Raw genomic sequence first — 72,089 nt, 5'->3', positions numbered from 1 at the left:
AAAGAAAACGCACTTCCGCTGGACACCAGAAGCGGAAGCAGCTTTTCAGGAGATTCGGTCACGCTTGATCGAACTCCCAACGCTCACAGCACCAAAAGCGGGAGAGGAGTTAATCCTATACCTTTCCGCAACAGATAGAGCAACCGGGGCAGTCCTGCTAGTAGAGCGAAAAGGCATCCAGATGCCAATCTATTATGTCAGTCGTATCCTAACAGACGTAGAAACCCGGTACTCTACCCTCGAAAAATTAGTCTTAGCACTTATACACGCTTCACGCAGGTTAAGACGATATTTCCAGGGTCACCCAATCACCATTCTCTCCAACTTCAAACTTGCAAACGTTCTAGGCAAACCCGAGTTATCGGGACGCCTAGCCAAATGGGCAATTGAGTTGGGGGAGTACGCGATAAAGTATAAGCCAAGACCAGCCATAAAAGGCCAGGTTTTGGCCGACTTTATTGCAGAAGTGCCTGCATCGCGGGAAAAAGAGTGCCAGGAAGAGGCTCAACCCTCTCCAGCACAAGACATCAATGATGTCTGGTGACTCTACACTGATGGAGCAGCCAGTAACGAGGGTTCAGGCGCAGGGCTGAAACTAACCAACCCAGCAGGCCAAGAATACACTTACGCTATTCGACTGGATTTTCCAACTACGAATAACGAAGCCGAGTATGAGGCATTCTTGGCTGGGCTGAGAATTGAGCGTAAGATGGGAGTGAAAAACTTGGAAGCCCACGTGGATTCCATGTTAGTAGCCAATCAAATCAACGGGACGTACACGGCCGTGAACGACACAATGGCCCTGTACCTCGCACAAGCAAAATCCCTTATGCGCGATTTCAACGACTGCAAAGTCATACACGTCAAGCGAAGTGAAAACAAATATGCGGATGCGTTAAGCAAGCTTGCATCATTAGCCTTCACCCACTTAGGAAAGGACATCCGCATTGAACTCCTCGAGACACCTTCGGTCCATCACAAGGAAATTTGTGTCATCCAAACCGGCACAGAAACATGGATGACACCAATAATAAAATACCTTGCGGCAGGTACACTACCAGAGTCAAAAACACAGGCAAGAAAACTACGCTGTAAGACGTAACTTTCTTGGCCCACTCTTAAGATGCGTGGACAACCAAGATGCTGACTACCTCCTAAGGGAAGTACACGAAGGCATCTGTGGAGTACACGCAGGTCCCCGTGCTGTTGTAGCTAAGCTAAACAACGCGGGATATTTTTGGCCGGGGATGCATACGGATGCGCTAGCATACATCAGAAAATGCAGGTCTTTCCAGCTTTACGCACCCAACACGCACCGCCCGAAGAATGAACTTGTTCCAGTCACCTCTTCATGGCCATTTCAGAAGTGTGCTATCGATGTGACAGGCCCATTTCCTACAGCAGCAGGAAATGTTCAGTTCCTAGTGGTAGCCATCGACTACTTCACCAAGTGGATAGAAGCAAAACCCTTAGCCCAAACAACCGCAAAACATATCAAAAAATTTATTTGGGAATTTATTATTTGTCGTTTTGGACTTCCACAGAATTTGGTGAGCGATAACGGCACCAACTTTGCTGACAAGAAGCTACAACAGTGGCTGAAAGAACTTCAAATCACCCACACCTTTACCTCAGTGGCACACCCGCAAGGTAATGGTGAGGTGGAAAGAGCAAATAAGAGCATCGTCGAAGGCATCAAGAAAAGACTCTTGGAACACAGATCCGGCTGGGTGGACGAGCTTCCGCACGTCCTTTGGGCAAACAGAACGCTGAAGAAGGCCAGTACGGGAGAAACCCCGTTCAGTCTCACTTATGGCACTGAAGCCATGGTCCCGGTCGAAATTGGTTTACCCTCACCAAGGGTCTTGATTCAGCCAGAAGACAATGATGCGGAAAGACGGTTGGACCTTATGCTAACCGAGGAACGCAGAGACTTAGCCGCAGTGCGTGAAGAGAACTACAAGCGACAAATGCAAAAGTACTACAACACGCGGGTAAAACTCTGCAACTTCAATGAAGGAGACTACATACTGCGTAACAACGAGGCTTCGAACCAAGAACGCCCGGGAAAGCTGGCCCCGGTCTGGGAAGGGCCATACATTATCAAAGAAGTCCTGGGAAAGGGCGCATACCGGCTCGAAAGGCTCGATGGCACTCCCATCCCAAGAACATGGAATGGAGCTCAATTACGCAAATGTTATATGTAGATCAATTCCAAACTTGTAAAGAAAAGGCCTAGAGCCACTTCTAATGGAAATGATTCTCCTTTCACAATGTGTTGATAGCCTTACCTTTATACTTATGAACTTCCCACACTGATGTGCCGGTATTCACCGCATAAATGGGGGAAGAAGTAAGTCGTTACGTGTGGAAGGCGGCAAAACCCGCATAAACACAACGCTAGAAATCTCAAGTTTTAAGGAAAACCTACACGCAGGTCAGATGTAAGTAAAGTTTAGCCATCCTTGTAAGTGCAAGTGACGGTCTTACCCGCACAATCACGAACAAGGAAGCAAAACTTCAACCTATCATCTACCACGTTCAAAGGTTAACTTATTCTGAACACTTAGAAAATTTCAAAGGAAAAGATGAGGAAAACTTCCACGCAGGTCGGATATAAGTAAAGTTAAGCCATCCTACTAAGTGTAAGTGACGCTCATACCCGCACAATCATGAAAGAGGAAGCGAAACAAACTTATAATTTGCCACGTTAAAAAGTTAACTTATCTAAGTACCAAAGAAATTGCTAAGTTAGATCAAAACATGCGTAAAATAAACAAGGCAAAGAACTAACACAATCTTTATTTCATCAAATTCAAATATTACAAAGATAGCTATACAAAAGCAAAAAATCTACGCTAATGGTGGAAAGGGATCTTCAGAATCAAGCTTCAGGACCACTTCCACTTGGACCCGCTCCATCAGTAGAGCGTGGTGGTTCAAGGAAAGCTTTAAGGATAGCTAGCCCATCATCAGCAGCAGCGACTTCGTTCACCTTCTCCACCACCGGATGCGGGAAGGCGGCATACTGGTTCACTGCTTGGTCATAAACAGCTTCAGTATTCACATCGTACAAAGGGAAGTTGGAAGGCGGGATGCCTTTCTCAACGAACCCTAGACCAAGCAGGAAGCCGGCCTTTTCCCCATCCTCATGAGAAGCGTTGAGGGCTGCGCTCATAGCATCGTCATAAGACGTCTCTGAAAAGACCCGATGCACAACCTACAAAGAAAAAATACAAGTATCAGAACCTTTTCTATTTACAAAGAAAAGCGTAAAGACATGAAAAGCTTACCCGAGACAACGCTTCTCGAAGAAGCCATTCCTTGGCAACCAGAGCTTCTTGGAGGGCGGCTTGAGCTTGGGTACAGGCGCGTTCGGCTTCACTCTTGTTGAGGTTGGCAAGCAACACATCTTTAGCCGCAGCCTCTTCGACGCCCTTTAGCTTACGCTCGGTATGGTCAAGCACGCCCCTCTGGTCCAGGATCTCTTGGAGCTTCTTCGCGTCCTCCATCGCCAAGGCATCATGAGCCTGGTGGAGAGCCTCTAATTTGGCTTTAAGCTCTTCATTCTCCACGCGTAGAGGCTCAGTAACAGCTTCAGCCTTGGTGGCCCTTTCAGTTGCGTTCCTAGCAGTTTCCTTAGCCAGCCGAAGCTGTTCATTAACAGCTTGGGCAGCCTTGGAGCGAGCCTCGAGACGGGCCTGAACCTCAACTTCAAAGGCCTTGAACGCCTTCTCCTTCTCCGCCGCCGCGGCGGAAAGCCTCCTATTCTCCTCCCGGACAGCCCGCGCCTGAGCTACTTCCTGAAGGCGAGCTGCTTTTAACTTGTCGTTTTCACGACAAAGCAGCTCGACGCGCGGCTGTATCCAGGCCAGGAGAACCCGAAGCTCATTGCTTAGCCTACCCTCCTGGTAGCTAGCCATGGCTTCCCCCAACGCACCACTGGGAGCAGCGTGACGAGCCCACTCCACGCACTCCACAGGTGTGCGAAGGGTTGTTCCTCGGCGGATGTTCCATCGTGGAACATACACTTCATTGGAATCCGACACTGCAAAAAACAAAAAGCAGTTAGGAAAAGATGATATATAAAAAATATATATATATATATATATATATATATATATATATATAATAGGCCAAAAGAACCTTACGCACCTGTATGGTCAATAACAGGCCGATAGCCGCCAAACCCGTCACCTGAACCCAAGGGAAATCCGTCCAAGAGGTCAGGTAGATGGGAAGGAGGCAGAGGTTGGCGAGAAGCCCCATGCGTACCTGAAGGATCGGCCGTCGAGGCCGATGACGGAGGAGGCATGGTGAAGTCCGCCGCGGTCGCCGCTGCGGAGTCCGCAGCAAACGTAACCGCCGGCTCGGTGAAAGATGCGGTAAAAATGGCACTCACAGCCGGCGGTGACGTCATCACAGCTGGAACAGTCTGCTCGGAGTGAGCAACTGAACCAGCGGAAGCAGGCGCAGGCGCCTGGGTCGTCGCCTCAGGTAGGCTGACCAAGCCTACCGTCATTGGCGGAGGGGTACTCCTCTGCGCTCCACCCTGGAATGCGTCAACATCCACGCCTGCACAAAGAAGATAAGTATCAATGATGGAAAACTATGAAGTTAAGAGACAAAGGAAGTTTGTACTTACGGGTTTTCTTGAGCCTGAAAGTGCGGACGGGCGGGGATGAACCCGATGGAGCCGGCCTCTTCACGCCGGTCACCGTTGTTATCCTGGGCTCTCCGGAGGTGACAATCGTCGCAGCCTCCGGAGCGGTCTTATCACCACCGGGATTCCCCGCCACCTCTTCGCTCTCGGTCTCCGAATCAGACCGAGGCGCCGGATCGGCAGTGGAGGCCACCTTCTCCTTCCCCTTCCCGCCGGCAGCCTTCTTCTTCCGCACCAACGGAGGACCATCTGCGGATTCCTCATCAGAACATACGATTAGAGGAATTCCAGCAGAGGTTTCAACATTGAGGGGTCGAGGGTCGAATAGCGCCTTACCTGGCCGCCTGGCGCTAAGGATCTCGTGGCCTAGCGGATAGACCTCCACGAACCGATCCGCCGTTTGTTCTAGGATGGGCAACTCGTTCTCGTCTAGAGCGCGAGTACCCATCCGAGCGGGACCGTCAGCCTCCCGCGGGTGCATGAGCGACTGCAAGTCGTTCCCCTCTGAAATAAACAGGAAAGAAGTTAGAAGAGATTCTAAATCAACAAAAAGAAACAAGGCATACCGTAAGGAACAGAGTTCGAACCGTATTCGAGGACGATCGGAATCTTTCGCGCATCCGCATTCTTCCACACCCGGCTCATCCCGAGCATCACCATCCCGGACTCCGCAAACCGGTAAACCGGAGATTGGACCCGGGATATCTTCGAGAACCATTCCGCCTCCTGGTAGTTGGAGGCGTGAAGGCTGGGAAGTGCTTGCCTGTTCTTGAATTTCATGGCAAGGGGGATGGCGCGAGCGGAGATGTAGAAGAACTCCCGCTTCCACGAGCGAAGACTGCGCTCGGTTGCGCAAATCTTCAAACCCTTAATTCGGGTTATCAACATATACCACCCCTGGATGCACCTCCAACTGTAAAAGGTCATCAGGCGGTCAACATAGGGCTCAATGCCCAGAATCCGGCACACCCACTCGAAGTGCCGAATCTTGGCAATCGCCATCGGATGCACCTCGGTCAGGTGCACACCGTGCCTCTCCAGGACACGGTACATAAACTTTGTCAATGGGAACCTAAGATTCCCATAAACAAAGAATGCAGCATATACCCCGATCTTGCCTCTGGGGACATCGTACACCGTCTGATGGGGTTCAGGAAACTCAGGCTCGAGAGACTCGAGCATGAACTTCCTGACGACGTACTGATACAGATCGACAGGCAGAGCACACTGGCACTCGCCAGCAGTACTCTTGTCATCGGCTGTAGATTCAAGATCTCGAGACGACATCTTGCAGATGAAAGAAAACGATTTCGAGAAAAGGCTCGACTGAAAAGTTGAGTATTCACCGGAAATCGTTCTAAAGATGAAGAGAAAAGTGAAAGTGTGAATTACAAAGAACCCTCTCCCCCTTTATATACTAATCGCAATTAATGCGATGAATTTAATGCGGAGGAGAGAGAAATCGAAGGTGCAATGAAACTATGACACGTGGCAAAAAGCAAGCTGGCAACAGCTGTTGAAAGGACGCATACCATTAATTTCGCGGCTACGCGCCCGAAAAATCGGGCCCACGCGCCTGAAAAAGCGTCTGGAATGACCAGGTACTGTCACGTCACCATAACTTCCTGCACGTCCTGACACAGTCAGAAGAAACCGTCGCACGACGTTTCAGAGGTTTGGACTGTTCTTATCATTTCACCAACTCTTCGAATTTCAAAAAAATTCAAACAGATTCAAAAGTAAGCGGGAAAATACCCCTTACCTTGGCAACCAAGTAACCATAAGACGGGTGCGGGTACAGTGTCAAGGCAAAACCCTTCACATACTTAGCACCCGCAGGGAATTGACGCCAGGAATACCTTGGAAGTAAAGTAACCGTAAGACGAGTGCGGGTACAGTGTCAAGGCAAAACCCTTCACATACTTAGCGCTCTGCAGGGAATTCAAACCAAGAAGGATCTTCTGGGCCATGCTTGCGGAAACGGGAATAACATCCCCGCATGACGGGAACGTCGAGAACTATATTGTTTGAAACTCCATGATGGGATTGGTGGTTTTAGCATAATTGATCAATATGTTGAAAACTACCAAAACCCCATGGAGAATACACACAAGTGGGACTCAACGCTCCTGACGTGCGAGGAGGTTACAAACCTACCCGCTTCACACCCAAAGATCAAGCAGAAAAGTCGGGAATTTCTGCGTGACATCAGGAAAACCGCGGGAAGAATCACCACGGAAAACCTAAAAACTAAACCCTTTTCAAAACCCCTTGCTAAGTCCAAAAGTTCACCTCACTTATTAATAATTCATGAGAAGAACATTGGACTGGGGGGACTTGAAGAGGTAGGTCCCAGCAGAGCCCAGTTGGACCCGCAAGACTCACCTTGAACAGGGACGTCTGCGCAACGACCAACTGCTCCAGCAGGACCCACCATGCTCAGAGAACCTTACGCGCAGTACGCCAGCTGTACCTGCAGGGAAAGCCTCCCAATGGTGAAGTACCCCGCCTGTTCCCGCAGCTGCGGATACAAGCCATCAGGGAAGGCTACCCTCACTAACAGCAAGGCTACACGCACAAGGCATTAGCTACTTCAGTAGTCACATGAAGGAATGAGCAAGGCGGGAATACTCCCGCCTAAATGAGCCAGTCCGTATGCTTCTGGAAGATCTTTCGTACTATACCTACTAAGGTATGGGCAGAACAGACGATTTGACCAGAACAGCCCATGAACCAATCACGGGGTGACAGCTCACCGACAACAGTACGAGGAGGAGCACCCTCTAGTACTGTTTGTCACTATTAGCCGCTGCCTACTCACCAACCCTTACAATGGGACGTGCGCAGCCTACAATTGGTGGAACAGTGCGTAGCCGGCAGTAAAGGAACAGTGTACAGCCGACCTTGTTACTGTTGGCCGTAGCCTATCCACCAACCAGCATGGCCTGTGCGTAGTCCACTGTTGGTAGAACAGGAATACTATTCAGCCGGCTGTACCTTCTAGGAAACCTACCTTCGGCTATAAATACTCCAACACCTTGGAATGGTAAGGACATCATCTGATATCTCGATCTTATCTAGCAATCTCTTAATATACACTTATATTCAGAGCAATCTAGTCTGATTCTCACGCCGGAGGGTGGTCACAAGGAGGAACCCCCCCCTTCTCAGTGACGAGCTTACGGTGTCTGTTTTGCAGGTCCCCTGAAGAACAACCTTCTCTGCTGGACCTCATCCTCGTGGGAAACATTACTTAACCCCCAGATTATCTATAATCTGCCCAGGGTTCATCTAGTGTTTCTTCAATAGCCCTCCTCGCCTTTTTTTCAACCAATTTTCATATATGGTTCTTATATTTTAAGTCATTTCAATATATGACATTAAAATTATTGGTTTATTCCAACTAAATCAATTACTACATATAATAAATATTCTCCATATGGATTGACAAAAGACGATTAGTGAATAGTAGTGTTAATTAAAGTGCTTATTATGGATTATAAATAAAAATCACTACCTTCACTTTATGCAACTTTAAATCTTTTAATATTCTTCTTCAACTCAGAATAATCACTATTATTTGAACATGGTTTTAATGTTATTATGCATTTTTTATTTTCCTGGCAATTACATTCATATTAAATAAATAAATATTTTGTTATATTTAAATTTTCGGTTTTTATGTTGCTTGATTATACAATTTTTGATTGTAAAATATAAAGTCAATTAACAATTTGTCATACACAGAATATTAATGACAACAAATTTATCATGGTCAATCAATTTCAAATTGTAAAGATTCCAAGGATGATTATATCATCAAAGTTTAGGTATATGGTTTTTGGGATAATCATGTTTTTTTTATAAACATGAGCTGAAGTTTTCAAATGTCATCATATTAATTGATTAAAAGCTATGATATTTTATGTGTATGAATATTTTTTTTATTATTATCATGGATATATATTATCATTTATTTAAAGTTGGTATGTATTTGGAGATCCTTTTTTGTCACACGGACAATTATATATGACTATATCAAGAGTTATGAGCAGGCCTATATGTTACTTTATTAAGATGTTACTTTATTAAGAGTTACAAGCAGACATGAACTAAAGATTTTGATTTTTGATAAACAATGTATACATGCTAATACAATCACAAATGTAATGCAAAAAAGAAGTTTTTACCTATTTGTAACATATTTGTGTAATTTTAGTTATGCAATTTATGTAATTTTAATTTAATTGTAATTGTATTAACAATATATGATCAATTTGTTGACTGTATTTCACTTAATGATCAAAGTTTAAAATTTTCAACAATTACCAGTGTAATACACGGGCCTCAAACTAGTGTATTAATAAAACATAAACAGGGGGCGGGCTCAAATTTTGGGCAGAAAACGGGTAAATTTACACAATGTAACAACTTTTCGAGCAAAAAAATGTCAATATACACTAATGCGCAAAAAAACGAGGGGGGGGGGTGTCTCTAATGAAGCTTCGCCCTTGCACGGGTGTCAAGTATACTCGCCTATGATCTAATAAGGATAAAAAATAACCCTTGAGACATCCGTTACATGAAGCTTAATTTAGACACATATAAAAAATGGAAAAAAAATGGCTTGAAATATAAAGTAATAAAAAGCATTAAAACGTTTATCAGGTACGAGGGTATATGAAGTATACTCGTTTATGATTTTATATCGATAAAAATTAACTCTTGAGATGTCCGTTACATGAAGCTCAATTTAAACACATATAAAACAAAAAAGAAAAAAAAACTGGCTTGAAATATAAAATAATAAAAAGTATTAAATCGTTTATTAGGTACAAGGGTATATAAAGTAAACTCGTTTATGATCTTATATGGATAAAAATTAACCCTTGAGATGTCCGTTACACGAAGCTCAATTTAGACACATATATTAAAAAATGGCTTGAAATATAAAATAATAACTACATTTATAAAATTTTTGTTAGTGTACTCAAAACACAAGCCGAAAACCCAAATTATCCAAATATACCAATCAATCATCTGAAGACAACTCTCAAATACAATATTACCACAATAATTTCTAAGAAGACAAAAATTACAATAAATTCGATTTAAATTCACGTAACCGATCCCGATACCCGCCCCAACAACAATCAATCTAGAGACCTAACCAAACTTATGATTTCAATAAAAATGTTTAAACTTTAAAACACTCTTTTAAACAGACAAGAAGCTAGGGTTTGCTCATCTACATCCATCCACCAAAGAATTAACAATAAAGATTTAACAATAATAACAAAAGATAATCAGATTTTTGCCAAAATAAATACCCAATTAAACCTTCGCTCAAATAGCATTCGGTAATGCCAAAAAGGGAATATCTTTCTTTCAGATTTACTTCTTCTGAAAAGTAAAATATATCAATATTAATATAATATTATTATTTACTATTCTCTCATACCCAGTTCATACCCATCTGGGTATTCACTAATTTCAATCAAAAGTTCAAAACCCTTGAAACTTGCATCAAGATTCTTCAAGATTTAAGCATGAGGAAGCGAGAGAGAGAAAACCCATGTGGGATTTGTGGGCACTATCACAAATATGAAGAGGGTGAAGTTTGTGGGATTTGTGGCCACCGGATGCCAGTCGGAGTTGAGAAGACCACCGTCCAAATTAGTGCCTTTCCGTCGGAAATCTTGCCGGAGTTCTTGTATCTTGGCAGCTATGACAACGCCTCACGGTCAGAGCTGCTTAAAACACTTGGGATTTCAAGGGTTCTTAATGTAAGTTACTGTTTTGTTCAGTTTTCTTGGGTTCAAGATTTTAAGTTGTTGGTTAAAGTTTTGATTTTTAGTGTGTTTTTTAATGAATTAATGTGATATTAGTTGTTTTTGTTTATGGGTTTGTCTAAGCTTCTTATATATGCAATTTTCTTGATTTCAAGATTTTATGATTTTGGTTAAAGTTTTGATTTTTATTGAGTTGTTTGATGAATTAATGAGATATTAGTTGTTTTTGTTTGAGCTCTTAAAACACTTGGGATTTCATGGTTTCTTAATGTAAGTTACTGTTTATGCAATTTTCTTGGTTTCAAGTTTTTGATAAAAGTTTTGATTTTTAGTGTGTGTTTTGATGAGTTAATGTGATATTAGTTGTTTTTGTTTATGGGTTTGTTTGAGTTTCTCAAAAAACTTGGGATTTCAATGCAAGTTCCTGTTTATGCAATTTTCTTGATTTCAAGATTTTGGTTAAAGGCTTGATTTTTAGTGTGATATTAGCTGTTTTTGTTTATGTGTTTGTTTGAGTTTCTTAAAACACTTGGGATTTCAATGTAAGTTCATGTTTATGCAATTTTTTTGATTTCAAGATTTTGGTTAAAGATTTGATTTTCAGTGTGTTTTTTGATGGATTAATGTGATATTAGTTGTTTTTGGGGGTGTTTGGGATTCCTTATGAAAATTCCTTGTAACTTTTCAATAAGTTAACAAGTTACAAAAATGTCTTACTTTTCAATAGGTTAATAAGTTACAAGTAGGCTAAACTAGGCAATCCCAAACACTCCATTAATATAAGTTGTTTTTGCATATGGGTTTGTTTGAGCTTCTTAAATAAGCAATTTTCTTGATTTCAAGATTTTGGTTAAAGTTATGATTTTTAGTGTGTTTTTTGATGGATTAATGTGATATTAGTTGGTTTTGTTTATGAGTCTGTTTGAGCCTCTTAAAACACTTGGGATTTCAAGGGTTCTTAATGTAAGTTCCTGTTTATGCAGTTTTCTTGATTTCAAGATTTTGGTTAAAGTTTTGATTTTTATTGAGTCGTATGATGAGTTAATGTGACATTAGTTGTTTTTGGTGATGGGTTTGTTTGATATTGATAGTTAGGTTAGTTGTGATTAGATAATGCCTTCCTTTTTGAATCTTGATTTTAAAACTAGCTTTTCTTGCAGTTCTTGTATACTTTAGTACCCTTTTCACTGTTTCTTATTTTCAAGATCTTAGTCAAAGTTTTGATTTTTTTGAGTTTTTTTATGAATCAATGTGACATTAGTTGTTCTTGTTGACGGGTTTGCTTGATATTGATAGTTTGATTAGTTGCCATTAGATAATGCCTTTCTTTTTTAATCTTGATTTTTAAAACTAGCTTTTCTTAAAGGTCTTGAATACTTTAGTTCCTTTTTCCTTTGCTTCTTGTTTTCAAGATTTCAAGATTTTAGTCAAAAGTTTTTATTTTTATTGAGTTGTTTGATGAATTAATGTGACGTTAGTTGCTTTTGGTAATAGGTTTGTTTGATATTGATAGTTTGATTAGTTGCCATTAGATAATGCCTTTCTTTTTGAATCTTGATTTTTAAAACTTTCTTTTCTTGAAGGTCTTGAATACTTTAGTACCTTTTTCCGTTGTTTCTTGTATTCAAGATTTCAAGATTTTAGTCAAAGTTTTGATTTTTATTGAGTTGTTTGATGAATTAATGTGACATTAGTTGTTTTTGCTGATGGGTTTGCTTGATATTGATAATTTGATTAGTTGCCAACTTGCCATTAGATAACACCTTCCTTTTTGAATCTTGATTTTAAAACTAGCTTTTCTTGAAGTTCATGAATACTTTAGTACTTTTTATTTGATTGCTATTATTTATCTAGTTAAGTTGATTATTGATCTTGTAAGCTGCATCAGTTTGGTATCTTATATAAATATTGGACATGATTTGAAGCTTTTTGGTTGCTCATTGTTGTATATGTTGCGGTGTTACTTTTAATTTGGCTGTTAAATTATGCGCAAAAAAATTCATGTATCTTTTGTTTTTTTTTTTTTGTTTTTTTGCTAATATCTTATTGATACTTTGTGTGGTCTTTTATTAAGTACTCAATTGACCATATACAAAGATTAATAATATGAAGTCTTGTGGTATCTAAACAAAATGGTTTTTTTGTCGGTGCATCTTTTAACCTTTATGATAGTAATTTGTAGTATTTAAGTCATTGGTGGCCATAGGTTGTTTTTTTTATAATCAGTGTGAAGGCATCTTTCCTTCACTTAAAAAACAAGACATCCGATGTGGGACGTCCCATACAACGTAAGACATTTAATAAACGCCTCTTTTAAACAATAGTTGATGCTGTGTTTTATATTCCACTACTGTGTACTAGGCTTTGATTGTATGTTAGAAAGGCTGCATCATTTGATGTTATGTTATAACTGTAATTCTGTAACTGTTGATTACTTATGAGGTGAGACATATACATTTATTGCTGGTTTGCTTTGCAGTCAGTCCTATGTTTAAAGATCTGAAATAACCAGTGGTGATTTTATTTATTTATTTGCAGACGGTACCCGCGTGTCAGAATCTTTACAAGAATTCATTTACTTATCATTGCCTTCCTGATAGTCCAACTCTAGCATTTGATGATGCTGTTGATTTCTTAGGTATGCATCTTACAATCCTGCAACATTATGCCTTTTAGTTTCTTTTATATATTAAGCAATGGAATAGACTGATGGTATGGAAAAAAATTTAATAAATTTAATTGATGACGGCTAAAAACATTATTAGTTACCTAAAACCTCAGGAAGATCTGGAATAATATCGTAAAATTCTCGCCGTCTTTTTTTTAAATTTGTGTTTTATGAAATCCCATGTTTCAGGGCGTTCAAAATAGAACCAATGCTTAAGTAGAGAGCGCACGTGTACTTGTTGCTTTAAATGTGATATACAAGGAAATTATGTAACCGCATAGCCACCCCTGTTTTTCCCCTCACACTGCATTTGATCAGCATTGTTTACTAGTGCTTATTGTGGTTCTCACGGATCTCTACTTGTTGGTTATGTATTAAACATGTCCTTATATAGATATATAGACACACTTACATGTAAACGCATTTTATCCTTTTCTTCGTCATACGTGTCTTTGCACATGCTAATTTAGTAACTACCATGATGTTAAACTTTTAATATGTATGATCTTGTGATTGTATGGTTTCTTTCTTTTTCTTTTTTTTTATTATGATGCACATTTAACGTCCTAAAGTTCTTGTTTATAACATTGTAAGCATGGTATTACATATTTATTACAGAGCAATGCGAAAAGGATAAAGTGCGAGTTCTCGTTCACTGCATGTCAGGAAAAAACAGGTGATTCTAATTTTTTTCATTCGTTTTTTTTTATATATATTTAGAAACCAAATGCAGAGTTTATTGGTTTGAAATATTGGTCGCTTAAAAGGAAAGTAGGATTTTTTTTTATAATTATATTTTGACAGGTCACCGGCTGTGGTTATGGCGTATTTGATGAAGAACAAAAGGTGGACTTTTGACCAGAGTTACCAGTGGGTCAAAGAACGCAGACCGTCCGTTGACTTAAATCCAGGTATATATTAAGATACAAATTGTCACATTATCAAAACATTCAAACTGATTATTGTTTCTTTCGTTAGGTATTTTGCAGCAACTACAAGAGTATGCACAGAAGATTCAAGCGGCAGTGGAGGCAGGCGGTGGGGGTGGTGCTACTCCGCTAGTATCCGACAGTGGGGCCCCATTTAGCTTCGGGTTTACGAACACTACCTCCATTCCACCAGCCTTCCCGGCTTTTAACACCACTGCAACCGCCGCCACCTCCATTTTCACCTGTGCAGACATTCCTTCACCAACCGAGTTCACTTTTGGTGCTGCGGGTCAGACGCAGAGTACCCCACAAAATCTGGTGGCTTCGGGGGCGAGTTCTGTGAATCCAAATGCTACCGATGTATCGATGGATGGGTCTTAAAGTTTGTGTTTTTTTGGGGTTTCTTGGATTTGGTTATTTATGCAGATCTTATAAGAAGCCATGAATGATATGTTGAGTTTGGATGTAAATGGTGAATGAATAGACTTTTGAAGGTCATTTGGGATTTTTTTTTAATTTTTATTTTTATGGTTATATTTATTCACAATTCATGTTATGATCTTTATAGACTTAGGATGTCAATATGAAAATGACTTGGAAGTGTGATGCAAATGGAATAGTAATTAGTTATATATTGTTGATGATGTTAAGCTTTTTCATCACTTTGTGTATGTGGTAGGTTTAGGATAATCTTTTTTTTAATAGTAGATGAATCTTTAAACTCAAATTTAGTTTTAAGTTAATGTTTCATCGTTGAATGGGTCTTTCGTCCCCAAGAGGAGATATCCGGGTGGTAAAGTGTCTCCCTTCTATTCAACGGTTAGTAGAAGCGGATTAGGATTATAAGGAGTCTTCCATTGGTTATATTAAGTGATATATATATTCTCTTTCATATTAAGGGAATAAGGGGTATATATGTCATTTCAATTGATACAATAGATCTGAAGAATAATAATTTGAAGTTAACACACCATTTATGTAATTAACTTGAAGGGTAAAGTTAAAATATAAATTAAGACAAAAATGAGAAGTATGAAAATGATTTGTGATCACACAAAAACCCCTTAAAAATAAACACAAAAAAATAATAAAAACTAGTTATAAATAAAAATTGAAAAAAGTTAAAAAAATAAAATGTTTTCGCAATCATTCCCGTTCAAATAAAAAACAAAAAAAAAATACAAAATTGACGAAAAGACACAATGCCTAGATCAAAGACACAATGATGAAAATGAACAAAAAACACAATTATAACTAAAAAAAGACACAATAGATCGCAAAATATAACACAATGCTAAGTAATATAACACAATATAAAGAAAAAAAAGGCACAATGTCAAGGAAAAAAGACACAATCAATACGGAAATAAATACAAAACACAATGATAAACAAAAAGACGATTTTTTCACTTACCATTGTGTTTTTATTAAATTGATTTATGATTTTTTTTAAAAAAATTGATAAGTTTTTTTATGTGGCTAGAAATCTTTCTTATCATTCTCATTTTTTTCTCCTTTATAGAATAACTAGTTTTAGTCCCCCCGTATTACGGGGTTGTTTTGCATTATTCGTTTATAATATTTATATATTATATTGGATTTTAATTTATTTATTGTAATGAAGTTAATAATATGCTTCGGAGTTGATGATAAAAATGTTCACAAATAAATTAGACGTTATAACCCAGTTTAAAATTTATCCAGGTTTGGTGAGACCAATTACCCACTTATTTTTTTATTGTTAAATTGTTTTTTAATTTATAAATAATATCTACTTTAAAATATCAGATATTAATTTTTAAGATATCCTTATTCTATAAGATTTTCATATCAAATATTTGGTGAGATTAATTTTTAATTTAATTAGATGTTATAACCCGTTTAAGAGCTTATCTGGGTTTGGTGAGACCCATACCCATGAATTCGGGTAAAATGCATGAGAAAACTCAATTTACAAATAAAGCAATTTGGTAGCTTGATAGAATATAAGGAGCAACCAGAGAGTTTTTAAAGGTTTCGTTAATATATATTTAAGATTTAACGATTAATAAAACTGTTTCGTAAAATAAAAGCATATTAGAGTTTTTTTATTTATAATATTCAACAATATACATAGCAAAATATGTTGACGATAACATTTGAAATTATATTCTTTTCAATCTTTATTTAATAACAAACACACTTTGTTGTTGATTTTTGAATTTTATCAAGTTTTTTGGATTTTACCAAGTATGTTGTGAAATATATTCTAACAACATATATTAGTATAATATGTAAATATTTATTTTTATTAAAACGAATAGATATAATATAAATAGAGTTTAAAGGAAAATTAATAATTTAATCATGTTATAGATATACTCTCTCCGTCCCATTTTAAATGTCATGGGACCCAAAACATACAAATTAAGAAATGTTTGATCATTTTATTTTATTAGCTGTAAAATGATAATAATGTCCTTTAAGTTATTATGGCTAAAAACTATTTTTCTTCCTTTGCTAAAAAATCTACTACTTTTTGGCACAATTGTAAGGGCACAATTGAAAGTTGAATTTATATGTATAGAAATGACATTTAAATTGGGACAACAAAAAATGGAAAAATGGACATTTAAAATGGGACGAAGGGAGTAATATAAATGAAATGTAAAAGGAAGGTAAATAATTGATGATCATTTACATATATTACTTTTGAAGGGAAAAAATTATAAGGATTAACCACAAAGTGACCCTTAACTTGAAATTATAAATTAGTGGACACTTTTTGTAATCTTTGCATGTTTAGAAAATATTGCTTGCAAAATATTTTTGATGATCTTGTAAGTTTACAAATCAAAGAGTAAACAAACTATATAGATTTATATTGCTTTGGATGTGAACTGTTAACATATTCTTCATATCCAATACTTGTATCCATCAAGAATATGTCTTCACTATTAACTTACCAAGAAAAGTGAAGATCACCTTAGAATTTTCTCTCTAAGAGGATAGAGATCGCCACAACTTTTTTCCATTGAACAATGTGGAATGAATCATCGCAATCGTCTCACTGATAATATAGTGATCTTCTTTTCAACGTCACACTTATCAAGGTAGTAATCTCCTCTCACTCATCTTAGTAATATGCCAGTGACCAACATTCACCCGTCTCACTAATATGGTAGCGATCACCACTTAGTCTGCTTTATTCAAATCCAACAGACAACTCACTTACCTAAACTTGGATGTTTAATGGAAATATTTCAATGAAACCCTCAAACACCACTAGTCTTTCGTCTCTAGGGGTTAAATAACCATATCCTTGAAAAAAAAAAGAAAAATTACATAAGGGCATTCTTATAACAGTCAGGTTCAGGACCCCTCAAACTTTTTAGATCTATATCTAATCCACAAAAAGTCCAATGATTTGATATCTTTTATTAGATCTTTCGTTTTTGAGTCTTTGATTGTTAATGTTGACATTCTTTTGTGATTTTTTTTTATGTTAAATGGTATTTATAAACTTTTTATTTAATAAGAGGGGTATATTAATAATTTCATAAAAAGTTTATGATGAAAGTCAAGGTTAATGATGTTACAAAATAAAATTATATATCTCAAACATACTACCTCTCTTTATATCTCAAAAATGCTACTTAAAAATATCATATATACAGTTTTATGTTAACTTGAAATTATATCATTTTGATTACTTTTATCATAGTTTTACTACTTACTTGATATATCTGTGTAATTTAATTCACCTTTTTTAAACAGTGTTTATTAAGTCATTATATCTACCAATCATCTATACAAGTTAAGTTAAAGCCTTGAAAGAGGATTTCAACCTTCTATTACTAGTTTGACGCTTTAAAGATTCAAATCCAGACCACCTCAAGAAGAGATCCGTCCATTATTAGTTTGACCGTCCATTATTAGTTTGACAAGATGCCTAATGGCATTTAGTTTACCTATATTTCATAACTTTACACTTTATTTTGTCACTACATTAATTATTTTGTATAGGTAAGCATGAGTTGTCAAGAGCATCGGACACATTTGAACTATCAATTCAAAGAACTATTCATTAGTCATCCACTGATCTCAAATCGCTTGTCATTTGATTGTTGATGTTGATATTCTTTTGTGATTGTTGATGTTAAGTGATATTTTTAAAACTCTCTTTTCTAAAAAGGCTATATTTGTCATTTTATAAAAAAGTTGCATAAATTTTGACCATAAGTTTCCCTAAAGATTTTACAAAACTAAAATGTAGATCTAGAATATGCTATTTTTTAAAAGAGAAATCTGCATTTTGTCTCCCTGGTTTATATCGTCGCGAGATGGGTTAACCCCTGAAAAAGATTTTGCGAACTTTGTGCCCCTATGTTTCTTCGGCGGGTTTTTTTGACTCCTACCGTCAGTTGACTTAACGTTGACTTAGTGAAGTTACCATTATGCCCTTTTATAATAAAAACAACACATCTTCATCATCCAGATCTTCAAAGTAACAACACCAAACCCAGATCTTCAAAGTTACCAGATTTTCACCATCATCATACTCACTCAAACCCAGATCTTCATCATCATCATCATCATCATCATCATACAACACCAAACCTAGATCTTCATCATCATACAACACCAAACCTAGATCTTCATCATCATCATACCCACACCACGACCAACGTATCCCCTTCACTAAACCCGGAAACCCTAAACCCATAAACCCCAAACCCTAAAACATAATTCCGACGGAGGTGACCGCCGGAAAATCAAACCGGGTTTGAATCTGGACGGAGGTGACCCGGAAACCCTAGCCGCTGCCACCACCACCATCTTCATCCGGTTTGAATCTGGACGGAGGTAACCCGGAAACCCTAGCCGCCGCCACCACCGCTGTCATCTTGTTGCCGAAAAACGAACCGGTCTTCTACACATCTCTCTTTCTCTCTCTAGCCGCCACCACCACCGTCTTCCTAATTTCTTCAATTTACAATCTTGAATACAGAATCTTGAAACCCTAAACCCTAAACTCACTAGTTGGAAAAAGGTTGAAAGTTTGATTAGTTTCAAAGTGGTTTATGTTGAAAGTTTCATTTGTTATGGATGGATATGGAGTTTATGTTGTTGTTGGTATGATTAAGATGAGGATGATTATGAATGATGATGATGATGATGATGATAATGATAAGATGATGATGTTTATGATTATTATTATTATCGTTTATTATTATTATTACGAGATGATTACCAAAATGCCCTTGGCATCCGTCAGTCAACGGTAAGTCAACTGACGGTAGGAGTCAAAAAACCCGCCGGAGAAACATAGGGGCACAAAGTTCGCAAAATCTTTTTCAGGGGTTAACCCATCTCGCAACGATATAAACCAGGGAGACAAAATGCAGATTTCTCTTTTTAAAATTATATACTTTACTTATGATTCAAAGGCCTGAGACCATCTCCAATACTTTTTTATTCAAACCAGCCACGTCACTGCCACATCAGCTTTTGTAAAAACCACATTTTTTACTCCAACAATACACATTATCAAACCATCTTTATATTTCCACATAATCACTTACTTTTACATTTACTTTAAATAAGAATTTTACAATACTATAAAAAAATTTATTTTTATAGTTTTATTTAAATAAATAGCAATATAATAAAATTTTAGTAAAAAATAGATTAACTAAAATATAACAAATAGATAATAAAAAAATTATTACATAATTTACAATGACTTGCTATAAATTTTTTCTATGACTTCTTGTCATGTTTTTTTTATTCGAATTAAGTGTTGTAAAATAGATAATAAAATCGCTAAAAAACTAGCCATCACGAAATAAATTCACAAACAAAATAATACATCATGTTTAAATAAATATTAAAATATTTATATAAATACGGTATATATATGTGTGTGTATATATGTGTGTGTGTGGTGAAAGAATGTTTGGGGCCCACAATAGATGGTTTTGGTGGTTTGGAAAATCAAACCTCAAAAATTTGTTTTTGGTTTAAACCTACAACTCCTAGATGGTTTTTAGGTTGGTTTGAACCAACATAAACCACCCATTGGAGATGGTAAAGCCCATCACGACATATATGATCTATTTTCTAATGTGATAAATCATAAGTTACTACTCAGCGGTAGAGGTGTAAAAAAAAACACAAATTCGGAACCGAACCCGAAATAAAAACCTGGAATCGGTTTTAATACCCGTACCCGACCCTACCCGTAGGGTACGGATATGATATGCATTTCGGTACTAAAATCCGGACCCGATTTGTACCCAGTAATACCCGAAAACCCGAACCGGTTCCATACCCGGAACCGAGTTTTTCAATACCCGAAACCGGGTATTTCAAATACCCGATGTATACCCGGAAAATACCTTATAAATACCCCTAAAAAGTGCAACATTTTAAAAAATCCAATCTATACCCGGAAAAAAACCCGAAAATAGGGTTTTTTCAATACCCGAAAATAGGGTATCCAAATACCTGGTTTTAGAATACTCGGTTCTATACCCGACCCGAACGGCCGAGCCCGATGCATAAGGTATGGTTTTTAGAGACAATACCCGGACCCGACCCCGACCCCGAACCCGAACCCGACCCCGACCCAGGTATTATCAATACCCGATTTTCTAATACCCAATCATACCCGAATCCGAGTATTTGAAAAACCCAATATATGCACCTCTACCCAGCAGTCAGTTTCACTACAACTCTCTCTAAAAAGTATTAATGGGTCTATAAATGCTTGATGAGTTGATGGACCTAATAAGGCCCAAGATATCCAATATATTTTCCAACTGTTATATTGTCAACGCCCGTAAATACGCAACTTGCATATTCATTTCTCAACTTTTACACTGGGCTCATGGCAAATTGACGAAACCACATTTATCTTCATCTTCATGTTCATGTTCACATACATGTTGAAGAACCAATTATATGTGTATACGGTACGCCATTATATTAGTATGTTGCATACTTATTTATATACATTGTATCTTATTGTACGTAACTTTTTATATATATGTCACATAATATCGTGCGTAACTGTAAACTATAATGCATATTGATGTTGACGAATATGTCCATCGGCACATACACGTTCGCATTCTAATGGTTTCTTGCACTTAGAAGGTTAAAGTCGAAGTTAAAATACTTTGCACAACAACTTCCATATAAAAACTACATGAATAGCAACTATTGATTAATAAACTTCATTATAAATACTTTGATTTTTAATTTGACAAGCTTCGGTCTCAAATTTAAGACTCAACAATCGTCAAGCTCGTTATATTCATTTAGCAAGCGGCCATTATCAAAGAATTTGAAAACCTCAATGATATAGTAACTCGCTCTTACAATCCTCAACCGAAAAGATTGATGTCAAAAATGTTTTGGCATCATAAACCTAGCTCGTCAACTCACAATAAGAAAAATTGCATACAACGCGTTGCTATCATTTAAAACATAGCAGAACAACGCGTCAAAAACAAAAAGGGAAACTAATGCTTGGGGACATAAAGTTCAAGCTTATTCAGCTCATGTTTTGGGTTCTGGTTGAACCCAAAACGTTTATTCAAAAAGTTCGAAACATAAAAAAGTTAGAACAGTCTCTCGTCTTCCTTGATGGTGGCAAGAACAACCATGAGTGGTCGCCTAATGACAACAATAAACTGCGGTGGAGCCACCTCCATAGTGAAGAGTATGTTTGGGATTTTGGATGTAGTCATATAATATATATAGGTTCATGCATGGATTGTTAGTTGGGTAGTGAAAGTTGGTATTTATAGTGGTGTGCCGTAGGAAGTAGGTTGTTTACGGTGGATATTGGCCGCGCGATTTCATAAATGCACACCGGCCTTAACTTTGTCTATTAACTACCGGTCTTTGTCATTTTAAAGCTATGAAAATGAACATACAACTCGTGCACAATTGCATTTTGTTTTTTAGTTTGAAAATATGTTTTTTTAATATCTTATGTTAAGCTAGCATATTCCTTTCGAGTAGAAAAGTGCAACTTTTGATGCCAACACCCCAAAACTTTTTAGGTATATATTTCATGATGATAATTGTATATTATAGGTCGAAATAGCTTGTTAGGATCAGGGCCGGCTCAATCGTAGTGGAGTCCTCAAGCAAAACTTAAAATCGCTTTTTAAAATTTCAATATTGTAATCCCTCTTTGTTTATTTGAATTTAGAACTGACAACAATCAACTAAAATCCTTAGTTAGTAAAAATATTTAAGTTAATATTGGCTTGTTCAATGATATTATTGACAGTGGGCAAGAAGGTAAACACTTTTAACTCTCTGGATTTCGACTAGATAGTGTAAAGTAAAGAAACTAGAGGGCTCAATTTAACATATACATAACATGTATAGCATCTTTTAAAAAAATGAGGTCTTTTTTCTAAAGAGGCCCAAAGCAATTGCCTTAGTAGGCTTATACAAGAGCCGGGCCTGGTTAGGATAACTATATATGTTGATCAACATAGACAACTTTACAAAGAGCATTCTCAATAGGTTTTCTATCTCCATCTTTAAAATTTAATTAAAAAACTTAATTTCTTTAATTTATACATCAATTTCTAATAACCTCCCCCAACCCATTCTCCATTACCATCTCTATATTCATTTGTCTTATTATTATTTTCAATATAAAATGATTTCTAATATAAATTTATAGAAGGGTAGATGCAAATAGAGTATTGTGGAACACTCTAAATTTGAAGGCTTCTTATATCATTTCACTAAAATTTAGAGATGGAGTTTGAAGATAGAGAATGAGTTGGAGTGATTATTTGGATGTTTTTTTTTAAATTTTAGAAATGAAGATGAATATGGAGAACCCATTAGGAATGCTCTAACTTAGGGGTTTCCATGGGGTCACCTGCAACCATTAGGACAATATTAACTGATGGACTCGTCATTACAATACGTAAGAAAGATAAATAAACATTTGAAAGGCTAAGAAAAGAAGCCTTACAAAAAAATTATGCATGCCAAAGTGATGGAAAACAAAGAATATATTTTACATAACCTTTAAGTTAGACAACTTTTGAGGTATGGTAGCAAAAAGAATATCATGAAAAGGTTACTCATGTATTAGTCAGAATTGGTAGGCTTAATGGTTTATCATGAAGTAAAAACGCCCTTAAAAATAAAAACAGTAAATAAAAAAATTGTTCATTTAAATGTAATCTAAGTTAAAGATCATCGAACGAGTGGCTTCAAGGAATAGCCAACATAAAAAAGAGACGGCCCATGTGGCCATGTTATAATGTTGAAAGTGTGTGCCGTTGGGGTGCGTCTAATATACAGTATTAATACATAAGGAAAAAAACTCAATTAACCAAGTTTCTTCTAAGAATAAATCGTGAAATTTGATATATTTTATTGTTTAGCATGTTACAAGAATGATATACTTTTATAAACCCACAACCAAGAACACCAAACAAATTACCTCTTTCACTAGCCAGAGGAGAGCCGCCAACAAAACAACACGAAACCTATATGAAGCTAAAATTACACCAATTCAACCACTCTATCGTTTTATATTTGGATCTATATTTATACCAAAGAAAGCCTAATGATTTTATATCTCTAATAATCTCTTCAATCTTCACATCTTTTCCTTCAAAGATTCTATCATAATCCTCGCTTTCCACATTCTCCAACATGCAATAATAATCATCCTGTGATACACCTCATTCTCCCGATCTCTGAGCCCCACGCTTTTATGCCACTCCAAATCACAGATACTATCCCAAATCACACCATCAACTAAACAACTTGAGGTAATATATATGGTTAATTGACTCCACCCCCGAGTCATACATCAAGCACAACCTGTTCGAGATTGGGAGAATTCTTCTTTCGAGAGCCTCCTTAGTTGGAACGCATGAAGAGGTAGGTCCCAGCAGAGCCCAGTTGGACCCGCAAGACTCATCTCAAACAGGGACGTCTGCGCAGAAACCAACTGGATCCGCAGGACCAACCATGCTCAGAGACGTGACGTCCTTACGCGCAGTACGCAAGCTGGTCCCGCAGGAAATGCCTCCCAATGGTGAAGGACTCCGCCTGTCCCCGCAGCCTCGGATACAAGCCATTAGGGAAGGCCACCCGCGCAGCAAGGCTACACGCACAAGGCACTTAGCTCTCAATCGATCAGTGTCACCTGAAGGAATGAGCGAAGCCGGGAACAATCCCGCACAAGGGCGGGAGGGGGAATACTCCCGCCCAAATAAGCCAGTCCGTACGATACATGAAGATCTTCTGTACTGTACCTGACGAGGTATGGAAAAAGATCTGACTAAAGATACGACAGCTTATAGACAACAGTATGGCGAGCAGCATGCTCCTACACTGTATGTCACTATTAGCCGCTGCCTACTCACCAACTCTTGTCATACCACGTGCGTAGCTGACAGTTGGTGGAAAAGGAATAGTATACAGCAGGCCTGGTCGCTATCAGCCGCTACCTACCCACCAACTACCAGCAGGGCACGTGCGTAGGCTACTGTTGGTGGAACAGGAACACTGTTGCAGCCGGCCATACCTCCTTGGAAACCTACCTTCGGCTATAAATACCACAAATGGTATGACCATCTCATCTTATCTTGTATTATCATATCATATCTTATCACATTATCATCATATTATACCTGATATCTGCTCTAGCAATCTCTTAATATACTTTTATATTTAAAGAGCAATCTAGTCTGATTCTCACGCCGGAGGGTGGTCACAAGGAGGAACCCCCCCTTCTCAGTGACGAGCTCACGGTGTCTGTTTTGCAGGTTATCAGAAGAACCATCTTCTCAGGGTCTAACCCCTCGTGGGAAACATCTATCTAACCCCCAGGTTACCAGTAATCTGTCCGGGGTCCGGTTAGTGTTTCTTCATTGGCGCCATCCGTGCATAAAGCTAGAACTACATTTTTCTCCAGTTTTTTCAAACTTCTACAAAGATGGTTAGAGAAATTCCGGTAACCACAACCCCAGCTACTGGGGGGAATACCGGTAACACAGTTTTTACAAACACTACCCCGGTTACCCAAGCCGGGGCAAGTGAAGTAAATTTTACGAACACTACCCCAGTTACTCATGCTGGGGCAAGTGCAGTAAATGATCGCCTACTGGGATCCACGGATACCCAGGTTGAGAAACGAAGACTCCCCCGCCAAACTCTCGATGAAGTCAAGGCATGGGCGGAGGCACGACAAAAGGAATTCCAGGCCGAGTTGAACGAACGCTTGCGTTCCGTACAACAGGCCGAAGAATCCGAATACTGGGAGGATGACTCGGAGGAATCCGACTCCGACGCGAACCCTCGCCATAGGGCAAAAGGGAAGCGTAAGGAAATGGAATCCCAACCGAAAAGGCATTTCGGACAAGCCTTCAAACCAAAAAGCACAGGTGGAAGTCCACGAGACTTCTCCAAAACGTTCAGACCAAACGTTGCAAATGCAGGAACGTCCAAGTTTGCAAGGGACATTGCAGAAGCAATCGCCCCAAAGAGTGCCAAACAAATGCCTAACATAGGCACATATGACGGTATATCTGATCCAGACGATCATTTGAACAGGTTCATAGCGGGGGCAACTGTCAGCAATTGGACGGAACCCACGTGGTGCTACATGTTCCAAATGACGCTTGTTGGGGCTGCTAGAGCTTGGTTTGATCGTCTACCGGTCAACCACATCTACGACTGGGCAGACTTCCAGCAGAAGTTTGGCCAACACTTCAGCCAGCAACGGAAGTATACCGAGGAGCAATGGACAATCCTCAAATGCATACGAGAAGAAGATGAATCTCTGCCAAACTTCATCACTCGCTTCAACTCAAAGAAGCTAAGTTTGGGCAATATCAGCGAAGATCTTGTTCGCGCAGCCTTCATCCAGGGCGCGCATGACCCAGAGCTCATCCGCACCCTAACGGGTAAAGATGGTATGCCATCCACATGGGATGCCATCATGACAGCAGCAAAACGCTATGCGGAAACGGAGAAGCAACTGGGTAGAGATCTCCCACAGAGCACAAACATCTACACTCAGAAGACGAGAGAAGACAATGTCCTCACCGCCCGATTAAATAAAAAGCGGAAGCTAGGCATTTGGCAGTCAAGGGTAAATTTTGACACCTCATCCGGCTTGCAACATCGATTGGGCGGAAGGGATAATGTACAGCCGCACCGAAACTCCAGATGGACGCCACTCACCAAAAGCGTCACTGAGATATTCGCCACTGAAGAGCTCCCGTGGCCAAAGCCTCCAATAATCCGACATCGCCACGATGCTGATCGGAGCAAATACTGTGACTTTCACAAGACAAAAGGCCACAACACTGAAGAATGCATAGACGTAAAAGACATGGTTGAAGCATTTGTCAGAGATGGGACGCTCGCGCACCTCGTGGCGCAATAAAGGCTGAGCAGGCGGGTGCGTGTAGAACCCTAGCTGGGGAAAACACGAATAAAAATTCCAGCTTCAATATCGAGACTACATGCTGCGTAAAGAACGAGATCCCGAACCAGGTGCGTATCGGCTCGATGGCACTCCCATCCCAACAACATGGAAGGGAGCTCATTTACACAGTTTGCATGTAAATCAATTCCAATTTGTAAAGAAGGCCAAGAGCCACTTCTAATGGAAATGATTCTCTTTAGAACATCGAAGCTGATGATTTTACTTTTCTGCACTAATATGACGATATTCACATTATGCGAAGTCGTTGCGTGGGAAGGCGGTTCTACCCGCACAAACCCAATAATGTGAAAAAACCTTCACGCAGGTCAGTTGAAGGGGAAAGGTTCAGCACCCAAAAATGAAAGTGCCGGTCTATCCGCACGAATCATAATGAGGAAACTGAACAATAACCTATCAACAACCGCGCGTCGAACGGTTAAACTATGCAACACTGGTGACGGCATTCACATTACGTGAAGTCGTTGCGTGGGAAGGCGGTCCTACCCGCACAAACCCAATAACAGGAAAAAACCTTCACGCAGGTCAGTCAAAGGGGAAGAGTTCAATTATCCCATTAAATGAAAGTGCCGGTCTATCCGCATGAATCATGAAAGGAAACTGAACACTAACCTATTGACAACCGCGCGTCGAACGGTTCAAAACAAAATTCTCAAAGGATGAGGAAAACCTACACGCAGGTCAGATATGGGTAAAGTTTTGCCATCCTACTAAGTGCAAGTGACGGTACTACCCGCACAATCACGAAAGAGGAAGCAAAACTTCACACCTATTATCAACCACGTTCAAAGGTTAACTTATCCTCAAAAGATGAGGAAAACCTACACGCAGGTCAGATGAAGGTTAAAGTTTAGCCATCTAAGTGCAAGTGACGGTTCTACCCGCACAATCACGAAAGAGGAAGCAAAACTTTAACCCATTATCAACCACGTTCAACAGGTTAACTTATTCTACACTTGGAAAATTGCTAATTTAAACTAAGTATGCAAGTCATAAGTTTATAAAGCAAGAAACCCAAAGAAGGAAATAACAATCTTATACGCAAAAAGATTAATATTTCACAAATAAATTATTACAAGAATGGCCGGGTAACTACCCGCCTACGAAAAGAAGAAAAATCTATACAAGCTAAAACTATCCTAGCAATGGGAAGGGATCTTCAGGATCAAGCTTCAGGGCCGCTTCCACTTGGACCCGCTCCATCAGAAGAACGGGGCGGTTCGAGGAAGGCTTTAAGGATAGCTAACCCATCATCAGCAGCAGCTACTTGGTTCACCTTCTCCACCACTGGATGCGGGAAGGCGGCGTATTGATTTACTGCTTGGTCGTATATGGCTTCAGTATCAACATTGTACAAAGGGAAGTTGGAAGGCGGGAAGCCTTTCTCAACGAACCCTAGACCAAGCAGGAAGCCGGCCCGTTCCCCATCCTCGTGAGAAGCGTTGAGGGCTGCGCTCATGGCATCATCATAAGTAGTCTCTGAGAAGACCCGATGCACAACCTACAAAGAAAATATACAAGTGTCAAACACCTTTTCTATGTACAAAGGAAAGCGTGAAGACGTAAAGCTAAACATACCTGAGGCAACGCCTCTCGAAGAAGCCATTCCTTGGCAACCAGAGCTTCTTGGAGGGCGGCGTGAGCTTGGGTGCAGGCGCGTTCGGCTGCGCTTTTGTTAAGGTTGGCAAGTAGCACTTCCTTTGCAGCAGCCTCTTCAACGCCCTTAAGCTTCCGCTCGGTGTGATCAAGCACGCCCCTCTGGTCCCGGATTTCTTGAAGCTTCTTCGCATCCTCCATCGCCAAGGCATCATGAGCACGTTGGAGAGCCTCCAATTTGGCCTTGAGCTCCTCGTTCTCCACGCGTAAAGGCTCAGCAACGGCTTCAGCCTTGGTGGCCCTCTCGGTTGCGTTCCTCGCAGTCTCCTTAGCCAGCCGAAGCTGTTCGTTAACAGCTTGGGCAGCCTTGGAGCGGGCCTCGAGTCGCGCTTGAACCTCAACCTCGAGGGCCTTGAAGGCCTTATCCTTCTCCGCAGCAGCTGCGGCCAACTTTTGGTTCTCCACCCGAAGAGCCCGCGCTTGAGATACGTCTTTGGCGCGAGCTGCTTTTAACTTGTCATTTTCACGACAAAGCAGCTCGACGCGTGGCTGCATCCGGGCCTGGAGAACCCGAAGCTCATTGGTTAGCCTACCCTCCTGGTAGCTAGCCATGGCTTCCCCCAACGCACCATGGGGAGCAGCGTGACGAGCCCATTCCACGCACTCCACAGGGGTACGAAGGGTTGTTCCTCGGCGTATGTTCCATCGCGGAACATACACTTCATTGGAATCCGACACTGCAAAAACAAAAAAGCAGTTAGGAAAAGATGATAAAAAATAAAAGTGAATAAGGGCCAAAGGAACCCTACGCACCTGTAGGGTCTATAACAGGCCGATAGCCGCCGAACCCATCACCTGAACCCAAAGGAAACCCATCCAAAAGGTCAGGCAGATGGGAAGGTGGCAAAGATTGGCGAGTACTCCCATGCGTACCTGATGGGCCGGCCGTCGGTTCCGGTGGCGGGGGCATGGTGGCGGCCGCCGCAGTCGCTGCCGCAGAATCCGCAGCAATCGTAACCGTCGGCTCGGTGAAAGATGCTGTAAAAATCGCACTTACCACCGGCGGTGACGTCATCTCGGCTGGAACAGTCGGCTCAGACTGAGCAACTGAACCAGCGGGAGCAGGCGCAGGCGCCTGGGTCAACGCCTCAGGAAGGCTGACCAAGCCTACCGTCATCGGCGGAGAGGTACTACTCGGCACTCCACCCGGGAATGCGTCAACATCCACGCCTGCACAAGAAGATAAGTGTTAAAACAATAAATTTATGAAGTGTTAAATCTACAAAAACAAGGATGTTTGTACTTACGGGTTTTCTTGAGCCTGAACGTACGGACAGGCGGGGACAAACCCGATGGAGCCGGTCTCTTGATGCCGGTCACCGTCGTCGTCGTTGGCTCTCCGGAGGTAACAGTCGTAGCCTCCGGAGCAGTGGTCTTCTCACCACCGGGGTGCCCCGCCACCTCTTCACTATCTGACTCGGTGTCAGATAGAAGCACCGGATCAGCTGTGGCCACCTTCTCCTTCCCTTTCCCGCCGGCAGCCTTCCTCTTCCGCACCAGCGGAGGACCATCTGCGGATTCCTCAGAAGAAGACAGGATGTCAGGAATTCCAGCAGCGGGCACAGCATTGAGGGGTTGAGGATAGAGTATCGCCTTACCTGGCCGCCGTTGGCTCAGGATCTCGTGGCCCAGCGGATAGACCTCCACAAACCGATCCGCCGTTTGCTCCAGGATGGGCAACTCGTTCTCGTCCAGAGCACGAGTGCCCACCCGCACGGGACCGTCAGCTTCCCGCGGGTACAGGAGCGACTCCAAATCGTTCCCCTCTGAAAGAAAAGAAACAGTTAGAAGACAGACTTATATCAGCAAGAAAGACAAGACATACCATAAGGAATAGAGTTCAAACCGTATTCGAGAAGGATGGGAAACCGGGACGCATCCTTCCATACCCGGCTCATCCCCAGCATCACCATCCCGGACTCCGCAAACCGGTAAACCGGAGATTGGACCCGGGATATCTTCGCGAACCATTCCGCCTCCTGGTAGCTGGAAGCATGAAGGCTCGGAAGCGCTTGCCCCTTCTTAAACTTCATGGCAATAGGAATGGCGCGGGCAGAAACGTAGAAGAACTCCCGCTTCCACGATCGGAGACTGCGCTCGGTCACGCAGATCTTCAAACCCTTAATACGGGTTGTCAGGGTGTACCACCCCTGGATGCACCTCCAAGTATAGAAGGTCATCAGGCGGTCCACATAGGGCTCAATACCCAGAATCCGGCACACCCACTCGAAGTGCCGGATCTTGGCAATCGCCATTGGATGCAACTCGGTTAGGTGTACACCGTGCCTCTCCAGGACACGGTACACAAACTTTGTCAATGGGAACCTAAGATTCCCATAAACAAAGAATGCAGCATATACCCCGATCTTGCCATTGGGGGCATCGTACACAGTCTGGTGGGGTTCAGGAAACTCAGGCTCAAGAGACTCAAGCATGAATTTCCTGACGACATACTGGTACTGATCGACAGGTAGAGCACACTGGCACTCGCCAGCAGTACTCCTATCGTCGGCTACAGCTTCAGCATCATGGGAAGACATATTGCAGTGGAAGAAGAAAACGATTTCGGGAAAATGCTTGCCTGAAAAGGGGAGTATTTGCCGGAAATCGCTAAGAAGAAGAAGAGAAGGGTGAAAGTGTGGATTATAAAGAACCCTCTCCCCCTTTATATAGAAATCGCAATTAATGCGGTGAATTTAATGCGGAGGAGAGAGAAATCGAAGGTGCAATAAAACTATGACACGTGGCAAAAAAAAAGCTGGAAACAGCTGTTGAAAGGACGTGTGCCAGTAATTTCGCGGCCACTCGCCCGAAAATCGCGCCCACGTGCCTGAAAAGCGTCTGGAATGACCATGTACTGTCACGTCACCATAACTTCCTGCACGTCCTGACAGTCAGAAGAAACCGTCGCACGACGTTTCAGAGGTTTGGACTGTTCCTATCTTTCCACCAACCCTTCGAATTTCAAAATTCAAAATTTGAAAATATTAAAAAGTAAGCGGGAAAATACCCCTTACCTTGGCAAACAAGTAACCGTAAGACGGATGCGGGTACAGTGTAAAGGCAAAACCCTTCACATACCTAGCACCCGCAGGGAATTGAAGCCAAGTAAAACCTTGGCAAACAAGTAACCGTAAGACGGATGCGGGTACAGTGTAAAGGCAAAACCCTTCACATACCTAGCACCCGCAGAGAATTGAAGCCAAGTAAACTTTGGCGAACAAGTAACCGTAAGACGGATGCGGGTACAGTGTAAAGGCAAAACCCTTCACATACCTAACACCCGCAGGGAATTGAAGCCAAATATTCCTCGGCAACCAAGTAACTATAAGACGGGTGCGGGTACAGTGTAAAGGCAAAACCCTTCACATGCCTAGCACCCGCAGGGAATTGACGCCAAGAATACCTTGGAAGTAAAGTAACCGTAAGACGAGCGCTGGTACAGTGTTAAGGCAAAACCCTTCACATACCTAGCGCTCCGCTGGGAATTGAAACCAAGAAGGATCTTCTGGGCAATGCTTGCGGAAGCGGAAATAACATCCCCGCATAGCGGGAACGTCGAGAACTACGTTGTTTGAAACTCCAGGATGGAATTGGTGGTTTTAACATAATTGATCACTATGTTCAAAACTACCAAAACCTCATGGAGAATCCACACAAGTGGGACTCAACGCTCCTGACTTGCGAGGAGGTTACAGACCTACCCGCATCATACCCAAAGACCAAGCAGGAAACTCGGGAATTTCTGCAAGTTACAAGGACTTCCGCGGGAGGAATCCCCATGGAAAACCTTAAAAAACCCCTTTTCAAAACCCTTTGCTTAAAGTCCAAAAGTTCACCTCACTTTATTAAACACGCATGAGAAGAACATTGGACTGGGGGGACTTGAAGAGGTAGGTCCCAGCAGAGCCCAGTTGGACCCGCAAGACTCATCTCAAACAGGGACGTCTGCGCAGAAACCAACTGGATCCGCAGGACCAACCATGCTCAGAGACGTGACGTCCTTACGCGCAGTACGCAAGCTGGTCCCGCAGGAAATGTCTCCCAATGGTGAAGGACTCCGCCTGTCCCCGCAGCCTCGGATACAAGCCATTAGGGAAGGCCACCCGCGCAGCAAGGCTACACGCACAAGGCACTTAGCTCTCAATCGATCAGTGTCACCTGAAGGAATGAGCGAAGCCGGGAACAATCCCGCACAAGGGCGGGAGGGGGAATACTCCCGCCCAAATAAGCCAGTCCGTACGATACAGGAAGATCTTCTGTACTGTACCTGACGAGGTATGGGAAAAAGATCTGACTAAAGATACGACAGCTTATAGACAACAGTATGGCGAGCAGCATGCTCCTACACTGTATGTCACTATTAGCCGCTGCCTACTCACCAACTCTTGTCATACCACGTGCGTAGCTGACAGTTGGTGGAAAAGGAATAGTATACAGCAGGCCTGGTCGCTATCAGCCGCTACCTACCCACCAACTACCAGCAGGGCACGTGCGTAGGCTACTGTTGGTGGAACAGGAACACTGTTGCAGCCGGCCATACCTCCTTGGAAACCTACCTTCGGCTATAAATACCACAAATGGTATGACCATCTCATCTTATCTTGTATTATCATATCATATCTTATCACATTATCATCATATTATACCTGATATCTGCTCTAGCAATCTCTTAATATACTTTTATATTTAAAGAGCAATCTAGTCTGATTCTCACGCCGGAGGGTGGTCACAAGGAGGAACCCCCCCCCCTTCTCAGTGACGAGCTCACGGTGTCTGTTTTGCAGGTTATCAGAAGAACCATCTTCTCAGGGTCTAACCCCTCGTGGGAAACATCTATCTAACCCTCAGGTTACCAGTAATCTGTCCGGGGTCCGGTTAGTGTTTCTTCACTATCCCAAATCACACCATCAACTAAACAACTTGAGGTAATATATATGGTTAATTGACTCCACCCCCGAGTCATACATCAAGCACAACCTGTTCGAGATTGGGAGAATTCTTCTTTCGAGAGCCTCCTTAGTTGGAACGCATGAATGAGGCACTTAGCCGGAACTCACTTGCACAATTTTAACACAAAATTATCATTTGAGGCCCTGCTCTTTGCCAATAGCTTCTTAACCGAGCATGTTACAAGTTGATAATGTACGTATAAGGTTTTTCTATTCTTTAATTATTAACTTCACTTCAATAATTTTTTATGTCAGCGTTAAAAATAATACTCCGTAAATAATAAAACTTGGCATGCATTTCTTCACAAAAGAATGCATCTCTTCACAAAGGGATGACAATGAGACGGTACGTTTGGAACATGTATATTGATATTTACAGTCTCATATCTAATTATAAAATCGTGTTTCATTTTTGGTCTCGTCAGGTAGCCGGCCAGTTACTCAATACTCGTTGGGTATCATGTGTGCAAATTACTAACTATATTTTTACAATCCAAGTTTTTATTTAATTTTATTACCAAAACGAAATTATTAATATAAAAACTCAAAATTCACTGGATTAGTTTATTTCTTAGACAGACAAACTAAAAAGGAAATGTTTACGAGTATGTTTCGACTAAACGGATATGTATGTTTCAGGTAGTCGAGTAGAATATCACCTAATAGCAAAACAAAGGTTGGAACTTAATTATCAGAATTGGTATACAATCAATAAAACAATGTCTAAACCTGAGTTCAGTCATTAATTAGAAATTTAGAATCATTTCTGCACAAAAGTTTTTGTAGTGGTCTATTGCTATGACATAAAGGGGTTAGATCAAATACAAATGAAATTAAAGTGCTAAACGTGAGAATCAAGTAGAGTAATTATGTAATAAATAATTACTCTACTTGATTCTCACGTTTAGCACGTTAATTTCATTTGTATGTTAATCTTCCCCATGACATAAAAAGGTATGCAGGGTGTAGAGTTTACAGATCAACATGCAAACGTATTCATCTCAAAATTTTTATAAGTTATGTTAAATCTTCTGAGCCATCAACGGCTGAAAGTTGATATGCATTCTATGACTTTTAACACTATGTGATAACTGATGTGGCGACGTGGCGTGTACTTGTTTATGTACCTTGTCTATTATTGTCTGTCATTATCTATAAACGTTGCATAATATTGTACGTAATTATTGTACATACTGATATTGACGCATATGCCTCTCTACTCGATTAGGCATTTAGGCATGTGCTGCAATCACATTCTAATGGCATCCAACACTTCGAATGTTAAAAACACTTTGTACTATTAAATGGACTTCGTATTAGTGAAATAAACTCATTATTTTCATTTAGCAAGCCGCCATTGTTAAAGAAGCTAAAACTCCTCAATGATATAACTCACTCTCACAATTCTCAATCAAAAACATAGATGTCAAAGATGTTTTGACATCATAAGCCCCCTCATCTCACAATAACAAAAACTGCCTACAACACGTCGTTGTTTTTGAAAACATAGCACAACAACGCGTCAAAAACTAAAAATAAAAAATAAAACAATACAATTGCTTGGACATAAAGTCCAATAAGCTTATTCCGCTCACGTTTTGGGTTCTGACTGAACCCAAAACCATTATTCAAAACCAAAAAAAAATTAGAACAGTCTCTCGTCTTCCTTGATGGTAGCAAGAACAACCATGAGTGGCCGCCTAATGACCACTATAAACTGTGGTGGAGCCACCTCGGTCGTGAAGCATCGGGTTGGGATTTTGGATGTAGCCATGGATATATTCATGCATGGGTTGTGACTTGTGTGTTTGGTTGCGGGAAATTAAGGGTGGTATTTATAGTAGTGTGCCGTAAGAAGTAGGTTGTTCATGATGGATATTGGCCGCTTAATGTCATATAAATGTACACCGGCCTTAGCTTTTTGTATCAATTACCGTCTTTGTCGTTTTAAATATATGAAAATGAACATACATGCATACACTTGTGCATAGTTTGCATTTTGTTTTTTAGTTGGAAAATATGAAAATGTTTTTGTTATTCTAAACTAAGCATATTCTTTTTGTGTAGAAGAATTAAATATTTTATACTAACACCACAAAGTTTGTTAGGTTTATATTTCCGGATGGAAGTTGTATATTGAACATATATATAGTCAATTTGTAAAAATCGTTAGTCACCAGTCGGACGGTAGGGTGGAAACTAGCAATTAATCGAGATTAACCAGATCGGATTTTAATGTATAATTTTCAGTTTTATACACACACACAAAAACACACATTTTTAAATGTAATTTTCAGTTTTATACATACACAAACATATTTTGGCCGAAATCTCGCTGGAAACCGCTGGTTTTGCTGGAATCTCAATGGAAACCGCTGGTTTTTGCTAGAATCTCACCGAAAACCGCTGATTTTGGTTGGAATCTCATCGGAAATTGTTGATTTTTGTCTGAATCTCATCAGAAACCGTCATTTTGGCCGGATTTGACCATTGACCAATTAATTGGCCGACTAACCCAAAATTAATCAATGAAGTGGGGACTAGAGATTAATCGGTGCCTAGTCAAGATTTTTGCAACACTGTATATAGTAATTAGGCTAACTTTCTTTTTCAACTGTACAAAATTAGTAAAAATCTATAGAACATTAGCATGATGAGTGACGTAACTTAAACATTTAAATTGAGGGCCGAAAATTGCAAAATCGTATATTTTATCGGGGCTTTTGGATTATGAATTCCACCAAATACGTATAAAAAGTATGTATGACATTTGATATAGATGTTAATAATATTGAAATGTTGATGTTAGAGATGAGTTGTTTTTCGCTGGGTTTTTAGAAGGGTTTGGATAATATAACTTTATAAAATACAAAAAAAAAAGGTATGTGAGCCGGTCTTTGTGAGTACAACCTATTTATTTGTTCTGTAGGATAGAATGAGTGTTTGTCCTCGTCTTTCTTTCAAGACTTCATAAATAGTTGTGCTATGCCTATAAGTATGATAATACTAGGTACGTTTGTTTTAGTAATCTTTGAATGTCACCTCTATCTAGATTCTTTTCATTATTTAACATGTTCATATGTAGTCATATTACTTGTTCTTAAAAAATAGACATGTTTGACTAAAATTTTACCAAAATGTTGGTCAAAAAACCAAAATTTTGGTCAAATATGTCTATTTTGGTAATTTTCCCTTCTAGCATTACTATTCTTTTAGAAACTATTGATATATAACAAGTGCTAAAAAACCTTTTGCATTTTCGTATAAACAAAAAAAAAATTAGATTGTCAGGGTCTTTTAATCTCATGTAATAACATTCCTTTTTAAACACTTTGTTACTCATTTTATAAAAACACATATTTTTCTCCAATATTGTCACTTTCCATTTCAAACGCCCTTTCGAAAATATATACCAATGAAGTTATGGGCGTCCTTTTTGGGCGATGGTCGCCATCATCGTCCACTTTTCCTGCTATTGAGATCTTTCTAAAATCACAAAATCATTATAAAAATTAAGAGAAATTGGTTTATTTAAAATTTAAAAATTAATTGGTTATGAAAATCATTGAAAATCAACTAATAAGAGCAATGCGAAACTTCACAATAAAAAGATAGGGCCCAAGTTACAAATGTTGATAGTTGATACTATAGGTACGTCTAATATACGATAGATAATCAAGTTTTTCTATTATCAATAATAATTCAAACATTTTAGGTAAAGTAGTTCAAATAATGTTAAAATACGGTAGATATAGTCTCATATAGATATAGGTTAACATGTTACAAATGATAATATTGCTGATGAAGCGGGTTATTAAAAGTGGGAATAAATCTTTGTCCTTGTTAGATTATTGGCTTGAGGATGACCTAGTGGACAATAGGTTGGTGATGGTAAATGGGATCGATTGTAGCACCTTGGATTGACGGACTCGGAATCAGTTTTGAAGGGGAGGATTCGGTGGCGTGGAGCTTGAATTCGACCGGCTCCTTCTTCATTCCTTGCATTAAGGAGAAAATTGAAGAGGCAAGCTTTAGCAGGGCCGGCCCGTATGTCTTAGAGACTAAAGTTAGGGCTTTAGGCCCACAAAATATAAAGGCCCCAATATTAAAAAAATGCATAAAAATGATACCCACAAAATATTAAGGCCCCAATTTTAAAAAAATTGCATAAAAATGATATATCATATTATAAAAGTTAAGTTGAACAGAGAAGAGATGAACAATCTGGTGCAGTGGGAAATCAACCAAGAATCTCACGCTTTCATTATTTTTCCAATCACTCAATCAGGGATCGAATCTCCTGCATAAAGTTTAATTTTTTGGTGACTGGGAAATCAATTCAAGGGCCATATAATTCTAAATTAAATTACATTTATATTTATCTAAAAGAAAAGAATAACTCATTATTTATCTAAAAGAAAATGATTAACTCAGTATTTTTTATCTAAAACTTCAAATACTTTTTATTTTTCTTAACATAAAAACTATTTCGATAACCTAAGCTTATACTATAGCTATTAATTTATCTATTGCAATCAAATTTTTTTCGAGTTTAGAAAATTAAATTTCTAACATTATAGTACTTATGACTCATTCTGTTAAAAATTGGGATAATATATGAACATTATAATTGTAAATGTGTATGTTGAGAATATCAATGTTAATGTTATCGTCCACAAGATGTTTTTATTATATATCAAGTTAATTTTAAGTCGTGGTTCAACATATTTATATATTGTTTGGTTTCTTTAAGAGACAATACTAATATTGCCATGTGCTAGTTTATAATATAAAAATAGTGCGCCTAAAAAGAAATAGAACTATGGTTTTAAATTAACTTATTCGTCGAATCAAACGTGAAGCGGAACAAATAAAAAATTGAAAAGTGAGACTCCTTTTTAACAAGGCAAATTGAAAAGTGAGACCCCTTTTTTTAATAAGGCCCTGAAATTTTAATTTGCTTTAGGCCACCAAAATGATTAGACCGTCACTGAGCTTTAGGCTAATCGATTTAAATTGAGTGAAATAACTGAGTCCCTAGTAAGGCCAATATTTTGGCGTGGAGAATGGAGTTGGATAGGATTACGGTGTTAACCTTTTTGGCAGAGCAAAATTAGGGCGAGTCTTGGAATTGTCCGGCTTGTGGTTGTTGGATGAGATAACCGAATACCGTAATTGTCAAGTTATACGGAGTTAACCTTTTTGGCAAAGCAGAATAAAGTCCCACAGTTTGCATTTTGCATCCGAGACATTGTCAAGTTATACATATACCACGTTCCCAAGTTCGCAATAGGACAAGCAAAGTCATTTCATTAGGTATCCTGGCTTTTCATTCATTAGCTTCAGTCTCTATAATATAAAATAATACACAAGTCTTAATTATATTCAATACTTAATTATAATCAATTTCGTATTGAATTAATTGACGGTTGAAGAGAACCGATTTCAATCGATAAACTGCAAAAGCACACAAAAGGTCTGATCGAAGGTCCTATCATTGCTATAAATGTAATTGGATTAAATGGTCGATTAATGTAATCATGCATAATAATGTCGATCAATGTAATCATAAATAATAAACATGTCAGGTCAGCTCAAGTAGCCCTGTTTGGTTTTGTCTGTAACTAAAGAGGAAAAACATCATTTAAAAGCAAAACTACATAAAGCTTTTTACAACTGAGATAATAAATTACTGACAGTTTTTTTTTACAAATATTTTTTGTGCTTAAGCAAAAGTTAAACACGACCAAAGCATAATTTAAAACTTACAAACATCAAAAGCTTAAACATAATGAAATTACACATAAACCTTAGATGATGAACAATAATACAAAAACTAGCTATAGTTTGTTTACTCATATTGAATTGAAAAATCAAAAATGAATGATTGATTATTAACGATATAAGAGTTGTCGTAAGGGTTAAAATCAAACAGCTTGGGTCAAAGTAACAAAAGGCATCCTTGATGCTAGGTACTAAACAATCCAATAACAACATTACAAGTTCACTAAGATATTGACATCAATATTAAGCAACCAGCTTCAATATACATTGTTGACTAAATAGAAACACAGTTGTGCTAAGATACTTACTACCAACAAGTGATTCAAACCACAGATCTATCAAGGAAAACACAATTGTCAAACTGCACCATGATAGTATCTCTATCCACAATTTGGAGATCCGAGAAGCTAGTCATTCTATCAAGTCTTACGCCTCTTTGTAAATTTGTATTCTCTTTGTAAAACTTCATAAATATATCATAGAAAGTTATCCCCTTCAAGAGCCGTGCTTTAATGGTGTCTTTCAACTCATTCAAAACGGAATCCTTAGAGACACATAACCTATAAATAGCTAAACTAAAAAACCAAAAAAAAAATCTAATTAAAAAAGCAACTCGGTTTAAAAAAAGAGTTTGCATGACTAAAAATAAAACACAATATTAACTTACCATGGATCAAACCAAAGCTTAAAAAATAGGACAAGATTGTCTTCAGTTTTCAAGGAAGAGGAATAAACGTGTTATTCGGCCCTCTATTTAGATTTATAGCTTTCAGATCGCGGCTTGTTGTACCAAAAATTTCTATTTCATAGCATTCAATATTTTTCTTCAATCATATGAAGATACGCGGGATAAATATTCTCGCTTTCAGTCTTGTTATGGTAGAGTATTGAAGTATAACAAAAAATTGTAAACCAACTCTTTTCTAACAAAGAAATTGAAAAGAGTTTATGGAAAACACGCCTGTGTGGGTGGGCAAGGGAAAAACACGCATGTGTGGATCTTACAGGAGTGTCTTCTCTTGTTGGGCTCTGGCACCGTGGGTTTGTTGTGGGTCAGGTTGCGTTGAAGGATGGATCGGGAAAAGTTGTTAAACACGAGAAAGCTTGTTTAGAGAATCAACATGTCTTTCTCTCATTTTCTTTTGATGCATTTCCTCCTAAATATGTTGGTTGTCCTAATTCTGACATGTTGATCGTCCAAATTCCGAACACCCATTGTATTTAGCTTGCAATTTTGACCAATGTTGGACTTTTGATAAACTGTTTTTGGGTAATTTATCGTTTTTATTGGGTCGAAATGCGCACCGTTATTCTCCACCGTTATGTATTTATATTATTTAATATTATAAGGATATGAAAAAAAAACAATAAAAATCTTATTGGTGCAACCCCCTACTATCCTTAAAGGATGAGAATGACTACGGTTGTTCCCGTCCCGTATGCATGATCATTGGGGGGTGGGAGGTTCAAAGGGCTTATTCGTGTGACCCTTATCCACACGTAGGATCATTTGACACCTTTGAATGATCCATACCCCTTGGCCTTATATGTTTTTGTCCATCTTTGATAACTCGCAACCTCTTGTTTAGATAATATATACTTGTCAAACATTAATAAATCAATAACATTCTTTCTATATAAATCAATCTAATTTTACTTACAATTCACTCCTTACTGATTATTTGAACAAGTATTGATTCATAAATCCCCAAAATTTTCACTTTGTAACATGTATCTAAAGATTCCGATTCACACCTAGAATTGTACATATACTCTTCCAAGAAGTGGAAGAAATTGGCTAAACCTCCTTTTTTTTCTGTCTAGCCATGGATCTATGAGACCAAGAGAGAGAGAGAGAGCGCTAGCTTATTTGCTGAATGTTGAGAAAAAATATATATTTATAGGAGTGTGGTCAGATTAACCCTAATGGGCCACCTTCATGTTGGGTTTGCCAATATTATATACTCTCATATAGATTAGGTTTAGCTATTTGGACATTGGTCTATTTAGGAGGATATCTCTATAATATCATTTGTTGAAGACCTTTAATAATTCGTTTTGAGGCTCAATTTGTTTTTGCCATTGTATTGTATATTTTATTATCATTGAAGCTAAAAAAAAAAATAGATTGGATCTTAATAATCTCAACTTAATGTAGTTGACCAATAATAATCCCAACTTAGAAAATAGATGTCACTTGTATCAACTTTCACACTATTTGTTTCCATTGAACCTCCGTTAAAAAAAACTTAACGGCGTTAATTTTTTTTCAAATTTCAAATTGGTGTTTTAGGGTTTTTGATTGAAATGAGAATACGAATCGATTGATATAAAACTTAACTTGAAACGGTGTTCCAACGTTAATACATATATGTGACACTAATTAAAGCATACACATAATGTTCCACACTTCCACATAAAAGGAATCACGTGACAAGAAGGCAAAACCCTAAAATTGAAAATCAACCTGATATATGAAGTAGTTGCCAATATGTTGTCAACTCACTAGTCACTAGAGATGGGCATACAAACCGGTTAACCGAAGCGAAACTTGAACCATAACCGAACCGGTTTGAACCCGATTTTACAAAACCGATTTTAAGCAGCTGTAAACCGCTGGGTTAGGACCGGTTTGGAGTTTTTTTTAGGTGAAATAGGGATGAACTCGACTGTTTGGAACCGGTTTGATGAAAAAAATCAGGCTCAACAACATGCCTTTTATATGGCTTATCAATATCAATTTCATTTAATGTATATTTGATTTAATAGGAAACTATCTTTGGGAAACCGGTTACCATAAAAAACTTACACACTGTAATATTTTTAAATCCTTAATTGTGCACCAACAAGGAAATAATCAAACTTGCATAACTTAGTCTTTAGAAAATTCGATTTAAACAAAATCGGTTTGAAACCAACCCGGACCAGTTCAACTAGTCTCTAGTTTTCAATGCTTTAAACCGTGTCGGGTTCTAAACGGTTTAGACAATAACCGGCTTTGACTGCTTTGACTGAAAACCTGTTCGGTTTAACCCGAAACAAAAAATGGCTAGAAAATACTTGTTGACAAATATGTTTTGTGTGTAAGTAGGTATCACGTCTTGTATAAAATAATAAGAATACTTGGATGTGTTATGAATTATTATTATTAGAGTGACTGTCTACATATATGTATCATAATATTATGACTCTCCGTATACTTAACTCCTTATGTTAATTTATGTGTTTATTGTAATGAGCCTATAATAGAGGTTGGTATTCCATATTGAAACGTCAATAAGAATCAATATTCTTTCTATGTATCTGATGTGGGGGTAAAAGTATGTGCATTAAGCGTCTAAATTCATATGTTTTAATTAGTTAAATATTGTGAACACGAGTACTTTAAGTGCGTTTGTGGTTACAGGTGTGCGGAGCTTAACGGAGCTTAAAGGAGAAAATTTGGGGCATTCATGATAGAGTGGAATTTAAAGTAATGATAAATGACATAATAGAGAATTGAAATACGAATACGTGGCCGCAAACGGGGAGGAAAACGGAGTTGAAATGAAATTTTATGAAGAAAACGGTGTTTTGGCCTGGCAGTGGCCGTAAGGCAGAACCTGATGTCCGTAGCTTACGGCCTGGTCTGACGGAAAATTGACTTTTGGGTGTTTTTCATGTCATGTTTAAGGATAAAAACCCTAGGATCGAAATTATTCAGTAACCATCGTTTTTGGGGACTTCTTGGAGGCATCTTACTGTAAGGCCTCGTTACCGATAGCCCTACTTTCGTGTTGGATTTACTCATAAACACAGTTCTAAATATCAGAGTTAATTAAAACATTTACGCGGAATATAAAACATTCATAAAACATTACATAATTCATAACTTGTCTCAAAACATCCTTTGTCTTTCAACATTAAAGCATTAAAATTAAAACATCATAAGTCTTCAGATGCCAGACTCTTGTTCAATGCCACGTGTCTCCTCAAGCGAGCTGCCTCATCCTACTCACCTGCGTGCATACTAAAAGTCAGCTACGCTGAGTGAGTTCTAGTTAATCATACACTATACAATACACATAAACTTATATTCTTTCTTTCATACTTTCATTCTTTCATACTTTCATTCTTTCTTTTGTATTAACTTGCCTTCATATCTTACGTTATAAAGAGCATTACGCCCTACATTCCTCGAGTATTATTAGGGCTCGGTACCCTCCTTTCTCGAGTATTATTAGGGCTCGGTACCCTCCTTCCTCGAGTATTATTAGGGCTCGGTACCCTCCTTCCTCGAGTATTATTAGGGCTCGGTACCCTCTTTCCACGAGTATTATTAGGGCTCGGTTTCCCTCTTTCCACGAGTATTATTAGGGCTCGGTTTCCCTCTTTCCTCGAATATTAGTAGGGTTCGGTTCCCTAGTTCTCGAATATTAGTAGGGTTCGATTCCCTCTTCGTTACCATACAACCATACATCATACCTCGAGTATTATTAGGGCTCGGTACCCTTTTCGTAACCATACAACCATGCAACCGTCATTTCCTTTTTTTATTAACTTTATCATGTTCATACACATAAGCATACATATCATACTTACCTTATACTTAGCGTTACAACCTGACAGTACGTGCAATACCCGAAGATCGTTCACGTACCATCAAGCAATCATTCATACATTCACATTATTCACATAAGGCATACACTTATCTTTTAGGATAAGCGTATTAACAAACATATTGAGTATGCACACAGCCCCGAAAACATAACACATAAATGGGGCTAGAAACTCACCTGAACACGGTTACGTTCACCGTTAATCATAATCCCTTTCTTCAGTTGTGCACGGCTGACTGTATAACAAGTACACGTATCAAACAATTATCACTACTCATATCATCTTTCCAGTCTTAACTACTACCCACAACGAACGGGGGTCCGGGGGCAGCGCCCCTGGCAGCGGGGTCTAGGGGCGGCAGCCCCTAGCAGGGTCCAAGGGGCAGAGCCCCTGGCTGGGGTCGAGCTGGCTTTAGGCGAAGTTACCATTTAGGCGAACTTGGCTTTAGGCGAAGTTACCATTTAGGCGAACTTGGCTTTAGGCGAAGTTGCCATCAGGCGAACTTTGCTTCAGGCGAAGTTACCAGTTAGGCGAACTTAGCTTTACAGCGAAGTTGCCATCAGGCGAACTTAGCTTGCAGGCGAAGTTCATCAGGCGAACTTGGCTTGAAGGCGAAGTTCATCGCTTTGAAGGCGAAGTTGCCCAGTTACAGGCGAAGTTGCCCAGATCAGCCGCTGTTTGGTTTCTAACCAGCTTTTTGGGCGATTTTAACACCCTTGTTATGGTTCAACATCACCCACTACGCTTCCCGACCATTTTCGGTCATATCTACGCTAAAAAGCTTGGATCTTTAAACTTCAAAGATCAAGAATCATACCTTTTTGGGCTTGTTTGGATCTCGTTTACTTGCTAGCACACTAATCGCTCTCTCTCGGACCTGCCCGATTCTTCCCTTGGCTCGGCCGGCCGGCGAAGTTAGTGTGGTATGTGTGTGTTTTGGAAGTGTGAAAGGATAAGATGGAAATGAAGATATTTTGGGTTTAGGGGATATTTATATCCCTTAGATCCCATTCTCATTTAACCCATCTTAATTAATCCAAGTCCATGGTCCGCTCCTTACCCGACATTAATCAATTACGCGAAATCACTAAACATAACTTCCTTTATTCATCATTAAAATTTTAGGATGTTACACTTACACCATCCTAACACCTACCACTCACCATAATCATCCATGTTCTCATCATCTCAACCAAGAATCAAGATTTCCAAGATGCTTATGCTGGGCTAAAGCTTCTATGATCATCTCTAGGTGTAGGGTTGTGTTTGTAGTTAGACTTTTTGGTATTTTGAACCTCAATATTAGATTTGGATTTGGTTAATCATTCGGTTAGTTGAATCTTACGTTTGTTTGTGTGCTTAAACAACTTTTCGTAATTGAATGCTTAAGATTGTATCAGTTAATTGGTTTGAGGTCAATAACATTAAAGATTGAGTTCTTATCGTCATTGACCCGTTTATCATTAACCATAGCATTGATTTCATTCATCAATACCTGAAACTGGTAATCAATTAGATCATTATTAAGTTGTGCCAATTGTGCGGATTAAGTTTTGACAATCAGCAGAGCTAAATATTTAGTCTTTTGCTTATTAATTCAAACAAAGAGATTTCCAAATAGGTTTAATTACTTGTGTAACTACAACTTGCTTAAGAACCTGAAACCTGGAGATTGGTTGTTTTCTTATAACTGTTTACAAGTCAAAGTAACATTGTGTTTGCTTAACAAATCTTTCAAACCGCTTGACATCGTTTGTCCACTTAATTTTAATATTTCATAAATTATGAATCTGATTAGCACTTTCCACTTAGTTTTTCATAAACTCTTTTCTATTTCTTTGTTAGAAAAGAGTTGGTTTACATTTTTTTGTTATACTTCAATACTCTACCATAACAAGACTGAAAATGAGAATATTTATCCTGCGTTTCTTCATATGATTGAAAAAGAATATAGAATGCTATGAATTGAACTTTTTGGTACAACAAGCCGCGATCTGAAAGCTATAAATCTAAATAGAGGGCCGAATAACACGTTTATTCCCATTCCTTTGAAAACCGAAGACAATCTTATCCTTTTTTTAAGCTTTGGTTTGATCCATGGTAAGTTAATATTGTGTTTTATTTTTGGTCATGCAAACTGTTTTTTTTAAACCGAGTTGCTTTATTAGAATTTTTTTTGGTTATTTAGTTTAGCTATTTGTAGGTTATGTGTCTGTCTCTAAGGATTCCGTTTTGAATGACTTGAAATACACCATTAAAGCACGGCTCTTGAAGGGGATAACTTTCTATGATATATTTCTGAAGTTTACAAAGAGAATACAGATTTACAAAGAGGCGTAAGACTTGATATAATGACTAGCTTCTCGGATCTCTAAATTGTGGATGGAGATACAATCTTGGTGCATTTTGACAAGTTTTGTTAGTCTTGTTGATGCAGAGAAACACAAAAGGATCATGGATACAATTGATATGTTTACCAGATGAAGCAATAGAAGTTTTCACGTGAAGATCATGCAACTCTGTTTAACTTAAGTATCCGTATATCAAGGAACCAAGACGCACATGATTGACTACAAAAGTTTTGAGCAATTTTCGCAGAAGATTGATACTTACCAATTTAAAGAATATATAAATAAGGGGCAGACAATACGCGTTGCACTCTTTTCCCTTAGCTATGGTTTTGTCCCACTGGGTTTCCTAACAAGGTTTTTAACGAGGCAGCATCTTCAAGCGTATGAAGTTGATAACCAAGGGGGAGTATTATAAATATATATTATTGTGGTTATCAATACCTATTATAGATTAGGCTTCTTCTTCAAGTTATAGTCTCCTATATATACATATTATTGTACCTAATTGTAACACACACCTTATTAATAAAATCTCTCTCTTTCTCCTACATGTCTTTTCTTATTATTTTGCTATTAGGCTTGTTTCACAACACGTTATCAGCACGAAGTGCTTTTGGAGTTTGATTGCATTATCATAAGGTAAGTTAACTTTTCGTATACTTTATAATCTCCAACATGATTCATATCGTAACTCATATAATTTTGGGTTGTGTTAGATTTTTTTTTATTCTTCTCTTATAATATCTTTCAAAGCAAACATTGTGTAATCGATACAATATTGGTTGCGACATAGACTTGTTTTACTCCTAAATCTTCAAAAAGTCGTCACTGTTATGATTCACATATTGTTGGGTTAAATCCATATTTATAGTTTTGATTCCACCAATCAAACTTGCGGTGGGAAACCTTGTGGTTAAATATTGGACTTTTAATAATCTAATTTAAACCACAAATCTTCTGTGCTATAAGACAATAATTTAAATTTTATGTTTTTATTGTTTGATCAAACAAAGAAAAGGAACCAGGTTATTTCAATGTTTTTTTTAACCCACCGACTGGCATGACTATCGAGTTTTTAGCCGTAATAATTTGGGGATTTAGTTTTGGAGTTTTTGAAACAAAAATTTTACTTTATTCTTTCGGTAAAGGAATGACTATTTGTAATATCCATCAAACACATTGTAACTAAACTATTTTATGTAAGTTTACAAATTTAAGAAGATCTTACAGTTTATATTTGAATTATGTGCCTGCGTATTATTTCGTTGTGCGGGCAAAGAACAGCTTTAAAAAATTAATATACTTAATAAAAATAGACGAGTGCCCGCACGGTGCAGCGGGAAATACAAACCTTAATAATCATGTAAGAGATTTTTGGGTGCTCATCATTCCATTTGAAACCGTGGATTAAGAATTCTTATTTTAAACTCAATTTAGTAGCGAACTACAAATAATACCGAAATCTAACCATTGTTAATGGTTTGTTTTTGTTGGGTTTTAATTTTCAAGTTTGGTTTCAGTTTACGATGACAAAAAACGGCTTGGCTCACGGCTTAGTTTAAAACCATCAAAACCGGACCATAAACGCATATACGTAAGATGTTATTTTTTTAACTGAAAACAAACTATGACAATATCATACTCAAATTAAAGAGAATTAAATGCTCGTTTTTATGGTGCATTTTTTTTAAAAAAAATATTAACGTATGAAAAAGTTATGACCGTTTAATAATCGTGAGGGAATTTGGGTTAAAAGTGAAATTATAAATAATATATAGTTAAAAGATGGGGGATCAAAATTGTAACTATTCTTTAAATTTCTAAATCTTGATTAAAGTTGAGGGGGCATGGCTGTAAATAATTTGAAGAAATATGAAAGTTAAATTTTTTGAAAAATTGTAAATTGCGTGTCTTAATTTGCCCACGAGTGGTGTATTATATATAGTATAGATATAGATAGTAATAGTTCTATAATTTATTGTCTACGGGTTCATCAGGTGCAGTAAAAAAAAATTCTTTGTTTATAGTAATAAATTATTTGGTTATAGGATCAATGTGTATGTTTTGTGTTATATATAATTGATGACATATATGAATTTTACTATGTTGATACTAGGATAAATTTTTGAAAATCTTTAGGATTTGATTTTATATTTTCTTTTATACGATTATTGAAAGAGAAATCAAGTCATAAAATATAATTTGACTATTAATCCAAATTATAACGTAAATTTTTAGAGTTGATTTGCACAGAATATCTAAATGAATATTTCTATTGTTATACAATATACACCATACTTTTAATGTTTAAGTAAATTATTTTTTGATAATTTTATGTGGCAACTTAAACAAAACATCTTTTGAGTACTAGTGGAAAACTGGAAACTATAACAACGTTAATTGTCGTTTAGATTTGAGTGGAAACTATAGCAACTTTGTTTATATTTGAAGTTGGAGTGTCAAAATTTATATATCTATACTTGTATATAAGATATATTTGTTATTGATGATACCCTAATATGTTGATACATAAGTTATATATATATATATATATATATATATATTTTCCCGTAAGTAATGATAACATTTTATTTCGTTAACTTTTAGCATAATGTTTTAACGTCATGTATTGTATAATTTTACCGTATGATATATATATATATATATATATATATGTATATTATGCTATTATTTATAATAGAATAAATAAATCAAATGTATGGTTCATTATCACTGTCATGAAAGAGTATAAATATGTTCAAATATGAGTCTTGAAGTGTCATATTCCCTAAATCTCATAATTGAAGGTTATATAATATTAGCATGATAAATCTTACATGACTCATTCATGTATTGTTTCTCAATATTTGTTATATGAAGAGAAGATTAGTTATGAGGAAAAATTGGACATGACCATTTTTCATTTGTAAAACCTCAAATATGTTCACGAAGTAGCATATCATTAAAGTGTATGAAATGTGTTAAGTGATTTAGTGTTCATGACCGAGAAAGTTATGAATAAACCATGGAAACGGTTTGGTTTTATACCATTTCTGAAGTGAATTTGACAACGTATTAATCATTGTAATCATTGACATAATTGAGAAAATTGTGGTTTGGTTTTATACCATTCCTGAAGTGAATTTGACAACGTATAACATTAAAGAATAATGTTACGGCCTAGTCTGATGGAAAATTGACTTTTGGGTGTTTTTCATGTCATGTTTAAGGATAAAAACCTTAGGATCGACATTATTCAGTAACCATCATTTTTGGGGACTTCTTGGAGGCATCTTATACCATCCTAACACCTACCACTCACCATAGTCATCCATGTTCTCATCATCTCAACCAAGAATCAAGATTTCCAAGATGCTTATGCTAGGCTAAAGCTTCTATGACCATCTCTAGGTGTAGGGTTGTGTTTGTAGTTAGACTTTTTGGTATTTTGAACCTCAATATTAGATTTGGATATGGTTAATCATTCGGTTAGTTGAATCTTTACGTTTGTTTGTGTGCTTAAACAGCTTTTCGTAATTGAATGCTTAAGATTGTATCAGTTAATTGGTTTGAGGTCAATAACATTAAAGATTGAGTTCTTATCGTCATTGACCCGTTTATCATTAACCATAGCATTGATTTCATTCATCAATACCTGAAACTGGTAATCAATTAGATCATTATTAAGTTGTGCCAATTGTGCGGATTAAGTTTTGACAATCAGCAGAGCCAAATATTTAGTTTTTTGCTTATTAATTCAAACAAAGAGATTTCCAAATAGGTTTAATTACTTGTGCAACTACAACTTGCTTAAGAACCTGAAACCTGGAGATTGGTTATTTTCTCATAACTGTTTACAAATCATAGTAACATTGTGTTTGCTTAACAAATCTTTCAAACCGCTTTACATCGTTTGTCCACTTAGTTTTAATATTTCATAAATTATGAATTTGATTAGCACTTTCCACTTAGTTTTCCATAAACTCTTTTCTATTTCTTTGTTAGAAAAGAGTTGGTTTACATTTTTTTGTTATACTTCAATACTCTACCATAACAAGACTGAAAACGAGAATATATATCCTGCGTATCTTCATATGATTGAAAAAGAATATAGAATGTGAATCGAACTTTTTGGTACAACAAGCCGCGATCTGAAAGCTATAAATCTAAATAGAGGGTCGAATAACACGTTTATTCTCATTCCTTTGAAAACTAAAGACAATCTTGTCCTTTTTTTTAAGCTTTGGTTTGATCCATGGTAAGTTAATATTGTGTTTTATTTTTGGTCATGCAAACTGTTTTTTTAAACCGAGTTGCTTTTTTAATTAGATTTTTTTTTTTGGTTTTTTAGTTTAGCTATTTGTAGGTTATGTGTCTCTAAGGATTCCATTTTGAATGACTTGAAATACACCATTAAAGCACGGCTCTTGAAGGGGATAACTTTCTATGATATATTTCTGAAGTTTACAAAGAGAATACAGATTTACAAAGAGGCATACGACTTTATATAATGACTAGCTTCTCGGATCTCTAAATTATGGATGGAGATACAATCTTGGTGCATTTTGACAATTGTGTTTTTCCTTGATAGATCTGTGGTTTGAATCTCTTGTTGATAGTATCTTAACACAACTCTATTACTACTTTGATTTTCCAATTCAATGAGTAAAAAACCTATAGCTAGTTTTTGTATTATTGTTCATCATCTAAGGGTTTATGTGTAATTTCATTATGTTTAAGCTTTTGATGTTTGTAAGTTTTAAATTATATGTTGGTCTTGTTTAGTTTTTGCTTAAGCAGAAAAAATATTTGTAAAAAAAACTGTCGTTAGTAATTTATTATCTCAATTGTCAAAAGCTTTTTATAGTTTTGCTTTTAAATGGTGTTTTTCTTCTCTAGTTACAGACAAAACCAAACAGGGCTACTTGAGCTGACTTGACATGTTTCTTATTTATGATTACACTGATCAACATTATTATGTATGATTATATTGATAGACCATTTAGGACATGTTTGGGATTGAATTTGAAATACGTTTATTGGCTTATTTGTGCTTTCAAAAAGGCAATAAGTTTAAATGTATTTGACAATCATTAAAAACTTTCTTATTTTAGTTTTTTGAAAGGTTTAAAAAACAGATTTCAAATGCATCAAATCCTGACTTTTCAAAATGGCTTTTAGAAAAGTCATATGCATTTTTCAAACTCAATCCCAATCATGCTCTTAATCCTATTACATTTATAGCAATGATAGGACCTCCGATCAGACCTTTTGCATTCTTTTGCAGTTTATCGATTGAAATCAGTCCTCTACAACCGTCAATTAATTCAATACGAAATTGATTATAATTAAGTATTGAATATAATTAAGACTTGTGCATTATTTTATATTTAAAGAGACTGAAGCTTTTGCTTGTCCTATTGGGAACTGGGTATATGTATAAATTGACAATGTCTCGGACGCAAAATGCAAACTATGGGACTTTGTTCTGCTTTGCCAAAAAGGTTAACACTATATAACTTGACAACTACGGTGTTCGGTTAGCTCATCCAACGACAAGCGAGGCAATTCCAAGACTCGCCCTAATTTAGCTCTCCCAAAAAGGTTAAGACCGTAAACCAATCCAACTCCATTATCCACGCCAAAATATTGGTTACTAGGGAGAGTAAGTTATTCCATTCCATTTCTCCGGTATTGGTAAAACATTAAGCAAACGGAAAAACACTAGGGATGTTTACATGAATCCGTCAAGGAAAGTTGAGATCTTACTAAATATTTCAACTAGTCACACACGTTATTGAACCTTTAGTTTTGAATAAAAAGTGTCACTTAATTTAACAACTTCATTACAAAAAAATGTCTCCCTACGACTATTTAACCTTCTATTTGTCTAAATCACACAAAAATTGGTGACTGATTAAAACAATATTCACAGCCTAAATAACTTACTCGAAATTCTTTTTGTTTTAACCGGTAAAAGTTATAAATTATGATAAAAACAAAAATGTAACGATTTGTTCGAGGCCTTATTCAAGATTAAAACAATGATAGGCACGGAGAATCGTAGATACTGTTTTAATTTTGCCAACCTTCAATGCAAGTTTCGTCACATTTTATAGGCGTCCTTGCTCTGCAAATTGGCTTATAAATAATAATAATAATAATATATCACAAACAAAAAAAATAATATTCTGATGTAGCGATTTGTTCGAGGCCTTATTCAAAACTGAAGGTTTGATAGGCACGGAGAATCGCAGACTGTTTTGATTTTGCCAACCTTCAATGCAAGTTTCGTTACATTCAATAAACGTCCTTGCTCTGCAAATTGGCTTTACCAAAATTGCAAATTGATTAAAAAAACGAAACCTTTGGACCTAAAAACGGTGAAGTGAATCATTCTTTATCGGAAACACAAAATAAAATATTACAAAAGACGAAGAAGAGAGGCTGATGACTGATTGAATGAAGGTTGCAGAGTATGCGATTAGTATATATAAAGGTGAGAAGCCCTAACCCTAGTTATTACTTGTTAGACAGACTAAAATACCCAAAGCCCAGAGATTATGGGCTTTAAGTTCAAAACTGGGGGCCCAATATCAAGAACCGGAAGAACCAAAACAAATTGCAATCCATTTGTAAGATTACTGCCATACGTGCCCGCGCGTTGCAACGGGGAAGCAATTAGAATTCGGTCGATAACGGATGCTATAGTTTGCATTATATCAAATTTTATATAAAAATTTCAACAAACAAAACAACATTTAGTCATAAAGCTAATTATATCATATAATATTCAAACTTTATATAAAAAACATTATCAACCAACAAAACACCATTTAGTCACACAAATGTTCATGGCAATAGTAGAACAACGTAAATGTTCATGGCAATAGTAGAACAACGTAAATGGTATAGCACATATTCATTTTCTATAGTAATAGTGTAATCTATAAAAACAAATTTATGTTCAAATTCCTTATGAAAGCTAAGTTAAACATCAAATTGAGTAGGGAACAAAACAAGGGAGTCATGCCGAGCCCGAACTTATTTAGGCTCAAACATAACTTGTGAGTAGTTTTTCAAAGTCAAGCCTTACTCCTATTTCTAAATCTTGAGCTCAGGTCGTGAGTGGTTTTTCAAGCTCGAGCTCAGCTCAGACTCAACTTGTTTATCATTCATAAATTATTTTACTAATAATTATAATAATTATTTGTATATATTTTAACTACAATTTTATAATATTTAACATAATACAAATTACTCACTTATATTAATAATACTATTTCATATATTAATAACTATTATAAAATCATATATTTATTATATTAAATAAAAAATATATAAAATAGCAGGCTCATTAATTAAACAAGTTTATTTCTACACTCAAGCTCGTTTAAGCTCGGTTCGATTCGAGCCTCAAATAAAGCTCATTCAGTTATTGAGCTCGAGCCTGTTTCGAGGAACACTTTTCAACCTTTATTTATTTTTTATTATATTTGAAAGTCTTTGTAAGTGGAGAATAGGGATGAGCACGGTACTGTACCTGTACCGACGATCCCAAAAATCAGAAATCCTTGGTACCGGTACCGAAATACTCGGTTCAGTACCGGTACCGTCTGGGTAAAAAATTGGGAAATACCGGTACCGTACCGATCCCGAAAATTAAAACTTTGGTAGTGATTCAGTACCGGTACCAATTTTGCTCATCTCTAGTGGAGAAGACAAAAAGATAATGATAATGTAAAAAAATATTATTTAATTGTATATGAGAGATAAAATATAGTGCTTTTTAATATAATTATAAAAATAGACAAGCTGCCGGACCAAACAAAAAAATATATTATTGCCGAAAATCAAATCAAAATCAAAATACGGCACGTTAACAAAAATCGTGTTTTACAACTCTTTACAGATTTACATATCTTTTCTCCGGTGAACTTTTCACAAAGACACAATTCTCTACAAATACATATCACTTATTGTATGGGAAGATCGTTTAGGCTCGTCGATGTATTAAAATTACACTACAGGTTGGCTCATTTAAGGTCCTGCGCACAATTAGGCTCGTTAAGATTTTCTTCAATATATACAAATATAATTATAAATGTATATAAATTAATGTAGTATATAAATTAATTAATAAATAATAAGCGAGCCGAGCTGAAACTTGAAAAAACGTCTTACAATCCAAACTCGAGCTCTTGCAAACAGACAAGTAAACGAACTGGACGTTCATAACTAATCTTGGTATGAAAGCTGTATATTGTATTTTGATGATATTAATCTCTGTACAGGGGGACTCTATATGTAGAGCCATATCAAGCTAATAATAGTAAGAGATAATTTACAATCATTAACATATATAGAACTATAATCTATAATCACTGTCTAATATTCCCCCTCAAGCTAAGGCCGGGGAGTGACTTGTAGCTTGGATCTAAGAAGCAAGAACCGTTGTGACGAAAGAGGCTTTGTGAACACATCTGCAATTTGATCATCTGTCTTGATAAACTGAACCGAAAGCTGTTTTCGAGCAACTCTTTCCCTGACATAATGAAAATCAATCTCTACGTGTTTTGTGCGAGCATGAAAAACCGGATTAGTTGAAAGGTAGGTGGCACCAAGATTGTCACACCACAAAATAGGAACTGATGTCATAGATACATGAAGTTCCTTTAGAAGCGCCTCTAACCATGTTAACTCAAGAACCGTGTCTGCTAAAGCTTTGTATTCAGACTCTGTAGATGACCGAGAGACAGTACGTTGTTTACGAGCACACCACGAGATGAGATTAGATCCAAGGTAGACAGCAAATCCCCCCGTGGACCGACGGTCATCGAGACAACCAGCCCAGTCTGCATCAGAAAAGGCTGTGAGAGATGGATCGGAGGCATCCGTGTATGCTTGGATGATAGGCGCTGATTTTTGTTGAATCAGGAGACCGAAATGAGTAGTTCCTTGAAGACACCAGAGAATTCTTTTGACTGCGGACCAATGATGTTCTGTAGGGGAGTGCATAAACTGGTACACTTTGTTAACCGCAAAGGTAATGTCCGGTCTCGAAAGGGTCAAGTATTGTAGTGCACATCTAAACTTAACAGGATTTTCAAACGGAGGACTACCACCAAGAGCCAGATTTGAGTTAGTTGCTATAGGAGAGTCAACTGGTTTGGTTTGAGATAGACCAGCTTTAGCTTTATGAATAATGTCAGATATGTATTTCTTCTGGGAGAGAAGCAAATCATTACCTTTGAAAACCACCTCAATGCCTAGAAAATATGAAAGTCGCCCCATGTCTTGGATTGCGAAAGAAGTGCTAAGCTTTTGAATGATGTGATCAATGAGGCGGGGATTGTTGCCTGTTAAGATAATATCATCCACATACACGAGCATATATAGTAAATTTCCATTGTGAGAGTAAATAAACAACGAGGGATCCGTTTTGGACCCGTGAAATCCAAGCTGAAATAATACCCCTGAAAGACGATTAAACCATGCTCGTGGGGCTTGTTTGAGTCCATACAAGGACTTATGGAGCAGACACAGATGATTCGACTTTTGTGGATCAATAAAGCCTTGTGGTTGACGTAAATAAACGGTTTCTTGGAGGTCACCGTGTAAGAAAGCGTTTTGTACATCTAGCTAGCGTAAAGGCCATTGCCTTGTAACAGCAAGTGACAGTACCACACGAACAGTGGTAGATTTTACAACCAGACTAAACGTCTCATGATAATCAATTCCCGGCTGTTGGTGAAAACCTTTAGCTACCAAACGAGCTTTTTAACGTTTTATAGTTTTGTGTTCATCTCGTTTCAACCTGTATACCCACTTAGAATCAACAACATTAGCATTAGGAAAAAGTGTAGAGGTGGGGTTGGATGGGTGTTGGGTGGAGCTGAGGTGTTAGGTTCGGTGGTGGTAGGTGTTTGGGTAGGAATGGGGAAATCTTGTGTTGGGCTTGTTGCATCTATGTTGGTGGGTGTTGTGTGTTGGGCAGAATTAGCTGAGTTATTTTTAGGGATGTGTGATGGGTCTTCTGGTGTATTTAAATTTGATAGGCTGGATGGTTCATGTAGGGCAGGGGCTGGTGGATAGGATGAAAAATTATGGATCTGGTGAGGGTGTAGTAATTGGAGAGGAAGGCTGGAGAATAGGAAAAAGTGTTTCATTAAACCGTACATGTCGAGCAACATAAATACGGTCAGTAGTGGGGTCAAGGCAAATATACCCGTGGTGAGAGGGGCTGTACCCTAAAAATATACAGGGTAGGGAGCGAAAATCCATCTTGTGTGGCTTGTAAGGCGAAGGTGAGGGAAACATTGGCATCCAAAAACACGTAAGAAGGACAGATCAGGTTTGCGGTTAAAAAGATGCTCAAAGGGAGATATGTTTGATGATGTGCGAGAAGGCATGCGGTTTATCAAGTATGTGGCGGTCTCAAAGGCAAAGTTCCAGAAACGCATTGGAACACCAGATTGTGCCAAGAGGGTGAGACCGGTTTCCACCACATGACGGTGGCGTCTTTCAACAAATCCGTTTTGTTCACTTGTATGAGGGCAAGAGAGACAATGTAAGATCCCAAGAGTTGTGAAAAAGGAGGATAGGTTTCGAAACTCCCTGCCCCAATCTGTTTGGACGGACTTGAGTTGTGTTTTAAATTGTCGTTCGGCCATTGTATGGAATTGTTTGAAGGTTCCGAAGACATCAGATTTTTGTTTTATGGGAAATAGCCACATGTATTTGGTATAATGATCAACACAAAGTAGAAAATAACGATGACCATAAAAAGAAGTAACGGGAGTGGGTCCCCAAACATCACAATAAACCAAATCCAAGACATGTGTACTTTTATAACTAGAAGAAGATAAATGCAGTTTTGAAGACTTCCCCATAGGACACGAATTACAAAAAGGATAAACATATTTATTTGTAACAGGAAGGTGAAATTCAAATAATACATGATTGTCTTCGCAAAAATGTTGTACGGAAAGAAGATTTCGTTTGATTTGTGGAACATGTAGAATTTTTTGAATAGAAAGGGTTTTGTTTGGTGAATTAAATATGGTAAGAAGCAATATGAAGAATAGGTAAACCTTTGCCATTACCAACAAGTAGTGTATCCTTAAAATTATAAGGTTCAAAGTTGTCAAAGCCGCTGAGATCGGGTGCCACGTGACTATTTGCACTAGTGTCTAGCAACCATGAAGATGATGATTGTGAATGCTGATCAGCATAGTTTGCTTGTGGAGCCTGTCTTGGTGTACGATTGGGACAGAGTGATGGAATGTGTGCAATGCCACACCTATTGCATGAACCATAGATTGTATTCTGATTAGTTGCCCAAGCAAATATGGAATTGTTACCTGTAGTGTTTGGGTTGTTTTGATTGTTGTTGTAGGATTGGTTGGCGTTGTAAGATTGATTGTTGTTGTAGTTTCCACGACCACGTCGATTAGAGGAACCATGGTTGCGGTTGGTTGGTCCACGAGTGGTATAAAAAGCCTGATTCGGCTGTTGTGCAGGTTGCACGGTAAACCCTAATTTGGTCATCAACTGTTAAAGAGATTGTACTGTTTCAGGCGGAAGCTGGAATCCGGTAGAAGAGGCTGAATCACGGATGCTGGTAGCCATGAAGGCTTGAGTAGCAGCAATTGTGGGATCAGACTTCTATGTCATGTAGTCATAATCAGCAATCAGTCCAGGAAGTTCCAAAAGAGCAACAGGAGGCTGTCTTGCAATCAAGGTAGATTTCAACGAATTGTATTCTTCCCTAAGACCCGCAATAATTAGCATAACGACATCTTTTTCTTTCATAGGCTCACCAATGTTTGCTAAAGCATCTGAATACTCTTGTGCTCGAGTAATATAGGTAGCAGAAGTTTCTTCGGGCTTCATCTCAATCTTGAGCAATTGGGTTTTGAGGGTGTATTCTCGTCAAGATGTATGTGGTGCATAAGCACGTTCCAAGGACAACCACAAGTCACGAGAGGTATCACCCTGTACATGCTGGAACGATGCTTAAGAGATCGTTGAAAGCAACAGCATACCGTGAGCATCATTTAAGATCCATGCAGAATAATCAGGATTTGGTTGTATTGCAGGCGGCGCTGGATCTTTGTTAGAAGAAGAGTGGACAGTGATGGTTGGACATGGACAAGAAACAGATCCGTCGATATAGCCAAAAAGACTATTGGTGATGAGGAAGGGCTGGATCATTGTTTTCCAATATCCATAATTGGTAGGACTAAGTTTAAACCCGAATTTGTGAGAATTGTGATTAGCTTTCTCCACCGTGGTGAAGGCTATGATGGCCATTGTGGACCGATTGGGAAGAGCAGAGGCCAACCAGAGAAATTAAAATAAAAAAAAAGGAGGAACAAGAGAGGCGGCTGAAATTAGGGTTGGAGCCTGGCTTTGATACCAAACTAATCTTGGTATGAAAGCTGTATATTGTATTTTGATGATATTAATCTCTGTACAAGGGGACTCTATATGTAGAGCCATATCAAGCTAATAATAGTAAGAGATAATTTACAATCATTAACATATATAGAACTATAATCTATAATCACTGTCTAATATTCATTAACTGTTCATGTCAGGAAGTATGGATAACATGTAAGCACATATTTATGAGAAAATACAGGAATCACAAACTCACAAACAAGTGTATTACAAAATTTTCATCTAGAATTAACATCCCGAAGTAAGACACTGATATTTTATTAACCATATTCGCGGCGACAAAAATCAAGCATACATAAAGCCTCTTAACTTACCAATTCATCTAAAAGCTTAAATCAGAAGATGAAAGGAGACAAGAAAACCTTCTTCAACTTGTATATATATATCTTGGCGTATCTCCTCAATTATCAACTGCAAATAAACGCTTAATTCATTTCTCGGCTCCATGATACTTTGGGTTGACCAAACAAATACAAGGTTGGTCCATTTGTACCTTGGTTCACTCGTATCGGTTGGCTACTGATGAAGAAAAGTCTTCATTGCCGGGCACCTTTTTAAGCAAGCAACAATGGGCTATCAAGTAGTTAATCACCTTTAAGGCTAGCGTATTTTTATGAGAGTCTGCCTGCACATATGAAAAGAGAAAAATTGTGTTGATCAACAAATTCTAAAAAAAAATAATTATAAACTAATTTAGATGGGAATTTTAACCCACATGCATGGGATGATTTGGGTGTATTTTATCTCAGCATGTTAAATTATAACCATCAGTTACAAAATCATTTGTGTATATAATAAATAAGAATAATGCAATAAAGACGGTTCGGTATTTCTAACGGAATGCATTAAAAGACAAAATATGAAAATACTAACCATTTATTGAGAAAGAACCCCAAAATTTTCCTTGGCTCCTGTTGATAACTTTAGCCAAATCTGGAGCTTCATCTTTCAAAACCGAACTTTCAACTTCAAACTGAGAGGAATTAAGTTGTCACTAAGAGTTATATATGATTGTCTAGTTGCTATGTTAACAAAATATAACATAAACTAAGGATATATCACACCTTCATTCTATCATTCGAGTTGGTCAATTCTTAGAAAAACATGGACAAAATAAACCATTAAGCACCATAAACCCTAAATTTTGTGCGGTAAACACATATATAATTTATGCATGTAAGGCATTCACAGGGCACAAGAGATGAATATATCAAATATGATGGTCAATGTATGAATATATTCAAGTAGATATGGAAAATTAGGCTTTGCCTGAGCTTATTTAGTAGAGGCCAGGGGTTCCCACTGGTCTGTGTAAACAAATTCCCAAACTACAGCACATTAAACTAAAATCAGATATTACATAAGAAACAAAACATATAAAATTTGACAAAACCGCATAGTATAATATGTGAGGATTTGAGGATGACAACCTTATGTGCAGAATAATCGGCGAGGTTGATGATGATGATGATGAAGGTCGAAAGAGGAAGATGAAGGCAAATTCTTGGTACCATTATCGGTACCGAAATATTGGGTTCAGTACCGAGACACTACCGGTATTGAAGGTAAACTTCGAGAAATACCGTATCGTACTTATACCCTACCGGTACCGAAACTCAAAACTTTAGTACCAATTCGGTACCAAATTGTACCTGATTTCGGTAACGGTTCTGATATCGGTTCGGTACCAATACCGAATTTGCTCATCCCTATTTAAATGCCAAGAATGTCCCTACGTGACTACAAGATTAAAACATAGTCTCAACAGATCTATATGGCGCAAAAAGTCAAAACAAACCTTCTCATATGATATAGTTCATCTTCATATTTAGGAATCCTTATCAAGAAGTTGTATGGTAAAACCTTAGCTTCTTCATTCTGTACATATATGGCATCAGCAACAGAATCTTCTAGAGATATGGTGGGAATCTCATCACTACAGATTTGGGAATCCAAAATAAGCACAAATAGGTGACATCCCCTGCATTAATGAGCACAGACTATTGCTAAATAACACTATTTGACAATATTCTTGGCAATCATTAAAAAATCAACAAAATGTCAACAAAAGTCAAACCTATATCTCCAGCATCTTCAGAAACGCAAGCTTCATGACACCCTTCAAATCATAAGTTGGGTATGGCTCATGTTTGTAGTCGCTGTAATTTTAAAAACAGTCTATTTCTGGAGTAACAACTATGGAGAAGTGTAATCATTGATGAATCACTGAACAAGTAACAATTTTGTAAAACTGATAGATAATTACTTACCTCCTCTTGCAAAATCATGAAACCTCCCCTTCTTACCCTAATTAACAATCCAAAACCCTAATTACCCAATTCGAGATCTCAATTGTCAGTGTTAGATAGATGATTGAAATAAATAGGAGGTAACAATTGGAAGCGTAGGCGATTTCAATAGTTGGCGTCCATTGGGTTGTATAAATTGAATGTGGTGGTTGAAAGCAAAGGAAAGGTTACGCACCGGATTACAATGAATGGATATAAATGGATCAATGATGAATTGAATGAGCAATCAGTTGATGAATTATAACGTCGCCGGAAACCGGAATTGAAGTCGCCGGAATAAGAGGGGTAATTAATTTTGTGGCGTCTCACATGGAAGAGGAAGAGTCCATATGTATTATAATGTAAGATAGATAATATATAGATAACATCTGTGGCTATTTGAGCGCCCATGAGTAGAGGCGCACAACTTGGTTTTTTTCAAATGTTCGGGTTCGGGTATGATCGGGTGTTAAGAGAAATCGGGTAGGGTTCAGGTAGGGTGTTGAGAAGAAAAACTCAACCCTATGTACCTGGGTAGGGTATGATCGGGTTTAGGTATAACCGGGTATATGTACGATCGGGTATTATTAATACCGGGTTTTGAATTTGTAATTTTTTATACATTTTTAAATTTGTTTTGTAATTTATAAAAATAATTAAACTATATTACAAAAACCGTAAATCGTACAAATTATTTACTTAATAATATGCATTTTTAAAAAACTTAAAACATAAAAGTTGTGAAGTAAACATAAAAATATACTATAAAAACTCATGTATTATTCCGGGTATTAGAAACTTGATATCGGGTATCGGGTATAACCGGGTATGGGTATAGGGTATGACCGGTTCCGGGTATTTACAGGTATAAATCGGGTACGGTTCCGGGTATGGGTATTGAGCTCAAAAAGCATACCATATTCATACCCTACAGGTAGGTTCGGTTCTGGTTTCGGGCATAGAATACCTAGGTATAAAAAAAACGGTTCCGGGTACGGGTTTTTTGTGCACCTCAACCGATGAGTATCTCATTTTAAACATGGAACAAGCATGTTAAACCAGCGCGTTGCGACGAGATTGTTAGAACGTACCAAAAACAAACTTGAAAACACTAACAGTCCATACACGTTGGGCGTGTTAACTCGCAAGTTAAGACACGTTCAAATGTGAACAAAATTTAGATTAAAATATTAAACTGCTCACACACGTTAGTTAGCTGTGTTAACTCGGGCGTTAAGACACGTTAAGCTTGTACACTACTTTTGTTTTGATATTTAAGATAAAACGTTACTTATTAGCCAATATCGTTTGGTTCACGGTTAATTTAAGATCATAGCATGATAGTCAAGAAAATTGAAATTTAAACAAAATTATATGATTTTTTTTGTTGGTAAATAATAAACTTTGTTTGAACAAATTGACTATTCAACCATCAAAGTCAAAGTAGAATATTATATAAGCAACAAATAATATGCAAGAAAAAATGAATAGTAATTGTTTTGAGTAGTGTAAAAGTTGCCTTTTAACATATATAGTATTTGTGTCTATTTGTGAGCCCATGAGTAGGTCATTTTAAACATGAAATGGATAAAATGTTATCCAATGGAAAATAAAGTTATGGAATAATCATCATTTTTACCACATAGTTTCTAATGGGTGGTGGGGGTGTTTTTTATTTGGAGCGGATGTCACATTCTCTCTTTCACGTCAGTCTATTTGATTTATGTCCTCCACAACAACCGTGAAGGCACATCTATCGCCTTATTTCTCATGTTCCTTAATGTGTGATCATCTATAGTAATGGCTTTCACTCCTCTCGTACATGTAAATCCCCATTAAGTGTCAGTCAAATGCATATATAATGCTTTCAATCACACATAAACAAAAATATTCGTAAAAACATACAAAATGAGTTTTCTTCATATAAAAAAACTCGCATTGGAACCCATGGTTATGGCCCGAATCCATTAGTTGGAACATTTTCATTTTCAAGTTTCATAATCTCTGAAGAGAAGGTTCACTAATAGACATAGAGAGAAGTCATTTGACTTATTCACATCCAGTTCATGATGTTTGAAATCCTTATTATGCAATGAGACATTGCTTTTGCTAATTTCACCTAAATTTGCCACCAAATACTACTGATGAATATCTTAGATCAAGTTTGATTTATCTATAGAATATGGTCATCTTGCAAATGTTATGTATCATCCATCTAGGGATGTAAACGTGTCGACTTATTTGCGAGCCACTTGATATCAAATTACTAAATTCTCAAGACTTTGCGATTTCAGGACACGGATTTTCGGTACCGGTATCAATCTCATCCCTAGGAATAATAACTAATTTTGATTTTTAAAAAAATTAATAATAACTAATTTCAATTAAAATTACCATAATTATTCGAACTAATACCGACCAAGTTTCGGTACACGGTTCAACACAACAGATATATGAAAAAGTTATAGATAGAAATAATATAAAAAATGAGTTCAGACTGAAATTGAGTTCAGCCCGAATCTGGTCACTCGTATGCAAGCTCGTTGAACAACAATGTCGAGATGAAAAACATAAGAACGTAACCGATTCAGACTGAATTTGAATATGAAACGGTGGTATTGATATTAGTTCAACGTCTAATATCTAATAATGGAAAACTAGTCATGTACAGTGATGTTAATATGCTACATGTTTCATCATATATATCTTATTAACAGTGTGAAGCAATATGCAGACCAGCTTAATAATAATAATGGAACAAAAAATAAAATAAAGATGATAATGAAGAAAAACTGTGAAGCACATAACCAATCATGTGGATCATATCCATTCACTCAAATGGATTTGGCACTCATTCCTTACCTCCAATCATCCATCCCAAACTTTGTCTTCATCCCATTATTTTCTTGATATTTTAAAAAAAAAAATTATCTTTATAATTATTTGGTACACACCCTTCAATGATCTATCACTACTTTATCTTTTAAGTGCTTCATCTATATTTTTTGTTGCTTATCTATACTTGTGAGTTTTGCTCACACTTTTGAATAGACACACATACTCAACTGTCAAAAAGGTTCGCTTCTTGTTCTCTCTCTAAAACAACCCCCCCCCCCCCCTACTTGATGTGGGTCATGGCTTAAATGCATAAATAATAAGTTGATCATTGTTGAATTGTAATATTTGAATTTGGTTGAGGGTATTTTTAAATTTGTATGTTTTTGGTGTGTATTGATTTTATATATGTATCTAGTTATTGTTTCTTGATCATCATGTTAAGTTACCGTTTCGAATAATGGTACTCGATTAGATGAATGCAACGAAAAAACAATGATTTCATGGTGAATGATAGTTTTTACTACTTGGTTATCATTTTTTGATTAGTTTGTAAAGGTTTAGTAAAAAAAGATGAAAGATTTATCGTGGCGATGTATATAACGGTCTAATTTCAGTAAATTTTGCAGTGAATCATAGCTTTTACCATCTCAAGTCTCAACTTTTTATTTTTGCTGATTTGTAAAGGTTTAGTAAAGAAAGAAAGATGATAGCTTTATCGCGGGTTTTGAATATAACAGTTTAATTTCTGTGTTTCTTGTTATGAATCAAGATTTAGTTGAAGGAAGCTTGTAGATAAATACGAAAGATGGAGGTGACCAATGTGACAGAGTATCAGGCAATTGCCAAAGAGAAGTTGCCTAAGATGGTCTATGACTACTATGCGTCTGGTGCCGAGGATCAATGGACTCTAGAAGAGAACCGAAACGCTTTTTCAAGAATCTTGTAAGTTTTTTATATATTGAGTGTAAAACTGTTTCAAAATGGCTGATCAAATGTGACAGATATGTGATGATTTGGTTATTGACCGCGTTGAGTTTTCCTAAATTAAACAGGTTTAGGCCCCGGATTCTTATTGATGTGAGCAGGATCGACATGACCACCGCAATTTTGGGATTCAAGATATCGATGCCTATTATGCTCGCCCCGACTGCCATGCAGAAAATGGCTCATCCTGACGGGGAGTATGCAACCGCAAGAGCTGCATCTGCAGCTGGAACTATCATGGTCTGTATTTTCATGTTGACCCCTTGTATAATTTGAGTTGACCCATGCTTAGTTTCAGTAGGACATAAATTGACCCATAAACACATATTACCAAAGCAGCCTGTTTCTCGGTCATAATTGCCACTAGCTGCCATATAAGCAAATATGTCGGGTGAACCCGATTTGGTACTTTTTTAGAAAACGATCTGTTTCAAGGCTAACCCGTTTTGATACTTTTTAAAACAACCCATTGTAAACAAACCCATTTTGATTATAACCCGTTTTGAGTTTTGACCTGAATCGAAATGACACTTTTTGAAACGACTCGTTTTGAACCAACCCATTTTGGTCATAACACGTTTAACCCAAACCAACCCGAACCAAAGTGATACTTTTTTGAAACAGCCCATTAAGAATGAAACCATTTTGGTCATTACCTGTTTTGACCCAAACCAAATTGATACTTTTTAAAACGGCCCGCTTTGAACAAACCTATTTGGTCATAACTTGTTTTGGCCCGAACCAAATTGATAGTTTTTGAAGTGACCCGTTTTGAACAAACCCATTTTGATCATAACCTGTTTTGACCCGAACTAAATTGATACCTTTTTAAAACATCCCATATTGAACGAGCAAATTTTGGTCATGACCAGCATTACTTGTTTCAACCCAAACCAAACCGTTACCTCTTTGAAACAACTCATTTTGAACAAACCGTTTTTGGCCAAAACCCGTTTGACCCATTACCCGACCCGACACATCAGTTTTTTCAGACTTAAAATCAAACTGATAAAGGAGAAGTTTGTTTTATAAATTATAATTATTATTTTGTGTTGTAGACATTGTCTTCATGGGCAACATCTAGTGTCGAGGAAGTTGCTTCAACTGGACCCGGAATCCGTTTCTTCCAGCTTTACGTAAGCAACCATTTCGCTTTCTTGATCACAACTCGCAACTAGTACATTACACATTACACATAATCACTGACACTATATTTAATAACAATTTTGCTCCTGATATTATCAGGTCTACAAGGACAGAAACGTCGTTGCTCAGCTCGTAAGAAGAGCCGAAAGAGCCGGTTTCAAGGCCATTGCCCTTACAGTCGACACACCAAGGCTCGGCCGTAGAGAAGCCGACATTAAAAACCGTTTCACTTTACCACCATTCTTGACTTTGAAGAACTTTGAAGGTCTAGACCTTGGGAAAATGGATGAAGTGAGTTTAACAACTTGTAACAAACTTGTAACAACTTGTAACAAACTACAGTTGATTAACTGAATACAGTTATTCTGTTAATATTCTAACTATAACGTGGTCAATGCAGGCTAATGACTCTGGGCTAGCTTCTTATGTTGCGGGTCAAATTGACCGCACGCTGAGCTGGAAGGATGTAAAGTGGCTGCAGACCATCACCAGTATGCCTATCCTTGTTAAGGGAGTGATCACTGCTGAGGACAGTAAGAACTAGAACAAGAACTTGTAAGTTTAACTTGGTTCGTGTTGGCTAACCGTAACGTGCTATTTTGTTACCCGTGCAGCTAGGTTAGCGATCCAAGCTGGTGCAGCGGGTATTATCGTGTCTAACCATGGAGCTCGACAACTCGACTATGTTCCTGCTACCATTATAGCTTTGGAAGAGGTAAACGAGCCGAGCACGAATTCATGGCTCATGTTCAACTTATTTATTATTTATTAGTTATTTTATATTTTTACATGTGTATATATTTTTCATTAGGTTGTGAAAGCGGCTCAAGGCCGTGTCCCCGTGTTCTTGGACGGTGGGGTCCGCCGTGGGACGGATGTTTTTAAGGCACTGGCTCTAGGAGCTTCAGGCATATTTGTAAGTAGAAACGAAATAAAATGTTATTTTTTTCTTTTAGGTTTCGACAAACAAAATAATTAATATTACTGAGTTACAGATTGGGCGACCGGTGGTGTTTTCTTTAGCTGCTGAAGGAGAAGCGGGAGTGAGAAAGGTGCTTCAAATGTTACGAGAAGAGTTCGAGCTAACTATGGCGTTAAGTGGTTGCACATCTTTGAAAGAGATCAGCCGCAACCATATTGTGACCGAGTGGGACGCACCTCTATCCCGCCCGGCGCCAAGATTATAGATAAACCAGAAATGATTATATTTCTAATGGCATAGTCCATTTGTATTATTTGGAAGTTATTTGTTGTGTACTTTGAATTTGTTGTTTTGAAATAATAAGTTGCCATAAATCCAAAAGTTGATAATATATAAATAATTGAAAATGAAAAAAAAAGTATTTTTTGACCAATGCTTTATGTGGGCGAGTTATATTTACGACCAACGTAAACAATTTTACTATCGACAGACCATGTGGGAGTTTGAAGATGCAGGATGACGGTTAGGTCGCTTTGCATTATTGGTATAGTGCAACGGGTTTTAATTTGATCTCGTCTCATTCCCTTTCTACCTTCTTTTCTTTTGTTTTATTTCACGTGGTTAGTTTTTGTGTGTTTCTCTTTTTTAGTCTTGTACTCGTTTTTAAATGTCGGTTTTCTAGTTCAGTTTATATCTCTATCTCTACATGTCTAGTTTCTTACTAGCCGGATTTTGTTTAATAAAATCTTTGCTGTTCAAATAAAATAATAATAAAGATCTCCTGTGTAATTTGTTCAATATAAAATTCTTATTACAAATCATTTATTGAGAGAATCATTTTAGAATATACCAAACAAAACATTGTAACAGAATGTGTAGACTTTGTAATGCCCCACATTAAAAATGTATAGAGCTAGGAATTCAGAAAATTTGTTTTTATGTAAGAAATGAAAATGGTTTATGTATATGAATATGGTTTATTTACAAGAGTATTATGTTTAATTACATGAAAAGCGTCTCCATGTAACTTAAAGATAAATCAGTAACATGTCTAAAATATATCGGTATAGTAGCTATGTATTGTACATTGTTATGATAAAGAGTGTCGGATATATCATACAATTGACTCTTAGAAGGTAGTATTTCATTATTTTTTCTGGAATCATCGTACGAATCTAAAAAGAAAAAAAAATACATGAGCGGTTGTTATTGTTGTGAAACAAGTCTAATAGCCAATGCATATGAGAAAGAGAGATAGGAGAAAGATGGAGATTTCATTAATCATGTGTATATTACAATGAGATGTAATAGATTATATATAGGAGAGGAATACTTGTAGAAGAAGCTAATCTATTTTAGGTGTTGATAACCATAATAATAATAATATATATTTATAACACTCCTCCTTGGTTATCAACTTAATACGCTTGGAGATGCTGTCTCGTTAAAAACCTTGCCAGGAAAACCCAGTGGGACAAAACCATAGCTAATGGAAAAAGAGTGCAGCGCGTATTGTCTCCCCCTGATTTATATATCCGTTGAAATTGTAAATATCGATCTTATGTGAAAGTTGCCCAAAACTTTTGTAGTCAATCATTTGCATCTCCGTCCCTTGAAATTTGAATCCTTAAGTTGAATAATGTTGTATTATCTTCACATGAAAACTTCTATTGCTTCATCTGGTAAACACTATGATCCTGTTGTGTTTATCTGCATCGACAATACTAGCCAAACTTGTTTTGATGGGTTAGTAAAATATAAACTCATATATTTCATACCTGTAATATATGTATTAACCCATTCTGATGTCTCCAAGCCGGACACATGCTGATAAATATAAATAAAAGATATAAAAATCATGTATAGTTAGCATCACATATTAATGCGCATATGCATTTAGTTATGATACTTTTGAACCAATAATGTTTCATATTATGATAGGAAATGATATAGAGTGCAATGTTGTATATCCTTTAACGTACTCAAAGAATGAATCTTGTCTTTGGTAAATTGTCTCAACATTTTTAGATGGACTTTGATATATTGATACACATATAATTACACATATACTCAAACTTCCGGTCGAGCAATAATCACATCGTGTCAAGGTATTTAAAAAATTCTTATTCTAAAAGTTCTGCAGTTTCTTTCGATGATGTGTACATCATCACTGTAAACTGTGATTATATGAACCTTTAAGAGTAGAATTTTGATAAAAGTATGACTAATGACACCCAACTTATCTCCCTCCTTATCAAAATAATTATTGATTATACAATGCTCAATCCGACTATATTAGTCCATATGCAATAAGCATAACTCTATGCATTTTCCAATCTATCATGAACTTCTTTCCAACTTGACAAATTATGCATGTGTGTTCACTTTTCTAGGATTTTTGCTGCATAAACTTGCTCATTTAACACATCAATTTTGTATCACATATCAAAATCCATACTGTACCATTTCTTTGTTTATTAAGACATTGTACTCATCATATAGATTCTATTCTATGTGCATTGCTTATTGATACACAAGAATTCCATCATTAAGATGTATTAGTTAACCTTTCAGGTATTTCAACTACCTTATGAAACTCTTTAGGTTACATTTATGTTCAACATATTCAATAATCGTAACATATTCAAATATGAATCTGTATACAACATGAGTCATAGTGTTCTCGAGAATCTAATTTACATGATTTGATAATTGAAATCCTTCATAGATTTTCTTGTTAACTCTCAGTATCAACTGAATAACAATATTTATTGGACGGATATCAATTCTCTCTTTATATTACCAGACTAATTAGATATCGAAAAGTCAATGCTTCCACCATTGGAGAATGCGTCTCCTCATAATTAATCACGGGTCTTTGCAAAATCCTTGTGCTACCAGTTTTACCTTATATCACTTGTGCTACCATTTTTGCTTTATATCACTTTATTGAATTTTCATAACCCACTTAAAAGACCCGTTTATATCTAACATATTTTATAACTTCAGTTGTATGGACTGCTGGTCCGACAAACTTTTCGTTATTTAGAGAATTCAACTCTGCCATGTTTGCGTCTTTCCACTTTGGCCAATCATTTTTATAGGCAGATTTAGAATCTTGATCCTCATCATCATTATTTCAAGCGCTAATTATATATATATAAAAAAGTATAACGACGTAGACTTTATTTCGATTCCATATATCTTTGTAGACATGATACAATATATATTATTGAGAGCTCTTTGTTTTCAGGTACCTAAGGTTCTTCAAGAACCATCATGTCTAATCTCTTTCAAGAGATCTTTTACTGCACATCGACTTGACCATCTTTATTACTTGCTCCAATTTTCTAGGAAATTTTAACTTTGGAACCGATCAATCTACCACGCTACAAGTGTGCATTAGAATTATTATCAATATGTGTTTGTCCTTCAGGGACATTTATTAATTGGAGCATTAGCAGTTCGTATGAGTGTCTTAGCTAGACATTCTCTTTTGATCAGTGAATTGTATGGTAATTGATTCGTTAATCTTCATACATGAATTATCCTTTGAACTTCTAGTTCATATAAGTTTGAGGATCAATGATAATTCATTCTAATTAAATTCGTTTTCTAACTGCGTTATATCTCCCCCTGATGTTGGGAACATCGATTCACTAAAGTGAAAATCAATGAGCCATAAACAAATATCTCATTAATGGCTTTAAGTATTTAATCATATATAATATTTAATACCGACATAAATTCCCAACTTCCTTTGTGGTCTCATCTTTGTGTATTGTGGTGGATTAATTTCAGTATATAACACACATACGAAATATTAGATGAGAAATATTTGGTTACTGACAAAAAAAACCAATTACAATGGGGAGGAAGTATCATATCTTGTTGACTTGATGTAAATTAGTTTAAAAACATGTAAAACCATAAGTACTCAAATACAAACATGAACCTTTGCTCTCGTGATAATTGCCTTTGCAACCATTTACAGACGTTGAGTAATCGTCTTTAACAAAACAATTTATGTAAGAATATGTTATGAAGTTCAAAAATTATTCCAATGATCATTATTAATTTAGGAATCAAATTCATTATTATAACCGAATGTAAATATACCAATTTGGAATAATATGCTTGCTATCTTATTAGCTAAGCCATAGATCATGCAAACATGAAGTTGCGATCTTGATAACCATTTAGACGATGCATCGATTTTCAAAACACTAAATAGTATCATGTTAGGATATGTGTATCATTTTCTCAATTCCATAACATCTAGGGATTCACACCCTCCTTCAGTTGGTAAATAAATGGTTTCCCTTGAGAGCAATATTACATGTGTAATTATTATAAAGAATCTTTTGGTTCCTCAATAAATTTCACATCATTGTCTCGGTGTGGTCTAACCGATCGTGCCATTAGATAATCATGATTCATAAACTTCAGGTTTATGATTGTATATGTAGTATGCTTCTTTAATGCAAGACTATAAATATGAAAGAACATTGTATTATCGTTTCAAACGATCATGTGATTTCACTTTTGTATTTCCACATTTTGTTTTCATATATGATCAATCTCTTTTCCACGTGTGGTGGTCGATCTCATTATTAATATAATCATTGTTACAAATTTTCTATTATGTCCATGATCGCAACAATCAGTGCGTATTCACATTCACTTCTGGGAATGATATCAAACCAAACACTTTTCGTGGTTTATTCATAATTTTTTTGAAGATATGGATATGAAAGCATTTCCAACTTTTCAAGTGATTGCTAATGCAGGAGCATATCTCATGGGCAGCAAAATGGGAAACTTTATCTAGTTTTCCCTTAAAACAATTTTCTTTCCCATTATATAAAGTGAGCAACAACTATATGACCGAGTCACGTAAGATTTATTGGTCTAAAAATCTAATGACCTTCAACAAACTGCTAACTGGATTCATGGAATATTAATTCAGATGTAATAACTAAACATATATAAAATCTTTCATGATAGGATTATAAAACACAACTTTGAATGATAAACCACAACTTTGGTTTAGTTGTTCTATTCACTATAGTTTATATGAGAATATAAATAAATGATATCATAGAAACATTATATATGTTACATATAATAAAAAGAGTTACAATTATTATTTCAATGATATCAGAAATTGTAATAATGATAATGTTGCAATAAACACATTAGACATGTAATTTAATAACTTCTCGTATCTATAATAATAGTAATAATTTATCACCAATTATATGAAAACCTATCGTGACAAATACCATCACAAGTATCCATAATTTAAAAGTTTCTAAAACTTATCATAACAATACTTCAAAATATGTGAATATCTCCTTTCTTTTCTTCCATGATTTAAAATTTTAATGACCTTCCAAAAGTTTTGCTTAAATATAGCTAGACATTGTTTTACTTAAAATTGGAACAAAAAATATAACATATATAACTTCTAACAATTCATTCGCATAAAATATCAAGAGAGAAATTGAAAACCACATGATACACAAAACTAACATAGGTAAACATATATGAGAGATTAGG

At 37.1% G+C, this 72,089-nt stretch overlaps 2 protein-coding genes, 1 long non-coding RNA gene and 2 other non-coding genes across 9 annotated transcripts; 2 read left to right on the top strand and 3 right to left on the bottom strand.

Moving 5' to 3' along the window:
* Window positions 1–10,106: 10,106 nt before the first annotated feature.
* LOC143536587 (protein-tyrosine-phosphatase IBR5-like) lies at window positions 10,107–14,603 on the top strand. Its single transcript, XM_077030537.1, has 5 exons — window positions 10,107–10,449; window positions 12,994–13,093; window positions 13,742–13,799; window positions 13,928–14,034; window positions 14,102–14,603. The coding sequence occupies exons 1-5, from the start codon at window positions 10,213–10,215 to the stop codon at window positions 14,431–14,433; spliced, it is 834 nt and encodes a 277-aa protein (XP_076886652.1). The 5' UTR covers window positions 10,107–10,212; the 3' UTR covers window positions 14,434–14,603.
* A 37,284-nt stretch (window positions 14,604–51,887) lies between these two features.
* Window positions 51,888–52,015, bottom strand: LOC143539225 (small nucleolar RNA snoR86). Its single transcript, XR_013136401.1, has one exon. It is a non-coding gene; the product is annotated as a small nucleolar RNA snoR86 (small nucleolar RNA).
* A 62-nt stretch (window positions 52,016–52,077) lies between these two features.
* LOC143539219 (small nucleolar RNA snoR86) lies at window positions 52,078–52,203 on the bottom strand. Its single transcript, XR_013136399.1, has one exon. It is a non-coding gene; the product is annotated as a small nucleolar RNA snoR86 (small nucleolar RNA).
* Window positions 52,204–59,888: 7,685 nt separating this feature from the next.
* LOC143536579 (uncharacterized) lies at window positions 59,889–60,978 on the bottom strand. The gene is made up of 3 exons (XR_013135909.1): window positions 60,620–60,978; window positions 60,427–60,545; window positions 59,889–60,330 (listed from the first exon to the last, which is right to left on the bottom strand). It is a non-coding gene; the product is annotated as an uncharacterized LOC143536579 (long non-coding RNA).
* A 2,609-nt stretch (window positions 60,979–63,587) lies between these two features.
* Window positions 63,588–66,908, top strand: LOC143537795 (glycolate oxidase 1-like). Of its 5 annotated transcripts, none has more exons than XM_077031497.1 (9): window positions 63,592–63,713; window positions 64,257–64,417; window positions 64,528–64,699; window positions 65,518–65,595; window positions 65,705–65,896; window positions 66,006–66,138; window positions 66,220–66,320; window positions 66,417–66,521; window positions 66,601–66,908. In XM_077031497.1, exons 2-9 carry the CDS (start codon window positions 64,281–64,283, stop codon window positions 66,790–66,792), a joined length of 1,110 nt encoding a protein of 369 aa, XP_076887612.1. In that variant the 5' UTR covers window positions 63,592–63,713; window positions 64,257–64,280; the 3' UTR covers window positions 66,793–66,908. The 5 variants fall into 5 exon arrangements, with proteins under 5 accessions (XP_076887600.1, XP_076887612.1, XP_076887605.1 ...); XM_077031490.1 differs by having other exon boundaries at window positions 63,593–63,713; window positions 64,245–64,417; XM_077031493.1 differs by lacking the exon at window positions 63,592–63,713 and adding an exon at window positions 63,815–63,836 and having other exon boundaries at window positions 64,245–64,417.
* Window positions 66,909–72,089: the final 5,181 nt, after the last annotated feature.

The sequence above is a fragment of the Bidens hawaiensis genome, unplaced genomic scaffold (assembly GCF_021521415.1).
Source record: "Bidens hawaiensis isolate Kalapana, Puna unplaced genomic scaffold, B.hawaiensis_p1.1 tig00000780_1, whole genome shotgun sequence".
Classification (NCBI taxonomy): Eukaryota; Viridiplantae; Streptophyta; class Magnoliopsida; order Asterales; family Asteraceae; genus Bidens; species Bidens hawaiensis.
Note: the sequence above shows the minus strand (reverse complement) of the source record. Positions and strands in the feature narration are given on the sequence as shown.

Bases quoted from the DNA above. Each gene is read 5' to 3' on its own strand.
- LOC143536587 (XM_077030537.1), top strand. From the start codon at position 10,213: ATGAGGAAGCGAGAGAGAGAAAACCCATGTGGGATTTGTGGGCACTAT. The intron at 10,450-12,993 runs GTAAGTTACTGT...ATTTATTTGCAG, and splicing joins GGATTTCAAGGGTTCTTAAT to ACGGTACCCGCGTGTCAGAA. The intron at 14,035-14,101 runs GTATATATTAAG...TTCTTTCGTTAG, and splicing joins GTCCGTTGACTTAAATCCAG to GTATTTTGCAGCAACTACAA.
- LOC143537795 (XM_077031485.1), top strand. From the start codon at position 64,376: ATGGACTCTAGAAGAGAACCGAAACGCTTTTTCAAGAATCTTGTAAGT. The intron at 65,897-66,005 runs GTGAGTTTAACA...TGGTCAATGCAG, and splicing joins ACCTTGGGAAAATGGATGAA to GCTAATGACTCTGGGCTAGC. The intron at 66,522-66,600 runs GTAAGTAGAAAC...ACTGAGTTACAG, and splicing joins TAGGAGCTTCAGGCATATTT to ATTGGGCGACCGGTGGTGTT.